A 72089-nucleotide genomic window follows, 5' to 3' on the forward strand; every position below is an offset into this window, starting at 1 on the left:
CTCCACAACGGAGACACGCACCGCTTGTACCAACGACGGAGTCGCAGGGGCAGACACTCGATTACGTTGGAATCGATCTGCAGACGGCCAGCAGCTCCGTGTCGCCTTATCTCGATCCCGCAATCCCAATCAGGTGAAAGTCCGCATCGAACCGAACCCCCGGCAAGGCCATCGTCTACTTAACGACGAGAGAAAATTCAAACGAAATATCGTTTTCAATGAAGTCTTCCAGATGTAAATTGAGACAAGCTTTTAATGAAAAAATAAAATAATCTAATTCAAAACACAACACAATTCAAAGATGCTTCATTTTAAAACTTCAAAACGGAGCATGGGGTACTTGCGTGAATGCGTCCTTCGTGTGCAAATGTTGTGACTTTCCTGGCCTGAAGGCCGTCAATATGTTGGATTATTATTGGTGCACAGCGTCTCAACAACAGCAGTGGGGTTTGCTTCAACCGATAGGTATGAACATCCAGACGTCAATCAGCAAGGCACATTTCTAGTCCTAGTTAGACAAAATCTACGTCAACACGTAAGACAAAACTACAATTCGTGTTGTAGAGAATGTACCTCCTCCTATACGTGTAACTTTTAAGTGGTATGCCTTGTAACTGATGAATGATCCGAGCATGACCTATTTCAAAGACAATGAGTTGCTCCAGATGCTTCGTGGAACACAAAAACACCATTTGACCTGTATCACAAGAACAACGGGTCTCACCTGAGTTCTCTGTACAGGTTACTTTCAAACACACACACACACCTTGTCCTAACATCACTTATTCAATGTTTGACCCTTACAGATCAAATGTTGCAAGCATGCACAAAATCAGACAAGTATTCATTCTAAATTATTGACAGGCATATTAACAAAATTGGATTACTTCAGTGAAATATCCTGCATCACGTTACATCGTATTAACAAGAAGCTTTAAAAAAAATGCAGTCTGCTTCACAGTGTATGTAAAACATACTATTGTGTCATTCAAAACGAGTAGGCCATTGCATGCTGGCGTCTGAGTGAAAATGTAGCAAATTCTAAACATTACCTACAAACTACACAAATGAGATTACACATCAATCATCGCCCCCTACGGATAGGCTCTTGTCCACATGCAGGCCGGTGCAGGGTCACCACCTTGTGCCACACAGGGGCAGCTGCTACTTGGGGATGCTCATTGAGTGTTTCAGGCGAGGTATGACACAAAACTCCGAGTTGCTGAGGAGATTAAGCAAGCAACATGTAAAAGCAATTATTATAACATAGTGAATGCTTGGGAGCTTATTGGCTCTTGCTCCTGGTTAGAGATCTACCCAACCCGCGGGCTCACAAAGTGTTCAACTTCACATTCTTGTCATTAAAGGCCTGTGACAAAGGTGCATCTATTGGATAGACATTATATCAAGCTTACACATCTACCGGGTCTCCACTTGACTTTGTATTGTCTAGGAGCAAGTCCACCCACACCACTTCCACAAACTGCTGGGAGTTGCCTCACTCTGACTCACAGTCAGAATTCTCCTCCTGCTTTACGATGTGAAGGTCCCATTTTGGAGTTGAATCTTCATCTTCACATTTTACCTTCACTTCTTCGCTCATCACTTCTTCACATTTCACCTTCACCTCTTCATATTTCACCTTGATACCTTTAAAAGTGTCCAAGCTGAGATTTTCGTCCGGTTCTTGTTTCATGAGGGATGGGCTCATTGCGGCACTTTGACTTTCACAAGCTGATATCAGACTCCGACTCGACTCCTTGTGATGCTTTTGTGTTCTCTGGTGTCTTAGAAGATTTGATGAATCTGCAAACGGCTTCCCGCACAGAGTACACTTGAAGGGTTTCTCTCCTGTGTGTGTTCTCTGGTGTTTCACAAGATCAGATGACTGTGCAAATGCCTTCACGCACACACTGCACTTGAAGGGTTTCTCTCCCGTGTGTGTTCTCTGGTGTTTTACAAGAGCAGATGACTGTGCAAATGCCTTCATGCAGACACTGCACTTGAAGGGTTTCTCTCCCGTGTGTGTTCTCTGGTGTACTTGAAGATGTGGTGACTGTGCAAACGCCATCCCGCACACAGTGCACTTGAAGGGTTTCTCTCCCGTGTGTGTTCTCTGGTGTGTTACAAGATGACATGAATCTGACAACGCCTTTCCGCACAGAGTACACTTGAAGGGTTTCTCTCCCGTGTGTGTTCTCTGGTGTTTTTTAAGAGCAGATGACCATGAAAATGCCTTCCCACAAACACTGCACTTGAAGGGTTTCTCTCCCGTGTGTGTTCTCTGGTGTGTTTTAAGAGCAAATGAACCTGAAAATGCCTTCCCACAAACACTGCACTTGAAGGGTTTCTCTCCTGTGTGTGTTCTCTGGTGTACTTTAAGATTTGATGAATGTGCAAACGCCTTCCCGCACAGAGTGCACCTGAAGGGTTTCTCTCCCGTGTGTGTTCTCTGGTGTGTTACAAGATTATATGAATCTGAAAACGCCTTCCCGCACAGCGTACACTTGAACGGTTTCTCTCCTGTGTGTGTTCTCTGGTGCCGTGTCAAATTTCCAGTCCGGTCCGTGCTGTATGCACGCTGGTCGCATTGTTGACTTGTCGTACCGAGCTGCGCTGAGTGCCTTTGCTCCATCAGACCAATTCTGCAGAGGAAGCATCAGCTGCAGACAGAAAAAAAGAATATCCACACCATCTACACGTCAGGCACAGAGGAATGTACACGTGACTTACACGTCTATACTTATTCATATATTCATGATGTAGTGAAAAAGTTTCCCAAATTCATCAGATTTGATGAACGTGCAAACGCCTTCCCGCACAGAGTGCACCTGAAGGGTTTCTCTCCACGGGCTGTTATGGCACACAATGAGAGGGCAAATGTCATTAATATGCCTGGAAGCCTTCATATCTTCAAGATGAATGTTAACCCAAAACTCTAAGCACACAATTTCGGCTGTCTGACTACAAAAGGAAAATTTATGAAAGCTCAATTCGGCTGACATAGCAAAGGGTGTTGAAACCAATACTATTTGTGTTATGCAGAAATGCATAAATCAATGTTCAATCGAAACTTAGAGGTGTGAATCCAGGCTCAGATGTCCTTGAATGCTGCGATGAACAGATCCGACTTCAGCTGAATGTGTGTGCTGTGTAAACTTCCTGTTTCCATTCTTATGAAGAGTTCCAGAGGAAAACAAAAATAAACTATTGTTTTGATATAACCTCCGTGTTCAACAGAGTTAATAGAAATTTTGATTTAAAGCTTTCGTGACTGCAGTAATTCATATTCTTAGTTTTTTCGGTAAAGTCACGTTGAAGAGAAACAACAAAATAATAAATATATAAAACAATAAAAATTCTCACGACGTTTCGACCATAACTCAAACGGTCATCTTCAGGTGTGTTGGTTTGCATAAATTTATTTTTAAACGGCGCATTTATTTATTTATAAAAAAACGTTAGCGCCACGCGCAGCGATTTGGCAGTTTACCCAGGACTAGTCCATCTATATTCTGAAAAGAGGAGGGGGGAGACGAATTTTTTTTATAATGTATGCTGTCTGAAAGCCACTGTAAGCGTGAACAATCAATTAAGAACTGAAATGGTTTATCAAATCTTTCCAATGATTGCTAAGATAGCATCCATCTTCTCGGTTGAAATTGTCTCTGTGCTTGTATATGTGGATAGCCTCATGAACGAATCTCTCATGGAAGCCAGATGGCTTACAAAGAACCTCTGTCTTGGAAAAGTCAATTGCATGTGAGCCTACTGAATTAGAACAATGATCTGCTACGGCCGAGGTGTTGGTCCTACCGTGTTTAAGGTCTGCTTTGTGTTCACGAATGCGGTCCGAGACATGGCGTTTGGTTTCTCCAATGTAACTACTACCACAGAGGCGACTTAGTTTGTAGACACCAGGGTATTGTATGTCCGGAATCACATCTTTTACAGACGGAACCAGATCACGGATTTTATGTAATGTGTTGAAACGGACCTGGATCTTGTGTTTATTCAAGATTTTGGAGATCTTTTTGTGATCCCAGCAATGTAGGGTAAAGTGATGGTTTTGAAAGGCTCCTCAAGAGGGTTCTTCTTCAAGGTTTGAGTGATAGCTTTGCAGATTGTATAGTCGGAGTAACCATTAGCCCTAAGAGCTTGGTGTACGTGCTTGAGTTCACTGCCTATGTGTTCCTGGTCGGATATGCATTGGGCTCTATGATATAGAGTCTTGATGAGAGAATTCTTCTGTGATGGATGGTGGTGGGAATCTGGTTTCAGATAAGCATCCGTATGACTAGCTTTCCTGTAGACAGAGTGGCTCATTGAACCATCAGGTCTCTTTTTAATTAGGACATCCAAAAAAAAGGTATCTTGCCATCTATTTCGACTTCCATGGTAAATCTGATGGCTGGGTGTATGGAATTGATGTGGTCGAAGAATTGGTCTAGAGCAGGCCGGCCATGTGGCCAGATGACAAAAGTGTCATCCACGTACCTCTTCCATAAGGTTGGGCGCAGAGTGGCAGTCTGGATGGCGTCAGTCTCAAATTTCTCCATGAAAATGTTAGCTATAACTGGAGAAAGGGGGGAGCCCATTGGGGTGCCCTCAGTTTGTTTGTAGAAAGTTCCATTCCAAGTGAAGTATGTATTGGTTAAACAGTGTCTCACCAGGGGGGGTACCTCAGTGTTTAGTCCTTGATGAACCAAGTCTTCAATGATTGCAATGGTGTCAAGTACAGGAACCTTGGTGAATAAGGAAACTACATCAAAACTGACAAGCGGGTCGTCTGGGGACAGGGAAATACCCTTGATTGTCGATACCAGGTGAGTAGAATTTTGTACCGCAGAGGTGGTCTTTCCAGTGAAAGGATGCAGGATTTCAGACAAAAAACGAGCTAGTTTGTAGGTGGGGGAGCTGATAGTAGAGACTATGGGATGAAGAGGTGTATCTACTTTATGTATTTTTGGTAAGCCGTATAATCTTGGTGGCCTGGCAGCAGAAGGTTTCAACGAAAACTGTTTAGATTGATCAATTAATGCGGTTGAATCAGAAATTATTTTGTTGGTTTGTGTGACGAGGCTGTTGGTGGGATCTCTTTTTATTTTTGTATAACTACCATCGTCGAGTAATTCTTTAATTTTGTTGTTGTATTCTATTTTATCCATGATGACAGTAGCATTGCCTTTGTCAGCTGAGAGGATTACAATATCATTCCTCTTTTTTAATTTATATAATTCAAAACGCTCATCTTTGTTGAGGTTGCTAGCTGGCATCTTCGCGTTTTTGAGGGTTGCAGCGATTTCAGATCTTGCTACGTCTGCAGCGATGTGACCCAGGCCCCTGAGAGCAACGTCTACTTGGGCAATTATATCATTAACTGGTATGTGTTTAGGTGTGACTGCAAAGTTTAGACCTTTAGCTAAAACGGATTTCAGACCATCGGAAATAGAACTGTTACTGCAATTAATTACGACTTTATTAACGTCTAACTTTTTGGTGTGTGGGTCCGGTCTTTTGTTGAAGAGGAGGTTAAATTTGGAAATCAGGTTTTCCTTACATTTTCATGGAGAAATTTGAGACTGACGCCATCCAGACTGCCACGCTGCGCCCAACCTTATGGAAGAGGTACGTGGATGACACTTTTGTCATCTGGCCACATGGCCGGCCTGCTCTAGACCAATTCTTCGACCACATCAATTCCATACACCCAGCCATCAGATTTACCATGGAAGTCGAAATAGAGGGCAAGATACCTTTTTTGGATGTCCTAATTAAAAAGAGACCTGATGATTCAATGAGCCACTCTGTCTACAGGAAAGCTAGCCATACGGATGCTTATCTGAAACCGGATTCCCACCACCATCCATCACAGAAGAATTCTCTCATCAAGACTCTGTATCATAGAGCCCAATACATATCCGACCAGGAACACATAAGCAGTGAACTCAAGCACGTACACCAAGCTCTTAGGGCTAATGGTTACTCCGACTATACAATCCGCAAAGCTATCACTCAAACCATGAAGAAGAACCCTCTTGAGGAGCCTTTCAAAACATCACTTTACCCTACATTGCTGGGATCACAAAAAAGATCTCCAAAATCTTGAATAAACACAAGATCCAGGTCCGTTTCAACACATTACATAAAATCCGTGATCTGGTTCCGTCTGTAAAAGATGTGATTCCGGACATACAATACCCTGGTGTCTACAAACTAAGTTGCCTCTGTGGTAGTAGTTACATTGGAGAAACCAAACGCCATGTCTCGGACCGCATTCGTGAACACAAAGCAGACCTTAAACACGGTAGGACCAACACCTCGGCCGTAGCAGATCATTGTTCTAATTCAGTAGGCTCACATGCCATTGACTTTTCCAAGACAGAGGTTCTTTGTAAACCATCTGGCGTTCATGAGGCTATCCACATATACAAGCACAGAGACAATTTCAACCGAGAAGATGGATTCTATCTTAGCAATCATTGGAAAGATTTGATAAACCATTTCAGTTCTTAATTGATTGTTCACGCTTACAGTGGCTTTCAGACAGCATACATTATAAAAAAATTTTGTCCCCCCCCCTCCTCTTTTCAGAATATAGATGGACTAGTCCTGGGTAAACTGCCAAATCGCTGCGCGTGGCGCTAACGTTTTTTAAATAAATAAATGCGCCGTTTAAAAATAAATTTATGCAAACCAACACACCTGAAGATGACCGTTTGAGTTATGGTCGAAACGTCGTGAGAATTTTTATTGTTTTATATATATTTTATTATATTTGTTGTTTCTCTTCAACGTGACTTTACCGAAAAAACTAAGAATAAGAGTTAATAGACTTTACTGCAAACACAAACTTGACACTGTCACACACTGCCATGAGTAAACAGGTGGTGGTGTGACCAGAACTATGCCTGGCCACCTTCATCTGCTCAGCATTCATTCTTCCTCACTCCACCAAGTAATGAATCGAGGATCATCAACATAGCCGAGGCTATCCGTGTCTCTGTCTCTCTCTCCCCGTGGTGAAGGTGTTCCCCTCCACACATTCAGAGTCAACAGCGGCACGCGCTTAGCGTCTTTGACCGATAGATACATTGACGCACGTATTGTTGGTTCTTTCAGTAAAGTCACGTAGATAGAAAATAAAAATAACAGATTAAATTTAATAAGATAAAGACCGTTTGTGTTGCGATCGAAACGTCGTTGGTTTTTTTTATTTTTATTTAATTTTCTATCTACGTGACTTTACCGAAAGAACCAAGAATATTAATTCCTGCAGTCACCAAAGTTTTAAGTCAAAACATTCACACACGTTGACAAAGCCTCACCTTGTGTTGTTGTGGGCAGGTCGCTTCTGATAACAAGAGTGGTATAGCAGCTCAAGCGGGCTTGGCCTGGTGAAAATAATAAAAACTGCGTGAATATTTACAATAAAACAAAGTTACAAAGTGGCGAGCCGGGTGAAGACAAATTAAACTTAAGCGAGATAATTAAAGTGAACGCAATCAGGTGAGGGCAGGAGGCAAGGCCCCGCGTGGCTAGGCCCCGCGTTGTAAAGTTCCAACCTGGACATCGATTCCCATGCTCGCTGCTACTCAACTGACATCCCTACGAGAGAGAGAGCGCGAGGCTCTACCTTGGTAAACAACAACAACCACCACCACAACAACCACAATCGCAATGAGAATTTCTCACCTCGGATTTCAGTGCAGGAAGAGATAGCTTCCTGTTACCTCGTGACGTTACGCAGCAGCAGGTAACGTGACGTCACATCCGGGGTACGAGACACGCTCATCCCACAATGAGCAGCTCCGTAACTGAATAAATTGGATAATTAATAAATTATGTTAATGTTACTCGTCGCATATGTCGTGAGTGCTGAGCCCGTCGCAATAAACTCGCGACGGCTTTAACGAACCCATTATGTTAATGAGCCGCCAGTCACTGGGTGTAGCTTTGCCCAAATAAGGATTGGCACTGGAACGCAATCGGCAGTGACCCAAGCGGAGGTGACGTCACGCTAAAAAGCTCGGTGGAATACGTTGGTGACATGACGTCACTAGCGAGGTAGACCTCCCCCTGGCGTTTCACGCCGATGAAGTAATGCTGAGTGTTGACGTCACAGAGCGGGATTGGAGTTTAAGTTGATTTAGATTCATTTTCATTGCTCCCTCCCTTGGGTGTGTGAGCTCAGCTACAACAACGTGGACATTATTGAGTATACACTGTGTGAGTACACTGTGTGTGTACACTGTGTGTGTGTACACTGTGTGTGTGTACACTGTGTGTGTACACTGTGTGTGTGTACACTGTGTGTGTATACACTGTGTGTGTGTACACCGTGTGTGTGTGTATACACTGTGTGTATACACTGTGTGTGTGTGTGTACACTGTGTGTGTACACTGTGTGTGGACAGTGTGTGTGTGTACACTGTGTGTGTGTACACTGTGTGTGTGTACACTGTGTGTATACTGTGTGGGTACACTGTGTACACTGTGTGTACACTATGTGTGTGTGTGTACACTGTGTGTACACTGTGTGTGTGTACACTGTGTGTACAGTGTGTGCAAGCCAACTGTGGACCGGTTTTGGTGGACAATGTCTCAACAGCAATGGGGCTTGCTTCAACCCATGGTTGTGAACATCCAGACGTTAATCAGCAAGGAGCATTTCTAGTCCAAGTTCGACAAAATCCAAGTCAACACGTAAGACAGAATTATAATTCGTGTTGCAGAGAATGTATCTCCTCTACGTGTAACTTTAAGGTGGTATGTCTTGTAACTGATGAATGATCCGAGTGTGCTTCCTATGTCAAAGACAATGAGTTGCTTCAGATGCTTCCCGAAACACAAAAATACCCTTTGACCTGTATCACAAGAACAACGGGTCTCACCTGAGTTATTTGTACAGGTTATTTCCAAAACACACTTTGTCCTAACATCACTTATTCAATGTTTGACCCTTATAAATGAAGTGATGCATGTACACACAAAATCAGACAAGTGTTCATTCTGAATTATTGACAGGCATTTTAACATTTAATTACTGCAGTGAAATATACTGCATCAGATAACATCTGATTAAGCTATTTAAAAAAAATGCGCCGTCTGCTTAACAGTGGATGTAACACATACTATTGTCATTCAAAACGAGTAGGCCATTGCATGCTGGCGTCTGAGTGAAAATGTAGCAAATTCTAAACATTACCTACAAACTACACAACTGAGATGACACATCAATCATCGCCCCGTAAGGACAGGCTCTTGTCCACATGCAGGCCGGTGCAGGGCTACCAGCTTGTGCCACACAGGGGCAGCTGCTACTTGGGGATGCTCTTCGAGTGTTTCAGACGAGGTATGACAAAAAACTCCGAGTTGCTGAGGCGATTAAGCAAGCACCATGTAAAAGCAATTATTATGATAACATATTGAATGCTTGGGAGCTTATTGGCTCTTGCTCCTGGTTAGTGATCCACCCAACCCATAGGTCCACAAAGACTGGCCGCTCGCTCTTACTCTGCAGGTTGAACCTAGGAATTGAGTGTTCAACTTTGCATTCTAGTCATTAAAGGCCTGTGACAAAGGTGCATCTATTGGAGCGACATCGTCTCTGGCTTACACATCTACCGGGTCTCCACTTGACTTTGTATTGTCTCGGAGGAAGTGCACCCACACCTCCACTTCCACAAACTGCTGGGAGTTGCCTCGCTCTGCCTCAGTCAGGATTCTCCTCCTGCTTCACGTTGCCTTCATCAATGTAAAGGTCCCATTCTGGAGATGAATCTTCATCTTCACATTTCACCTTCACTTCTTCACATTTCACCTTCACCTCTTCATATTTCACCTCGATACCTTTAAAAGTGTCCAAGCTGGGATTTTCTTCCGGTTCGTGTTGCATGAGGGATGGGCTCATTGCGGCACTTTGACTTTCACAAGCTGATTTCAGACTCCACTCCTTGTGGATCTTCTGATGCTTCTGTGGTCTCTGGTGTACGTAAAGATTTGATGAATTTGCAAACATCTGCCTGCACAGAGTGCACTTGAAGGGTTTCTCTCCCGTGTGAGTTCTCTGGTGTGTTACAAGAGCAGATGACTGCGCAAATGCCTTCCCACACACACTGCACTTGAAGGGTTTCTCTCCCGTGTGTGTTCTCTGGTGTTCTACAAGAGCAGATGACCCTGCAATGCCTTCCCACACACACTGCACTTGAAGGGTTTCTCTCCCGTGTGAGTTCTCTGGTGTATTTTAAGAGCAGATGGCCGTGCAAATGCCTTGTTACACACACTGCACTTGAAGTGTTTCTCTCCCGTGCGAGTTCTCTGGTACTGTGTCAAATTTCCAGTCCGATCCGTGCTGTATGCACGCTGGTCGCAATGTTGACTTGTCATACCGAGCTGTGCCGACTGCCTTTGCTCCATCAGACCAGCGTCAGCTGCAGACTGAAAATAATATCCACACCATCGACACGTCAGCATCGATGCACAGAGGAATGCATATATAGTCACATGTGACTTACATGTTTATACTTATTCATATATTCATGATGTAGTAAAAACGTTTCCCAAATTCATCACACGGCTGTTATGGCACACAATGAGAGGGCAAATGATCACAAACATGCCTGGAAGCCCTCGTATCTTCAAAATGAATGTTAACTCAAAACTCCAAGCACACAATTTCGGCTGTCTGGCTACAAAAGGATTATTTATGAGAGCTAAATTCAGCTGACATAGTAAAGGGTGTTGAAAACAATACTATTTGTGTTATGCAGAAATGCATGAATTAATGTTCAATCGCAACTTAGAGGTGTGAACCCAGGCTCAGATGTCCTTGAATGCTGGGATGAACAGTTCCGACTTCACCTCCTGTTTCCATTCTTATTAAGAGTTCCAGAGGAAAACAAAAATAAACTATTGTTTTGACATAACCTCCGTGTGCAATAGAGTTAATAGACTTTACTGCAAATACAGATAGAAAATAACAATAACAAATACAATTAAATTAAGACCACTTGTGTTGCGATCGAAACGACGTGGGTTTTTTTGCTTTATTTACAATTATTATTTTATGTTATTTTTTATTTTCTATCTACGTGACTTTACCGAAAGAACCAAGAATATTAATTCCTGCAGTCACCAAAGTTTTAAGTCAAAACATTCACACACGTTGACAAAGCCTCACCTTGTGTTGTTGTGGGCAGGTCGCTTCTGATAACAAGAGCGGTATAGCAGCTCAAGCGGGCTTGGCCTGGTAACAAAAGAAAAGAAAAACTGCGTGACTATTTACAATAAAACAAAGTTACAAAGTGGCGAGCCGGGTGAAGACAAATTAAACTTAAGCGAGATAATTAAAGTGAATGCAATCAGGCGAGGGCAGGAGGCAAGGCCCCGCGTGGCTAGGCCCCGCGTTGTAAAGTTCCAACCTGGACATCGATTCCCATGCTCGCTGCTACTCAACTGACATCCCTACGAGAGAGAGGCTCTACCTTGGTAAACAACAACAACCACCACCACAACCACCACCACCACAACGATGAGAATTTCTCACCTCGGATTTCAGTGCAAGCGCGCACACGGCAGCTTCCTGTTACCTCGCGACAGCAGGAAGTAGTATGACGTCACTTCCCTCCCACGAGCGGCTCTGTAACTGAATAAATTATATTCTTAGTTTTTTCGGTAAAGTCACGTTGAAGAGAAACAACAAAATAACAAAATATATATAAAACAATAAAAAATTCTCACGACGTTTCGACCATAACTCAAACGGTCATCATCAGGTGTGTCGGTTTGCATAAATTTATTTTGAAAACGGCATATTTATTTATATATATAAAAATAACGTTTGCGTCACGCGCAACGATGGCAGTTTGCCAGGACTAGTCCATCTATTTTTTGAAAAGAGGAGGGGGGAGACGAAATTTGTTTTTATGTAAGCTGTCTGAAAGGCACTGTAAGCGTGAACAATCAATCAAGAACTGAAATGATTTATCAAATCTTTCCAATGATTGCTAAGATAGAATCCATCTTCTCGGTTGAAATTGTCTCTGTGTTTGTATATGTGGATAGCCTCATGAACGAATCTCTCATGGAAGCCAGATGGCTTACAAAGAACCTCCGTCTTGGAAAAGTCAATGGCATGTGAGCCTACTGAATTAGAACAATGATCTGCTACGGCCGAGGTGTTGGTCCTACCGTGTTTAAGGTCTGCTTTATGTTCACGAATGCGGTCCGAGATATGGCGTTTGGTTTCTCCAATGTAACTACTACCACAGAGGCAACTTAGTTTGTAGACACCAGGGTATTGTATGTCCGGAATCACATCTTTTACAGACGGAACCAGATCACGGATTTTATGTAATGTGTTGAAACGGACCTGGATCTTGTGTTTATTCAAGATTTTGGAGATCTTTTTTGTGATCCCAGCAATGTAGGGTAAAGTGATGGTTTTGAAAGGCTCCTCAAGAGGGTTCTTCTTCATGGTTTGAGTGATAGCTTTGCGGATTGTATAGTCGGAGTAACCATTAGCCCTAAGAGCTTGGTGTACGTGCTTGAGTTCACTGCTTATGTGTTCCTGGTCGGATATGCATTGGGCTCTATGATACAGAGTCTTGATGAGAGAATTCTTCTGTGATGGATGGTGGTGGGAATCCGGTTTCAGATAAGCATCCGTATGGGTAGCTTTCCTGTAGACAGAGTGGCTCATTGAACCATCAGGTCTCTTTTTAATTAGGACATCCAAAAAAGGTATCTTGCCATCTATTTCGACTTCCATGATTTACCATGGAAGTCGAAATAGATGGCAAGATACCTTTTTTGGATGTCCTAATTAAAAAGAGACCTGATGGTTCAATGAGCCACTCTGTCTACAGGAAAGCTACCCATACGGATGCTTATCTGAAACCGGATTCCCACCACCATCCATCACAGAAGAATTCTCTCATCAAGACTCTGTATCATAGAGCCCAATGCATATCCGACCAGGAACACATAAGCAGTGAACTCAAGCACGTACACCAAGCTCTTAGGGCTAATGGTTACTCCGACTATACAATCCGCAAAGCTATCACTCAAACCATGAAGAAGAACCCTCTTGAGGAGCCTTTCAAAACCATCACTTTACCCTACATTGCTGGGATCACAAAAAAGATCTCCAAAATCTTGAATAAACACAAGATCCAGGTCCGTTTCAACACATTACATAAAATCCGTGATCTGGTTCCGTCTGTAAAAGATGTGATTCCGGACATACAATACCCTGGTGTCTACAAACTAAGTTGCCTCTGTGGTAGTAGTTACATTGGAGAAACCAAACGCCATATCTCGGACCGCATTCGTGAACATAAAGCAGACCTTAAACACGGTAGGACCAACACCTCGGCCGTAGCAGATCATTGTTCTAATTCAGTAGGCTCACATGCCATTGACTTTTCCAAGACGGAGGTTCTTTGTAAGCCATCTGGCTTCCATGAGAGATTCGTTCATGAGGCTATCCACATATACAAACACAGAGACAATTTCAACCGAGAAGATGGATTCTATCTTAGCAATCATTGGAAAGATTTGATAAATCATTTCAGTTCTTGATTGATTGTTCACGCTTACAGTGCCTTTCAGACAGCTTACATAAAAACAAATTTCGTCTCCCCCCTCCTCTTTTCAAAAAATAGATGGACTAGTCCTGGCAAACTGCCATCGTTGCGCGTGACGCAAACGTTATTTTTATATATATAAATAAATATGCCGTTTTCAAAATAAATTTATGCAAACCGACACACCTGATGATGACCGTTTGAGTTATGGTCGAAACGTCGTGAGAATTTTTTATTGTTTTATATATATTTTGTTATTTTGTTGTTTCTCTTCAACGTGACTTTACCGAAAAAACTAAGAATATGAATTACTGCAGTCACGAAAGCTTTAAATGAATAAATTATGTTAATGTTGCCGGCCCATATGTGGAGGGATTGGGGCGTGGGCGCTGAACCCGTTGCAATAAACTCGCGACGGCTTTAACGAACACATTATATTAATGAGCCGCCAGTCATTGGGCGCAGCTTTGCCCAAATTAGGATTGCCACTGGAACGATATAGGCAGTGACCCGAGCGGAGGTGACGTCACGCTCAAGAGCGCGGTGGACGGGGGAGGGATGAATACTTTGGTGACATGACGTCACTAGCGAGGTACACCTCACCCTAGCGTTTCACGCCAATGAGGTAATGCATAGTGGTGACGTCACAGAGTTGAAGTTTAAGTTGATTTAGATTCATTTTCCATTGCTCCCTCCCTTGGGTGTGTGAGCTCAGCAACAACGTAGACATTGTGTATACACTGTGTGTGTGTGTACAATGTGTGTGTACACTGTGTGTATACACTGTGTGTGTGTCACTGTGTGTGTGTACACTGTGTGTGTGTACACTGTGTGTGTACAGTGTGTGTGTACACTGTGTGTGTGTACACTATGTGTATACACTGTGTGTCACTGTGTGTGTGTACACTGTGTGTGTGTACACTATGTGTATAAACTGTGTGTGTACACTGTGTATGTACACTATGTGTATACACTGTGTGTGTCACTGTGTGTCACTGTGTGTGTGTCACTGTGCCTGGCACAAGCTTGGTGGTGGGTGTACACCCAGGACCCCATTCCAACATAAAGTGGCCTGGTCTCAGTTATCTGATGAAAGTTGCAAGCGAGAATTTCATCATCGCTTGCGGCTGGGATTGGCATCGTCCCCGACTCCTCCTGATGTCGAGGGTAAATGGGCGAGGTTTAGGACTGTGACTCATGCAGCTGCAATGGCTGCTTTGGGTACGCGGTCCAGACCTCCCCAGAGACCCTGGCTGACAGAGGAGGTGTTCAGGATGGTTGAGAAAAAGCGACAGGCCCACTGTCATCGGCTACAGAATCCCACGTCAGAGAATGAGGAGGCTTACCGCAGCCTTCGCTCGGAGGTTCGGAGAGCCGTGAGGCGCTGCAAGGATGGGTGGTGGTCGCGGGTTGCTGAGGAGATGGAGTCTGCCTCAGTGGCCCGTGATCACAAATCTCTATTTAACTCCATCAAAAAAGTAACCTGCAGCGCCACACCTATTACCATCATTAGGGGAAAAAACGGTGATCCAATTTCCGACCCCCAGGAACAGGTTCGCAGATTTGCTGAGCATTTCTGTGAGGTCCTGGGGGAGGGAAAATCCCTCAGCCAGGAACACATCGTGGCACAAAATCAGGATGACCCTGCTGAGGCTGCGGTGCCTCAAATATTGCAAGAAATCACCCCCTGTGAGTGGCTGGCTGAGGTGCCATCTGCTGAGGAAGTATTGAAGGCGATCCGGAGTCTTAGACCAGGAAAGGCAGCGGGCAGAGATGATCTCCCAAGCGAAATGCTGAGGGAGGGTGGCGTTTGTGCACAGACTGCCCTATATGACATCATAACAACAGTCTGGACCACTGGACGGGTTCCGCAGGATTGGAAGGATGCCCTGGTGGTCCCCCTTTTTAAGAAGGGGGACCGCACAGACTGTAACAACTACAGGGGCATCTCACTCCACAGTGTGCCGGGAAAGGTCCTGGCAAGGATTATTCAGCATCGCCTTGCCAGGCACGCTGAGGAGAGGCTTGTGGAGCCCCAATGCGATTTCAGGAAAGGGCGGTCCTGCACAAATGCCATATTTTCTGTCCGTCTGCTACAGCAGAGGTGTAGGGAATTCCAACAAGACCTACATCTCTGCTTTATTGACCTGGTCAAGGCCTATGATACCATCAGTAGGCCTGGCCTCTGGGTCGTTCTTCGTGCTTTTGGAGAACCTGACCCTCTGCTCACGATCATTAAGGACCTTCATGATGGTGAGCGGGCCTGGGTAAAACTACGTGGCCGGGAGTCAGAGCCATTCCCTGTACACCTTGGGGTGCGACAGGGATGTCCTCTGGCTCCCACATTATTTAACATCTATTTTGACCACGCAGTTCGTGAAGCCTTCAATAGCTGTACCGGGGGAATCTCCATATGGTACAGATATAATGGGAGGCTAATCGATGCCCGGGTGCGGTCAAGGGATGGCTCCCTATTGCTCAACCACGTTATGTATGCTGATGATTTGGTAATAGCTGCTCAGTCAGAGGAGGAGTTGGAGACGCTGCTGCTGAGACTGGAGCGTGCCACTAAAGAGGTGGGGCCTTACTATCAGCCCCACCAAAACTAAGCACCTGCCTGGATATTTTGTACCATCGGACACTCCACCCCCAAAACTCCCAATCGGTGGGGCAGTTGTGGAGAGAGTGGAGAGTTTCCCATAACTGGGCAGTGTGCTTATGACTGGCTCCAGTTTAACAGCAGAGGTCTCACTCCGAATCAGTCGAGCGGCAATATCTTTTCATCGGTTGCGTAACGCTGTGTGGAAGCTACCTGGTCTGTCGCTCCGCACTAAGCTTCAGGTCTTCTCGGCCACGGTCATTCCCTCCCTTCTCTACGCTTGCGAAACGTGGACCCCCCTAATGGAACATCTTCGCCGGTTAGAAACATTTAGGCTGGCCTGCCTACGATCCATCCTGGGTTTAACCAGACTGGATTGTGTGAGGAGCTCACAAATCCTTGAAAGATCTGGGCAGGGTCCCATCGGTGAGCTCCTCCGGCAGGCAAGGCTGCGATGGCTGGGTCATGTAGCCCGCATGCCCAGCCACCGCATGCCGAAACAGCTTTTGTTTGGCCGGATTGAGGGGGCTAAGCGGGCGCGGCACGGGCTAGAGAAGAGATGGAGTGATGTGGTACAGGAGGACGTGGAGCTGAGTGGACTTGCCGATGACTGGTACCAGCGGTGTCAAGATCGGCATCTGTGGAGGAGGCTCGTGAAGGATGCTACTGGGCAGTTGGAGGCAGTCGCCCTCCAACAACAACGGAGGGCGGAGGAGCGACGCTCACAACAACGAGCGGAGCGCCGGGTGGCTAAAGCACAGCAGGTTGGCACAGTAGGGGGCACAGGTGGTGCATCAGCCAGTCATCTCAGTCAGTCGACCCGTGGCACCTGGGTCTGCCCAGTGACCTCCTGCCAGCGGGCGTTCGACACTTCACGTGGCCTCACGGTGCACATAGCCTGGCACAAGCGTCGTGGTGACGTCACCGCCACTTAGTGGCGAATGGCGGTTGTTGTTGTTGTTGTTGGCACATGCTTCGTGGTGACGTCACCACCACTTAGTGGCGAATGGCGATTGTTGTTGTGTCACTGTGTCACTGTGTGTACACTGTGTGTGCACTGTATGTACACTGTGTGTACACTGTGTGTGTGTACACTGTGTGTGTGTACACTGTGTGTATACACTGTGTGTGTACACTGTGTGTGTGTACACTATGTGTACACTGTGTACACTCTGTGTGTACAGTGTGTATACACTGTGTGTGTGTACATTGTGTGTGTACACTGTGTATACACTGTGTGTACACTGTGTGTACACTGTGTGTACACTGTGTGTGTACACTGTCTGTGTGTACACTGTGTGTACACTGTTTGTGTACACACAGTGTACACACTGTGTGTACACTGTGTGTACACTGTATAAACTGTGTGTGTACAGTGTGTACGTGTACACTGTGTGTACACTGTGTGTATAGACTCTGTGTGTACACTGTGTGTGTGTACACTGTGTGTGTGTGTACACTGTTTGTGTCCGCATTGAACCGAACCCCCGGCAAGGCCATCTACTTAATGACGAGAGAAAATTAACACGAAATGTCCTTTTCAATGAAGTCTTCCAGATGTAAATTGATACAAGCTTTTAATGAGGAAATAAAATCATCTAATTCAAAACACAACACAATTCCAAGATGTTTCATTTTAAAACTTCAAAACGGAGCATGGGGTACTTGCGTGAATGCATCTTTCGTGTTCAAATGTTGTGACTTTCCTGGCCTGAAGGCCGTCAATGTGTTGGACCATTATTGGTGCACAGCGTCTCAACAACAGTAGTGGGGTTTGCTTCAACCGATGGTCACGAACATCCAGACGTGAATCAGCAAGGTGCATTTCTAGTCCCAGTTAGACAAAATCTACGTCAACACGTAAGACAAAACTACAATTCGTGTTGTAGAGAATGTACCTCCTCCTATACGTGTAACTTTTAAGTGGTATGCCTTGTAACTGATGAATGATCCGAGCGTGCTCCCTATTTCAAAGACGATGAGTTGCTCCAGAGGCAGACGCTTCGTGAAACACAAAAGTACCCTTTGACCTGTATCACAAGAACAACGGGTCTCACCCGAGTTCTCTGTACAGGTTACTTCCAAACACACACACACACACTTTGTCCTAACATCACTTATTCAATGTTTGACCCTCAGACAAAATATTACATGTACGCGCACAATCAGACAAGTATTAATTCTAAATTATTGACGGGCATATTAACAACATTGAATTACTGCAGCGAAATTGACTGCATCACGTTACATCGTATTAACAAGAAGTTATTTTACAAATACGCACCGTCTGCTTAACAGTGTATGTACAACGTACTATTGTTGCATCATTCAAAACGAGGCCGTTGCATGCTGGCGTCTGGGTTAAAATGTAGCAAATTCTAAACATTACGCTACAAATAATAGATCACGGCACTTCGATGGCAACACAAGCAATCGTCATCAGGTGGGACAAGCACAGCAGCAAGAAGAAGAAACTGCTGGAGTAGGCGCCTACTACTTCAGCAGTTTCTCTTGCTGTGGTTGTCCCACCTGATGACGATTGCTTGTGTTGTGATCTAAACGCCGTGATCTGTTATGTTTCTACCCACGTGGTGACTTTACCGAAATAACTCAACAGTGTGGATTCCTGCAGTCACGAAAGCTTCGAATCAGGATTGCCTACAAACTACACAACTGAGATGACGCATCAATCATCGCCCCCTACTGATAGGCTCTTGTCCACATGCAGGCCGGTGCAGGGCCACCACCTTGTGCCACACAGGGGCAGCTGCTACTTGGGGATGCTCTTCGAGTGTTACAGACGAGGTACGACATAAAACTCCGAGTTGCCGAGGCGATAAGGCAAGCACCGTGTAAATGCAATTATGATAACATAGTGAATACTTGGGGGCTTATTGTCTCTCGCTCCTGGTAAAAGATCTACCCAACCCACAGGTCTACAAAGATTGGCCGCTCTTACTCTGCAGGTTGAACCTAGCCATTGAGTGTCCAACTTCACGTTCTTGTCATTAAAGGCCTGTGACAAAGGTGCATCTATTGGAGCGACATCATCTCAAGCTTACACATCTATCGGGTCTCCACTTGACTTTGTATTGTCTCGGAGGAAGTCCACCCACACCTCCACTTCCACAAACTGCTGGGAGTTGCCTCACTCTGCCTCACAGTCAGAATTCTCCTCCTGCTTTACGTTGCCTCCATCGATGTGAAGGTCCCATTTTGGAGTTGAATCTTCATCTGCACATTTTACCTTCACTTCTTCCCTCTTCACCATCACCTCTTCCCTCTTCACCATCACCTTTTCATATTTCACCATCACTTCTTCACATTTCACCTCGATACCTTTAAAAGTGTCCAAGCTGGGATGTTTTTCCGGTTCGTGTTTCATGAGGGATGGGCTCATTGCGGCACTTTGACTTTCACAAGCTGATTTCAGACTGCACTCCTTGTGGATCTTCTGATGCTTCTGTGTACTCTGGTGTGTTTTAAGAGCAGATGACTGTGAAAATGCCTTCCCACACACACTGCACTTGAAGGGTTTCTCTCCCGTGTGTGTACTCTGGTGTGTATTAAGAGCAGATGACTGAAAATGTCTTCCCACACACACTGCACCTGAAGGGTTTCTCTCCCGTGTGTGTTATCTGGTGTGTTTTAAGAGCAAATGACTGTACAAATGCCTTCCCACATACAGTGCACTTGAAGGGTTTCTCTCCCGTGTGTTCTGTTGTGTTTTAAGAGCAGATGAATCTGAAAATGTCTTCCCACACACAGTCCACTTGAAGGGTTTCTCTCCCGTGTGTGTTCTCTGGTGTTTTTTAAGAGCAGATGACTGTGCAAATGCCTTCCCACACACAGTGCACTTGAAGGGTTTCTCTCCCGTGTGTGTTCTCTGGTGTGTTTTAAGAGCAAATGAACCTGAAAATGTCTTCCGACACACACTGCACCTGAAGGGCTTCTCTCCCGTGTGTGTTCTCTGGTGCTTTTTAAGAGTAGATGAATGTGAAAATGTCTTCCCACACACTGCACCTGAAGGGTTTCTCTCCCGTGTGTGTTCTCTGGTGCTTTTTAAGAGTAGATGAATGTGAAAATGTCTTCCCACACACACTGCACAAGAAGGGTTTCTCTCCCGTGTGTGTTCTCTGGTGTGTTTTAAGAGTAGATGAATCTGAAAATGTCTTCCCACACACAGTGCAATTGAAGGGTTTCTCTCCTCTGTGTGTTCTCTGGTGTGTTACAAGAGTAGATGACTGTGCAAACGCCATCCCACACATCGTGCACATGAAGGGTTTCTCTCCTGTGTGTGTTCTCTGGTGTGTTACAAGATCAGATGACTGTGCAAATGCCTTCACGCACACACTGCACTTGAAGGGTTTCTCTCCTGTGTGTGTTCTCTGGTGTTTTTTAAGAGTAGATAAATCTGAAAATGTCTTCCCACACACACTGCACTTGAAGGGTTTCTCTCCTGTGTGTGTTCTCTGGTGTTTTTTTAAGAGTAGATAAATGTGAAAATGCCTTCCCACACACTGCACTTGAAGGGGTTCTCTCCCGTGTGTGTTCTCTGGTGTGTTTTAAGAGCAAATTAATCTGCAAATGTCTTCCCACACACACTGCACTTGAAGGGTTTCTCTCCCGTGTGTGTTCTCTGGTGTCTTTGAAGAGTAGATAAATGTGAAAATGCCTTCCCACACACAGTGCAATTGAAGGGTTTCTCTCCTGTGTGTGTTCTCTGGTGTGTTACAAGATTACATGACTGTGCAAACGCCATCCCGCACATCGTGCACCTGAAGGGTTTCTCTCCTGTGTGTGTTCTCTGGTGTTTTACAAGATCAGATGACTGTGCAAATGCCTTCACACACACACTGCACTTGAAGGGTTTCTCTCCTGTGTGTGTTCTCTGGTGTTTTTTAAGAGTAGATAAATCTGAAAATGTCTTCCAACACACACTGCACTTGAAGGGTTTCTCTCCTGTGTGTGTTCTCTGGTGATTTTTAAGAGTAGATAAATGTGAAAATGCCTTCCCACACACACTGCACTTGAAGGGTTTCTCTCTCGTGTGTGTTCTCTGGTGTGTTTTAAGAGCAAATGAATCTGCAAATGTCTTCCCACACACACTGCACTTGAAGGGTTTCTCTCCCGTGTGTGTTCTTTGGTGTCTTTGAAGATGAGATGAATATGAAAATGTCTTCCCACACACAGTGCAATTGAAGGGTTTCTCTCCTGTGTGTTCTCTGGTGTGTTACAAGATTACATGACTGTGCAAATGCCATCCCGCACATCGTGCACCTGAAGGGTTTCTCTCCCGTGTGTGTTCTCTGGTGTTTTACAAGATCAGATGACTGTGCAAATGCCTTCACGCACACACTGCACTTGAAGGGTTTCTCTCCTGTGTGTGTTCTCTGGTGTTTTTTAAGAGTAGATAAATCTGAAAATGTCTTCCCACACACACTGCACTTGAAGGGTTTCTCTCCCGTGTGTGTTCTCTGGTGTTTTTTAAGAGTAGATAAATGTGAAAATGCCTTCCCACACACACTGCACTTGAAGGGTTTCTCTCCCGTGTGTGTTCTCTGGTGTATTACAAGATTACATGACTGTGCAAACGCCATCCCGCACATCGTGCACCTGAAGGGTTTCTCTCCCGTGTGTGTTCTCTGGTGGTTCTGAAAAACTGATGGCCATGCAAATGCCTTGTTACACACAGTACATTTGAAGGGTTTCTCTCCTGTGTGACTTTTCTGGTGCCGTGTCAAATTTTCAGTCCGGTCCGTGCTGTATGCACGCTGGTCGCATTGTTGACTTGTCGTACCGAGCTGCGCTGAGTGCCTTTGCTCCATTAGACCAATTCTGCAGAGGAAGCGTCAGCTGCTGACAGAAAAAAAGAATATCCACACCATCTACACGTCAGGCACAGAGGAATGCACACGTGACTTACACGTCTATACTTATTAATATATTCATGATGTAGTGAAAAAGTTTCCCAAATTCATCAGATTTGATGAACGTGCAAACGCCTTCCCGCACAGAGTGCACCTGAAGGGTTTCTCTCCACAGGCTGTTATGGCACACAATGAGAGGGGAAATGTCATTAATATGCCTGGAAGCCCTCGTATCTTCAAAATGAATGTTAACTCAAAACTCTAAGCACACAATTTCGGCTGTCTGAGTAGAAAAGGAATATTTATGAAAGCTAAATTCAGCTGACGTAGCAAAGGGTGTTTAAAATAATACTATTTGTGTGATGTACTAATGCATAAATTAATGTTCAATCGCAACTTAGAGGTGTGAATCCAGGCTCAGATGTCCTTGAATGCTGGGATGAACAGATCCGACATCAGCTGAATGTGTGTGCTGTGTTCACCTCCTGTTTCCATTCTTATAAAGAGTTCCAGAGGAAAACAAAAATAAACTATTGTTTTGATATAACCTCCGTGTTCAATAGAGTTAATAGATTTTACTGCAAACACAAACTTGACACTGTCACACACTGCCATGAGTAAACAGGTGGTGGTGTGACCAGCACCATGCCTGGCCACCTTCATCTGCTCAGCATTAATTCTTCCTCACTCCACCAAGTAATGAATCGAGGATCAATCAACATAGCCGAGGCTATCCGTGTCTCTGTCTCTCTCTCCCCGTGGTGAAGGTGTTCCCCTCCACACATTCAGAGTCAACAGCGGCACGTGCTTAGCGTCTTTGACCGATAGATACATTGACGCACGTATTGTTGGTTCTTTCAGTAAAGTCACGTAGATAGAAAATAAAGATAACAGATTAAATTTAATAAGATAAAGACCACTTGTGTTGCGATCAAAATGTCGTGGGTTTCTTCATTTAATTTTATTTTCTGTTATTTTAATTTATTTTTTTATCTACGTGACTTTACCGAAAGAACCAAGAATATTAATTCCTGCAGTCACCAAAGTTTTAAGTCAAAACATTCACACACGTTGACAAAGCCTCACCTTGTGTTGTTGTGGGCAGGTTGCTTCTGATAACAAGAGCGGTATAGCAGCTCAAGCGGGCTTGGCCTGGTGAAAAAAAAAATAAAACTGCGTGAATATTTACAATAAAACAAAGTTACAAAGTGGCGAGCCGGGTGAAGACAAATTAAACTTAAGCGAGATAATTAAAGTGAATGCAATCAGGCGAGGGCAGGAGGCAAGGCCCCGCGTGGCTAGGCCCCGCGTTGTAAAGTTCCAACCTGGACATCGATTCCCATGCTCGCTGCTACTCAACTGACATCCCTACGAGAGAGAGCGAGGCTCTACCTTGGTAAACAACAACCACAACCACCACCACAACAACCACAATCGCAATGAGAATTTTTCACCTCAGATTTCAGTGCCTGTTACCTCGTGACGTCACGCAGCAGCAGGGGACGTGACGTCACTTCCGGGATACGAGCACGCTCCTCCCACAATGAGCGGCTCCGTAAATAAATAAATTAGAGAATGAATAAATTATGTTAATGTTGCGCCCAAATGTCGTGAGTGCTGAACCTGTTGCAATAAACTCGCGACGGCTTTAACGATACACATTATGTTAATGAGCCGCTAGTCACTGGGCGTAGCTTTGCCCAAATAAGGATTGGCACTGGAACGATATCGGCAGTGACCCAAGCGGAGGTGACATCATGTGCAAGAGCGCGGTGGACGGGGGAGGGGTGAATACGTTGGTGACATGATGTCACTAGCGAGGTACACCTCCCCCTGGCGTTTCACGCCGATGAGGTAATGCAGAGTGGTGACGTCACAGAGTTGGAGTTTAAGTTAATTTAGATTCATTTTCCATTGCTCCCTCCCTTGGGTGTGTGAGCTCAGCTACAACAACGTGGACATTATTGTGTATACACTGTGTGTGTACACTGTATGTACACTGTGTGTATACACTGTGTGTCACTGTGTGTCGCTGTGTCACTGTATCACTGTGTGTGAGTACACTGTGTGTATATATATACAGTGTGTGTACCATGTTTGTGTACACTGTGTATATACTGTATGTACACTGTGTGTGTACACTGTGTGTGTACACTGTGTGTGTGTACACAATGTGTGTATGTACACTGTGTGTACACTGTGTGTGTACGCAATGTGTATGTACACTGTGTGTGTGTACACAATGTGTGTGTACACTGTGTGTGTACACTCTGTGTGTACACTGTTTGTGTCCGCATTGAACCGAACCCCCGGCAAGGCCATCTACTTAATGAGAGAAAATTCACACGAAATGTCCTTCTCAACGAAGCCTTCCGGATGTAATATGAAATGATCTTTTAATGAGGAAATAAAATCATCGAAGTCAAAACACAACACAATTCAAAGATGTTTCATTTTAAAACTTCAAAATGGAGCATGGGGTGCTTGCGTGAATGCATCCATCGTGTGCAAATGTTGTGACTTTCCTGGCCTGAAGGCCGTCAATGTGTTGGACCATTATTGGTGCACAGCGTCTCAACAACAGCAGTGGGGTTTGCTTCAACCGATGGTTACGAACATTAAGACGTGAATCAGCAAGGAGCATTTCTAGTCCCAGTTAGACAAAATCTACGTCAACACGTAAGACAAAACTACAATTCGTGTTGTAGAGAATGTACCTCCTCCTATACGTGTAACTTTTAAGTGGTATGCCTTGTAACTGATGAATGATCCGAGCGTGCTCCCTATTTCAAAGATAATGAGTTGCTTCAGAGGCAGATGCTTCGTGAAACACAAAAGTACCCTTTGACCTGTATCACAAGAACAACGGGTCTCACCCGAGTTCTCTTTACAGGTTACTTCCAAACACACACACATTTTGTCCTAACATCACTTATTCAATGTTTGTTCCTCATACAAAATGTTACATGCACGCGCACAATCAGACAAGTATTCATTCTAAATCATTGACGGGCATATTAACATTGAATTACTGCAGCGAAATTGACTGCATCACGTTACATCGTATTAACAAGAAGTTATTTTACAAATACGCACCGTCTGCTTAACAGTGTATGTACAACGTACTATTGTTGCGTCATTCAAAACGAGTAGGCCGTTGCATGCTGGCGTCTGGGTCAAAATGTAGCAAATTCTAAACATTACGCTACAAATGGATCACGGCGTTTCGATGGCAACACAAGCACTCGTCATCAGGTGGGACAAGCACAGCAGCAAGAAGAAGAAACTGCTGGAGTAGGCGCCTACTACTTCAGCAGTTTCTCTTGCTGTGGTTGTCCCACCTGATGACGATTGTTCGTGTTGCGATCTAAACGCCGTGATCTGTTATGTTTCTACCCACGTGGTGACTTTACCGAAAGAACTCAACAGTGTGGATTCCTGCAGTCACGAAAGCTTCGAATCAAGATTACCTACAAACTACACAACTGAGATGACGCATCAATCATCACCCCCTACTGACAGGCTCTTGTCCACATGCAGGCTGGTGCAGGGCCACCACCTTGTGCCACACAGGGGCAGCTGCTACTTGAGGATGCTCTTCGAGTGTTTCAGACGAGGTACGACACAAATCTCCGTGTTGCTGAGGCGGTTAAGCAAGCACCGTGTAAATGCAAATATTATAACAGTGAATGCTTGGGAGCTTATTGTCTCTCGCTCCTGGTGAGAAATTGACCCAACCCACAGGTCCACAAAGACTGGCCGCTCTTACTCTGCAGGATGAACCTGCAGGTGCATCTATTGTAGCGACATTGTCTCTGGCTTACACATCTACCGGGTCTCCACTTGACTTTGTATTGTCTAGGAAGTCCACCCACACCTCCACTTCCACAAACTGCTGGGAGTTGCCTCGCTCTGCCTCACAGTCAGAATTCTCCTCCTGCTTCACGTTGCCTCCATCGATGTGAAGGTCCCATTTTGGAGTTTCATCTTCACATTTCACCTTCACTTCTTCACTCTTCACCATCACCTCTTCCCTCTTCACCATCACTTCTTCCCTCTTCACCATCACTTCTTCCCTCTTCACCATCACCTCTTCATATTTCACCTCGATACCTTTAAAAGTGTCCAAGCTGGGATTTTCTTCTGGTTCTTGTTTCAAGAGGGATGGGCTTATTGTGGCACTTTGACTTTCACAAGCTGATTTCAGACTCCACTCCTTGTGGATCTTCTGATGCTTCTGTGTTTTCCGGTGATCTATAAGATGTGGTTGCTGTGCAAACGCCTTCCCGCACGGAGTGCACCTGAAGGGTTTCTCTCCCGTGTGTGTTCTCTGGTGTATTACAAGAGTAGATGAAAGTGTAAACGCCTCCCACACAGAGTACACTTGAAGGGTTTCTCTCCCGTGTGTGTTCTCTGGTGTAATACGAGATTATATGACTGTGTAAACGCCTTCCCGCACGGAGTGCACCTGAAGGGTTTCTCTCCCGTGTGTGTTCTCTGGTGTATTACAAGAGTAGATGAAAGTGTAAACGCCTTCCCACACAGAGTACACTTGAAGGGTTTCTCTCCCGTGTGTGTTCTCTGGTGTGCTACAAGAGCAGATGACTGCGCAAATGCCTTCCCACACACACTGCACTTGAAGGGTTTCTCTCCCGTGTGTATTCTCTGGTGTTCTACAAGAGTAGATGACCGTGCAAATGCCTTCCCACACACACTGCACTTGAAGGGTTTCCCTCCCGTGTGTGTTCTCAGGTGTTCTACAAGAGCAGATGACTGTGAAAATGCCTTCACACACACACACTGCACTTGAAAGGTTTCTCTCCCGTGTGTGTTCTCTGGTGTACTTTAAGAGCAGATGGCCATGCAAAAGCCTTCCCACACACACTGCACTTGAAGGGTTTCTCTCCTGTGCGAGTTCTCTGGTGCTGTGTCAAATTTTCAGTCCGATCCGTGCTGTATGCACGCTGGTCGCAATGTTGACTTGTCGTACCGAGCTGCTGTGCTGACTGCCTTTGCTCCATCAGACCAGCGTCAGCTGCAGACAGAAAAAAATAATATCCACACCATCTACACGTCAGTATCGAGGCACAGAGGAATGCATATGTAGTGTTGTAAGGACGAGCAGACTTCTTATGGAGGCACACTCTGTTTATTGTATTATTTCCTTATACAACGCTTAACACACACAGAGGGATATTCGGTCCCCTCACCCGATACCCTAGGGAGGTACAGCCTCCGGACCTGGCGGGACTCACACGTCTACCGCTAACCTCCTTGATACCTAAGGAGGTACAACCTCCGGACTCGGCGGGACTCACACGTCTACCGCTATCCTAGTCCTCCGGCTAGGACCTAGGGGAGGCTATCTGACCCACCGCTGGCCCGGTGGGTCCTGACCACTGGGTATGCCGAGCCTTAGCCCTTAGAAGGGCTGAAAGGCTGGTCCAGGGTCCTAGCTAGGCTTCAGCCCAGTCTTCTATCTTCTTGCAGGGAGAGAACTCCTCGAGGTCCGTTGGGTCACCCGTCTTATACCCCTTCGTGGCCAGGCAGAACCAATCATACATTCCCACGTGGAACCGTCTGATTGGTTCGCACCAAACCCTGGCCACGATCCGTTTCACCTCGACTGACCCCAACCGTTGTACCCAGGGGTAATGCTGCACTGCCCTGGTGGCAACGCAGGTTACGCAACAGCGCGTAGTTAACACCTCTACATCACCCCCTCCTTCGGAAGCTCCAGCCGTCCCGGCTGCAACAATGGGAAACTCCGAAATTACCAATGGTAGAAGAATTGTGAGTGTGCCTCACGAACAACAAGAACAATTAAACCCCTATAAATACCCCCCTTAACAACATAACGTATGTACAAGGCACTAGACATGCCAAAAAAACATTATAACAACCGGCGAGATTTCGCGCGCGTGCGTTTCGCGGGGCCATCGTAGGGGATGGCAGGCTTTGTCGGTGGCACAAGGGAAGGAGGAGGATGAGCCAGAGCATCCGGTGGGCTTTTAGGCATCTCCACGGGGACACCTGCTGCTCCACGGTCCATTGAGGCCGAACGTGGCCTGCATAGAGTGTCACTCCCGCGTCATCTGCAGGAGGAATGACACGCCTGCGCTGCGGGTTAGGCACCAACGGGGCAACATCCGGCTCGTCGGACGCGTCGCACACTCGGCCCCCGTGTCGTGTGTGTTGTGGAGGGACGCGTGGCGTGACGAAGGGTTTTAACCGAGAGGGGTGAACGCACCAGCGACGCCGTCCCCAGCTAATTTTAACACATTGGGGACGCAGGACTTCCACTACCTCAACCGGGCCTCGCCATGGTCTGAGGAGTTTGGCCGACGTGGACACCGGCACCTGGGGGCAGTGGAGCCATGCCCTGTCTCCCGGTGCCCACCGATGCGTGTACGTCCGAGGGTCCCGCAGTCGCAAATTCGCCCGTTGGCGGGAAGCCGAATTTTCAATGGCGGCCTCCCGTGCCTCGGCCAACTTACGGAGGTTGAATCGCAAGTGGTCAACGAGCTTTGACTTTTGCGGTGGCTGTTCGATTTCCAGCCGAACGTTGGCGGGAGGAAAGGCATCCCTGCCATACATTAGAAAGAACGGGGAAAATCCCGTCGCCGCGTGAGGTGCCATACGGTATGCGGCGAGGACCCCCGGAACCTGCAAGTCCCAATCGAGGTGGGATTCATCGACCTGATGGCATAACATAGCGGTGAGAGTTCTATGAAGGCGCTCCACCATGCCGTCGGTCTGGGGATGGTAGGGCGAAGTGCGCACTTTCTTAGTGCCCAACAGACGGCACACATCAGTCAGCAAGGCTCCTGAAAAATTTCTTCCCTGATCGGTCAGCAACCGTTCTGGTGCGCCCTTGTCCAGGACGTAGCCTTGAACAAAGGCGTCCACAACGGCCGCCGCCGACTGGTTGGGGAGGGCCCAGGCCATAGGCCACCGTGTAAAATACTCTACCCCAACCAGAAGGTACTTATTACCCCGTGGCGTAGTAGGAAAAGGGCCCAAAATATCGAGAGCCACCAACTCATTTATACGAGAGACCGAAATGGGTTGCAGGAGTGGGCATGCCGGTTTAGCCGGCGGTTTACGTTGCGCACAATGGGTGCATCCCAGCAAAATGTCAGTGACGTCGCGCAGCATGCCCGGCCAGAAAAATTGCAACCGCAACAACCCAATGGTCTTATGAACACCCAGGTGCAATAAACGCTCATGCGCCGCCCATACGGCCTTGCATCGCAAGGCGGATGGCACGACGATTTTATGTTGACACGAGTCAGCATCCCAATGCATCAACAAGCCGCGCTTCATGACAAATGAATTAAATTTGCCCTGTCTTGGAACCGCATTATTCGCGTGGCGACGCAACCTCAATAACGACATGTCCTTGCCCTGGTGCCGACCCCATTCGGCCAAAGTTAGCCCCAGCAAATCATCACTGGCCATTGGATCTGCATGATCCAACATCGGCGCTGAGGCGGCGGGAAGTGCGGCTGACACCGTTGTGAGAGGCGCGACCTGCGCAGGCAGTGGCGGCTTACAACAGCCCGAGCCCAAAAAACACGCACATTTTTGAGCCGGCGGAAGGCGAGACAATGCATCGGCATTCGTGTGTTGTGCACCCCTACGGTAAGTGACATTGAAATCGTAGTCCTGAAGGACTTCGAGCCACCGAGAAAGCTGCCCGGACGGTTGGTCAACCCGCAGAGCGTACTGTAAAGCCGAATGATCAGATCGCACAGTAAAATGCTGACCATACAGGTACGGCCTGTATTGCTGAATAAAAAAAACAATGGCCAGCAGCTCACGTCTGGTCACACAGTATCTTTGTTCAGCAAGAGACAAGACTCTGCTACCATAGGCAACAACCCTTTCAATGCCATCAACTTTTTGGGACAGAACACCCCCAATCCCCGTATTGCTAGCGTCGGTGTCCAACACGAATGGCACGGAAAAATCGGGGTACGCAAAGGACGGTGCCGTCACGAGCGCGTTCCGCAAGGAGTCGAACGCAGCCTGTTCTGCGTCCCCCCAATGAAACGCCACCCCTTTTGACGTAAGGGCGTGGAGCGGCTTGGCAATCGTCGCGAAGCCAGCAACAAACCGGCGGTAGTACGACGCAAAACCAATAAAACTACGAACATCGCCCGCAGATGTAGGGGTCGGCCAATGTTGAACACATTTGTTTTTTTCAGGGTCGGTAGAGATGCCCGAGCGGCTAACTATGTGGCCCAGATAGCGCACAGACTCACGCAGGTGACACTTCTGCGGCTTGAATTTCAAGTTAGCGGCCCGCATTTTCAAGAAGACAGCACGCAATCGTTCGATGTGTTCGCCGAACGTGCGGCTAAAGACGATGACGTCGTCAAGATAAATGAGACATGAGTCCCACTGGAGCCCAGCGAGGACCAGCTCCATGAGCCTCTGGAACGTCGCTGGGGCCGAGTGGAAACCGATGGGCAATCTATTAAACTCGAAAAGGCCCTGTGGTGTCCGAAAAGCAGTCTTAGGTTTTGACGATTCGTCGAGGGGGAGTTGCCAAAACCCCGACAGAAGGTCCAAGGTGGAGAAATAGTGCGCCCCTGCCAGGGCATCCAATGACTCGTCCATACGAGGGAGAGGGTAGGCGTCCGCTACCGAGATTTTATTTAGGCGCCGAAAATCAACGCAAAAACGGAGACTGCCATCGTGCTTTTTGACCAGCACTATTGGAGCTCCCCAGGGACTAGTGGAGGGAGAAATTATATCGGCCTTCAGCATGTCATCCACAGCCGATTTAACATGCTGTTTCTCCGCCGGGCTAAGCCGAAACGGGTTTTGTCGAATCGGGGCAGCGTCACCAGTATCAATGTGGTGACGCAGCAGCTTGGTGCAGCCAATATCAAATTTAGATTTACTAAAGACATCGGAAAATTCTCGCAGAAGAGCGCGCAATTTAATTCGCTGCGAATGAGACAGATCACCCGTGTCTGTGCAGAGCGCGTCCAACCATCTCTCATCCGATTCGGAAGGAGGTGGGACCTGCGGCGTGTCATGCACGTGTCCCGCGACTCCGGTCCCCAACGGCACCGGGGTCGCGTGAGCGAGCACAGTTCCTTGCGGAATGACGGTTGTGGACAATCCGACATTCAAAACCTGCAAGAACGGCTCCCTGTCGGCTGCTACGAGGGTCTGTGCAGCCACCAAATCTAACCCCTTAGCAGCTGCGTTTGAAGGCCCCAGCAAAATGCCATGTGCCGAGGCCTCCGGGGCTAGCGGTTTCTTAAGTTGCAAGGGCACGAGCATTTGTGTCCCTGGCGGAATGCGGACTGTGCTCGCAACAAACGCCTGCACCGAGGCACTAGCCATGCGCGGATGTGAGGGTGTGGGCAAGAACGCCATCCGTCGACCCGACGGGAGTTCGATGCAGCCTTGATCTACAAGGATCTTAATAGGCATTTTCGCGAGAAAATCAGTGCCTAACAAACACGGCACGGCGAGGGAGGAAGAGACCAAAATAGGCCCTGCCAATTTAATGTCTCCAATCGAAATTTGCGCCCGAATTTGCCCAATAATGCCAAGTGAACTGCCATTAGCGGCGAAACACGGGATAGAAACCCGTTCCAAGGGGCGGCATCGTACGGGCAGTATATTGTAAATCAGATCCGAAATTATCGTAGCCGACGCACCAGTATCGACCAACACGCGAAATTCCACACCCTCGATTGATCCGACAACCACGGACGAACCTGCCGTCGCCGCGACTACCCTATGGGCCAACTCAGACCACTGCCCAGGTCCGAGTGGCTGCGAACAAACGCCAGAATACCCCCGATCACACGCCGAATCGCGAGCCCTTCTTATGGTGCGTTGCAGTGTGTATGGTGTGAATGAGGGCTGAGCGTGAGAGGCGTCGCGACTTGCCTGGTTTTGCCGCGATGCCGTGGACGTCCTGTAGTCCTGGCCCCGGGATGCGGAGGGGCGTCGTCGAGGCGCACGGCAGTCAGAGGAGATGTGGCCTCGTCGGCCACAGTTGAAGCACGTCACGTCGCCGCGTGGAGCAGGCCGTCCCCGCTGCTGGTCGTTGCGGCGACCAGCGTGGTCGGACGATCGCCGGCCCGTTGACCTGGTCGCCATGAAGGCCCGGTCGGGGGAGAACTCGGCGTCCCTGCTGGCAGGCTCCGACGTCGAAGCCGAGGCGGCGATGGTCGATTCCGTGTGGAGCAGCAGATGTGCGTGGATGCACTGAGCGGCTCGTAGCGAGCACATACCGTCGTCGTCCACCGCTTGGATGACGATGCGCAGCTCGCGCGCCAGCTCCAGCATCTTCTGGAGAACGATGGCATCGATGGCCTCGTCGTCCATGCGAGGGTAACCCGCTCTTGCCATCGCCAGTAGAGCGGTCCGGAATGCCAACGGAGACTCTTTAGGGCGGCGTCGCCTGTCGTAAAATCGGCTGCGGATGTCGGATGGAGGCCCGTACACGTCGGACATCCATCGGAGGGCCGATTGAAGAGTCGCCCTTTGTTGCCTGGGGATGGTGAGGAGCGAGGCGAGAGCGTCGTCATCCAAAGTGGCCGGTAGTGCTCGGAGCGCCTGTGCGTCCGACCAGCCCACCATCTCTTGGTGGCTCAGGAAGCGACGCTGGAACGCCGCCCAGTCGCCCCCTTCAGATGTGAATTCTCGGAAGATGGGCAGGCGTTGTTGGAGGGCGGACGTCGTCTCCCCCTCAGCTTGTACCGTCTCGAGCCGGAGATCAGCGATTTCCCGGCCGATAGAGTCTACTGTACCGTGTCGGTACAGTGATGACGCGGCGTCCGCTGAGGAACTTGAATCCGCAGCGTCGCGTGCTGATGACGTTGCGGGTTGTGATTGGCCCCCCACGTTCCCAGGATGCCTCTGGCTTCCACTTCCGGCGGAATCACGTGGTTTCCCGGCGGGAAAATCAAAATGTCTGCCCCGGCCGGTGGCGGGAACGTCTGCCGGCGGTTGACTCGGCCTGCCCGCAACCTCCAAGTTGATCTCTTCAAGAATGGAGGCCGCGGCGTGTAGGAGTTGAGCGAGACGGCCGTGTGCTGCCCTGAGTCCGTCCCCCATGGCAGGGGGAGCAACCGGCTGCTCAACCGGTGGCTGGGCGGCCGTCAACGCGGCAGCGTTTTCAGCGGAGCTGGCGGTGCTTGCAGGTGAGACAGCGTTATCTTCGTTCTGGCTCCGCGCGTGGGCTGAACTTCTGGTTTCCATTTCGAACCACTTCTGACTCCAGTTGTAGAGTTGTAAGGACGAGCAGACTTCTTTAGGAGGCACACTGTTTATTGTATTATTTCCTTATGCAACGCTTAACACACACAGAGGGATATTTGGTCCCCTCACCCGATACCCTAGGGAGGTACAGCCTCCGTACCTGGCGGGACTCACACGTCTACCGCTAACCTCCTTGATACTTAAGGAGGTACAACCTCCGGACTTGGCGGGACTCACACGTCTACCGCTATCCTAGTCCTCCGGCTAGGACCTAGGGGAGGCTATCTGACCCACCGCTGGCCCGGTGGGTCCTGACCACTGGGTATGCCGAGCCTTAGCCCTTAGAAGGGCTGAAAGGCTGGTCCAGGGTCCTAGTTAGGCTTCAGCCCAGTCTTCTGTCTTCGTGCAGGGAGAGAACTCCCCGAGGTCCGTTGGGTCACCCGTCTTATACCCCTTCGTGGCCAGGTAGAACCAATCATACATTCCCACGTGGAACCGTCTGATTGGTTAGCACCAAACCCTGGCCACGATCCGTTTCACCTCAACTGACCCCAACCGTTGTACCCAGGGGTAATGCTGCACCGCCCTGGTGGCAATGCAGGTTACGCAACAGCGCGTAGTTAACACCTCTACACATATGCTGATGGTCTGGTAAGTGCTGCTCACTCAGAGGAGGAGTTGGAGGTGCTGCTGCTGAACCTGGAGCTTGCCACCAAGAGGTGGGGCCTTACCATCAGACCCACCAAAACTAAGCACCTGCCTGGGTATTTTGTACCATCAGACACTCCACCCCCACAACTCCCAATTGGTGATGGGGCATTTGTGGAGAGAGTGGAGAGTTTCCCATACCTGAGCAGTGTGCTCATGACCGGCTAAGGTTTGACAGTAGACGTCTCACTCCGAATCAGTCGCGTGGCAATATCTTTTCATCGGTAACATTGTGTGGAAGCTACCTGGTCTGTCGCTCTGCACGAAGCTTCAAGTCTTCTTGGCCACAATCATTCCCTTCCTTCTCTACGCTTGAAAAACGTGGAGCCCCCTAATGGAACATCTTTGCCAGTTCGAAACATTTAGGCGGGCCTGCCTACAATCTATCCTGGTTCTTTCGGTAAAGTCACGTAGAATGAGAATAAAATAATAAATTGATAAAATAAAATAACACAGCGCTGTCCTCCAGACAGTCTCGTCCCTTCACCTGATGAAGGCTGCTTGTGTTGTGGCCGAAACGTCGTGAGATTATTGTGTTATTTTATTTGATCAATGTATTATTTTATTCTCATTCTACGTGACTTTACCGAAAGAACCAAAGAAGATTAATCCTTGCAGTCACGAAAGCTTTAAATCGAAATTTAATCCATCCTGGGTTTAACCAGGCAGGATTGTGTGAGGAGCTCACAAATTCCTGAAAGATCTGGACAAAGTCCCATCAGTGGGCTACTCCAGCATGCTCCTGCCAGCGGGCGTTCGACACTTGATGTGGCCTCAACGTGCATATAGTCTGGCACAAGTGCCATGATGATGTCACAGCCAATTAGTGGCAAATCGCGGTTGTTGTTGAGTGAGTGGGTTGGTGAGTGAATTAATGGGTGAGTGGGTTGGTGAGTGATTAGGTGAGTGGGTTTAAGGGTGAGTGAGTTGAGTGAGTGACGGATGGGTGGGTGAGTGAATGAGTGGGTGAGTGAATTCAGCCGTGAATGGATGGGAGGTTGAGTGGGTTTGTGGGTGGGTGAGTAGGTGGGTGAGTGGGTGGGTGAGTGACTGAGTGGGTGAGTGAGTGGGTGAATAGGTGAGTGGGTGAATAGGTGAGTGGGTGAGTGAGTTAGTGAGTGGATAAGTGAGTGGGTAGTTGAGTGAGTGGGTGGTTGAGTGAGTGGGTTGGTGAGTGGGTGAGTGAGTTGGTAAGTGATCAAGCGGGTGGGTGAGTGACGGAGCATCTCACAGTTTGCTTTGAACTGTGTAGGTAACGTCCAGAAAAGTTGAGTTGGCCGTGGTGGTGGTGGAGTCGATGGTTGAAGGCTCAACAATTGGGGGTCTATCCCCTTTGGGGTCAACTTCACCGGGGTCCCAGCAGAGGTCTGCAAGGAGGTCTCGAGATTCCAAACGTACATTCAATGGGGAAGGCGGAGCTGGGGAGATGAGTGAACAACACATTGAGCAAACCACTGCACCACCACTCCCCACTCACACAGTGCGCTAACCACTGCACCACCACTCCCCACACACACACACAGTGCGCTAACCACTGCACCACCACTCCCCCCACACACAGTGCGCTAACCACTGGCACCACCACTCCCCCCACACACACAGTGCGCTAACCACTGCACCACCACTCCCCCCACACACACACAGTGCGCTAACCACTGCACCACCACTCCCCACACACACACACAGTGCGCTAACCACTGCACCACCACTGCCCACAAACACACAGTGCGCTAACCACTGGCACCACCACTCCCCCCACACACACAGTGCGCTAACCACTGCACCACCACTCCCCACACACACACACAGTGCGCTAACCACTGCACCACCGCTCCCCACGTACACCACAGCTTGGTACCAGATGTATCGACCTCTGTCCCGCTCGGCTCACCGTGGTTGCAAGTGACGAGGTGGAGGAGGAGGAGAGGCAGGAGGAGGTGGAGGAGTCGATCTGGTCCGTAGAACTGCCCCATCTCCATGAACCTCACGTGGAGGGAAAATCGATTCTCGGTTAGATTAAAATACTCGCGTCGATTCCTTTGCGGATAACATGGGAATCGATTGTTGGAGAATTTTGATGGTATGTAGTCGATTCCCGTTGTGATAACATGGGAATCGATTATTGGTGAATGGTGCTCATGGAATCGATTTTCAATGGGGATAAAGTGGGAGTCGAGTTGGTGGTAGTGATTATAGCTGTTGGAATCGATTACCTTTGGGATAACATTGGAATCCATTGTAGAAGATATTGGTGGAGTTATATTGTTATTGCTCCTCTGTTTCAATATAATTTACGTGCAAACTTTTCCGACTACACACTTATTAAAACAATGCCCTCCATAACTTTTACCCCGGGGTTTAAATATTGTTTTTGTGATTAACAAAAAAAAACCCGAAAGAGCGGGAAACATTGAACACCCTGCTCACTGATTGGTCCAAGCGGCACCCGGCCACCTCCCACCATCGCCTTCTCCTATTGGACGCTGCCTTTAGCAGCGTTGCGCTCCCATTGGCTGAGCAAACTCGGACCACGAATCGCGTTTCGTAATCATAGCTCGACACGATTCAGCACGAGAAGGAATCGAAACAACGGAATCGCGTATGAGTAAAAACATTTTATTTAAATATGGTACGTCAACAATAAAACTTTTCTTTTTTTTACATTTATTTACACCGGCGCGAATGCCAACGCGAGTTTTATTGTCGATGTTGAGTTTTGTAATTTCTGTAAAAAAAATTTGCCTCAAAGTCGCTCCCGCCTCGGAGCCAATCGGATTTGGCGTCTCCCTTCCCACGTGACGTGAAGTTTTTTTTGTTTTCCCGCCAATTTGTTTTGGCTCCTCCCCCTCACCCACCGCCATATTTTTTTAATTCGTGAGGGGGGTGCAGACGCCTGCAAATTTATTTTTGTTGCTCAATTAACGACGAGGACGACGAGGAGGACGACGACCCGCTAGGAGTGTGAGGAAGCCACTTTTGAGAGAAAGCGTGAGGTAAAGAATGCCCTCTACCGTCCACTCCGTGATTTGCAGGCGATTTGCAGGTGCAGTGTTGTTGAGTCTGTGGACGCTAAAGGGGGCTGCAACTAACCCATCTATCGTGCAGTAAATCGATGTGAAAAAACAAAGTATAAATTACATCAATATAATAAATGTACTCAGTATATTCTTAAATAAGCTGAGCTATTAACACAGAGCAACTGGGTATACACTACGCTATATAATGAATGCCATATAGTAAACCAATGAAAAACTAAAATATAAACTACCTCAATGTTTTATGAGACCTCCTTTGTCAGTGACAAGATATAGTGATAGGTTTTACCCTTTTAACTGGCACAAAACTGACACCTTTATTCAAGGCATCATGTGTTGTGGTTATTGCAAACATGATGCCTTGAATAAAGGTGTCAGTTTTTGTGCCAGTTAAAAGGGTAAAACCTATTACTATACCTCAATGTTATCAATAAACTCTCCAACCAGCTGAGCCACCAACAATAAGTCGTTATATATCACAATGCCATATGGCGAAAAAATGGGTGGATTCTTCTACTAGATTTGAAGCTTTCGTGACTGCAAGGATCTATACTCTTTGGTTCTATTCGGTAAAGTCACGTAGGTAAAAAAATAAAATAACAAAAATCACGACGTCTCGGCCACAACGCAAGCGGCCTTCATCATGACGGCACGGTCCCTTCACCTGATGAAGGCCGCCTGTGCTGTGGCCGAAACGTCGTGATTTTTTGTTATTTTATATTTTAATTAACCTACGTGGTGACTTTACCGAATAGAACCACAGAGTGTGTGGGATCCTTCCCCTCACCTCCAGCACCACGGACAGCGACGGGCCCCGTTCACACGGACGAGTCCATCCACGCTCCTCGGCACGGAGGAGGGGGGGGAGAGAAACAGCCACGAGGCGCTGTTATACTCCACGTTACAAACCACAACGTTAACCGTGCTGTGAGAGGTGTTAAGAGGCAGTGCCAGCGAAAGAGCTGCGGTCTGAGGTCACCGTAAAAATACAATTAGTTAAGAACCGACGTGACTTTACCTAAAGAACCAAGAAGATTAATCCCTGCAGTCACGACAGCTTTAAATCGAAATCTATCGTGTAGTGTTGAGTCTATGGTGTAGTGTTGAGTCTATGGTGCAGTGTTGAGTCTATGGTGCAGTGTTGGGTCTATGGTGCAGTGTTGAGTCTATGGTGTAGTGTTGAGTCTATGGTGCAGTGTTGAGTCTATGGTGCAGTGTTGAGTCTATGGTGCAGTGTTGAGTCTATGGTGCAGTGTTGAGTCTATGATGTAGTGTTGAGTCTATGGTGCAGTGTTGAGTCTATGGTGCAGTGTTGAGTCTATTGTGCAGTGTTGAGTCTATGGTGCAGTGTTGAGTCTATGGTGCAGTGTTGAGTCTATGATGTAGTGTTGAGTCTATGGTGCAGTGTTGAGTCTATGGTGCAGTGTTGAGTCTATTGTGCAGTGTTGAGTCTATGGTGTAGTGTTGAGTCTATGGTGCAGTGTTGAGTCTATGGTGTAGTGTTGAGTATATGGTGTAGTGTTGAGTCTATGGTGTAGTGTTGAGTCTATGGTGTAGTGTTGAGTCTATGGTGCAGTGTTGAGTCTATGGCGCAGTGTTGAGTCTATGGTGCAGTGTTGAGTCTATGGTGTAGTGTTGAGTCTATGGTGCAGTGTTGAGTCTATGGTGCAGTGTTGAGTCTATGGTGCAGTGTTGAGTCTATGGTGCAGTGTTGAGTCTATGGTGCAGTGTTGAGTTTATGGTGCAGTGTTGAGTCTATGGTGCAGTGTTGGGTCTATGGTGCAGTGTTGAGTCTATGGTGTAGTGTTGAGTCTATGGTGCAGTGTTGAGTCTATGGTGCAGTGTTGAGTCTATGGTGCAGTGTTGAGTCTATGGTGCAGTGTTGAGTCTATGATGCAGTGTTGAGTCTATGGTGCAGTGTTGAGTCTATGGTGCAGTGTTGAGTCTATTGTGCAGTGTTGAGTCTATGGTGCAGTGTTGAGTCTATTGTGCAGTGTTGAGTCTATGGTGCAGTGTTGAGTCTATGGTGCAGTGTTGAGTCTATGATGTAGTGTTGAGTCTATGGTGCAGTGTTGAGTCTATGGTGCAGTGTTGAGTCTATTGTGCAGTGTTGAGTCTATGGTGTAGTGTTGAGTCTATGGTGCAGTGTTGAGTCTATGGTGTAGTGTTGAGTATATGGTGTAGTGTTGAGTCTATGGTGTAGTGTTGAGTCTATGGTGTAGTGTTGAGTCTATGGTGCAGTGTTGAGTCTATGGCGCAGTGTTGAGTCTATGGTGCAGTGTTGAGTCTATGGTGTAGTGTTGAGTCTATGGTGCAGTGTTGAGTCTATGGTGCAGTGTTGAGTCTATGGTGCAGTGTTGAGTCTATGGTGCAGTGTTGAGTCTATGGTGCAGTGTTGAGTTTATGGTGCAGTGTTGAGTCTATGGTGCAGTGTTGGGTCTATGGTGCAGTGTTGAGTCTATGGTGTAGTGTTGAGTCTATGGTGCAGTGTTGAGTCTATGGTGCAGTGTTGAGTCTATGGTGCAGTGTTGAGTCTATGGTGCAGTGTTGAGTCTATGATGCAGTGTTGAGTCTATGGTGCAGTGTTGAGTCTATGGTGCAGTGTTGAGTCTATTGTGCAGTGTTGAGTCTATGGTGCAGTGTTGAGTCTATGGTGCAGTGTTGAGTCTATGATGTAGTGTTGAGTCTATGGTGCAGTGTTGAGTCTATGGTGCAGTGTTGAGTCTATTGTGCAGTGTTGAGTCTATGGTGTAGTGTTGAGTCTATGGTGCAGTGTTGAGTCTATGGTGTAGTGTTGAGTATATGGTGTAGTGTTGAGTCTATGGTGTAGTGTTGAGTCTATGGTGTAGTGTTGAGTCTATGGTGCAGTGTTGAGTCTATGGCGCAGTGTTGAGTCTATGGTGCAGTGTTGAGTCTATGGTGTAGTGTTGAGTCTATGGTGCAGTGTTGAGTCTATGGTGCAGTGTTGAGTCTATGGTGCAGTGTTGAGTCTATGGTGCAGTGTTGAGTCTATGGGCAGTGTTGAGTCTATGGTGTAGTGTTGAGTCTATGGGCAGTGTTGAGTCTATGGTGCAGTGTTGAGTCTATGGTGCAGTGCTGAGTCTATGGTGCAGTGTTGAGTCTATGGTGTAGTGTTGAGTCTATGGTGCAGTGTTGAGTCTATGGTGCAGTGTTGAGTCTATAGTGTAGTGTTGAGTCTATGGTGCAGTGTTGAGTCTATGGTGCAGTGTTGAGTCTATGGGCAGTGTTGAGTCTATAGTGCAGTGTTGGGTCTATGGGCAGTGTTGAGTCGATGGTGTAGTGTTGAGTCTATGGTGCAGTGTTGAGTATATCGTGCAGTGTTGAGTCTATGATGCAGTGTTGAGTCTATGATGCGGTGATGAGTCTATGGGTAGTGTTGAGTCTATGGTGCAGTGCTGAGTCTATGGGTAGTGTTGAGTCTATGGTGCAGTGTTGAGTCTATGGTGCAGTGCTGAGTCTATGGTGCAGTGTTGAGTCTATGGTGCAGTGCTGAGTCTATGGTGCAGTGTTGAGTCTATGGTGCAGTGTTGAGTCTATGGGCAGTGTTGAGTCTATGGTGCAGTGTTGAGTATATGGTGCAGTGTTGAGTCTATGATGCAGTGTTGAGTCTATGATGCGGTGATGAGTCTATGGGTAGTCTTGAGTCTATGGTGCAGTGCTGAGTCTATGGGTAGTGTTGAACCTATGGTGCAGTGTTGAGTCTATGGTACAGTGTTGAGTCTATGGGCAGTGTTGAGTCTATGGTGCAGTGCTGAGTCTATGGGTAGTGTTGAGTCTATGGTGCAGTGCTGAGTCTATGGTGTAGTGTTGAGTCTATGGGTAGTGTTGAGTATGGTGCAGTGCTGAGTCTATGGGCAGTGTTGAGTCTATGGTGTAGTGTTGAGTCTATGGGTAGTGTTGAGTATATGGCGCAGTGCTGAGTCTATGGGTAGTGTTGGTTTTTCTCACACCAGATAACCCTCGAAACTCCGTTTGGTACAGGACCATCCAGACTGTGTGTGCCCCCTTTTATTGCAGTGCAGACGTTTGTCAGAAGTGACAGACTGAACTGTTTAATTTTTAACACGTAGGCTTTGGCGACCAATATCATCCATAATAGAGGTTGTTCTGTTTACGTGACAACCCTTACCAGTTGGCCGTGTCGGGTGGTGGCGGGTTTAACATTTATATATTTTGATTTAAAGCTTTCGTGACTGCAAGGATTCATCTTCTTTGGTTCTTTCGGTAAAGTCACGTAGAATGAGAATAAAATAATAAAATAACACAATAAAATTCTCGCGACGTTTCGGCCACAACGCAAGCGGCCATCTTCACGTGAAAGGAACAGACCTGTCGGGACGACAGAGCTTCAGTGAACGATGTTAAGATTCGTAGCGACTTTTAAGCTGGTTGGGAGAAGTGAGGCACCTTGACAACATAGCCATTTCTGTGACCAGTCACAAAGCTAGTCCCTCAGCTATTTGATATGTAAACCCCTTTGTCAAGGTGCGTCACTTCTCCCAACCAGCTTAAAAGTTGCTACGAATCTTAACATCGTTCATTGAAGCTCTGTCATCTCGACAGGTCTGTACCTTTCACCTGAAGACGGCCGCTTGCATTGTGGCCGAAATTTCGTGATAATTTTTTTGTGTTATTTTCTTATTTTATTCTCATTCTACGTGACTTTACCGAAAGAACCAAAGAAGATTAATATATGTACGCGATCTAACCCCCAAAAAGCCTCTGTTATGGATGAATTGTTTAAACCAAACATTTCAAGTCACTAAAAGATGTCCGTTTTTAATGACGCTTGCCGCCCCAACATTTTTTTGTTCCCGCATTCAGGAGCCGTCGAAGGTGACAACAGGGGTCGTGCCATTTCCCATCGCCGGTTTTTAAACTACCCGTCGAGTCACGAGCTACGAGCCCCGGGATCTCTTCGACGCCTTGAAAGGAGGAGAAGGCCCCGACGTTTCTCGAGCGATCTTTAACAAGAGACCCCCGGGCGGACTTGTCCCTCGCAAAAGCATTCTTTTCACCCCAAATCCCCCCGTATTTTTCCCGCCGGGTCGATGCCGCACGTCGTAGACACTCGGGCCTCCCGCAGGGCGGCGTCGGCGGCGGCGAGACGCTCCGCCCCCCCGACGCCCCGCTTCAACCGGATCCCGCGACCGTCGGCCTCGAAGATGCAGAGCGAATCGGCCAGGCTGCTGTCCTTCTCCGAGGGGTGGCCCCGGTCGTCCCCCGTGCGGCCCGCGGACTTGGCGCGGGCCGGACTCTACCGCATGGGCTTCAGCGACCTGGTGGCCTGCTTCCGCTGCGGCGGGACGATGCATCACTGGGAGGAGGGGGACGACCCCGCTCGGGAGCACGCCAGGCACTTCCCCGCCTGCGCTCGCGCGGTGGGTGACGCCAGCGACGGCGCCGGTGACGTCCTGATGCTCGTTTTGGGGGGGCAAGGCCGGGTCCTTCCTAAAACTAGTGCGGGGTGCCGCTGAGAATTTGCAACGATTGGCACGAAGAGATGTGCCTTCGGGCTGTGGGTACCGATTGGAGATGATTCTAGGCGTGTTTAGACAACGATGGCGAACGAGCGGAGGCCTTTTGACTCGTTGAATCTATTGACGTGCATTCGCGGTCAGATTCGTGTTAGATTAAAAAACGATAGTCCAAAAATAAGTGTGAACATTTCTTTTTAAGCACCCTGTGCTGACACAGTTATTCTTGACCTGGCGAGGGCCCTACTCAGCGCTGCAATGACGTAGCTATTTGTCTCAGATGCCGACCCTCTCCGTCACGCAAAGCAGCGACGTTGCTCAACAAAGCGGGCTCAGCATCGTCGCGTGGACATTTATATTTGCCGAATACCCTCGCACGTGGCCTGTATTCTAAATGCGGAGGGGAGAAACCGGAGGTCCCGGGTAAAAATCCACGCGACCATGGGGGAACAGAGAGAGAGAGAGAAACACGGAAACTCCAAATAGGCAGAAGCAGGTGTCAGGGTCGGGATCGAGCCCATGACCTCCTGCATACCAGGCGAGGTCGTTAACATCTGGCTACCGCTGCGCCCTTGTAGATGAGTCTCAATCCTTCAATGCTTTGTGCCTGTAACCATGTTCAGTGATGAGACTTTCACGCTCCCTACGCTGAAGAGTCGGCTCGCTCATTTGACAGCAGAGCCACGGCAACAAAATCAATTAAACTCTGCCCACCGTTGTAAAGACGTTGCAGCTGCCGTGCCGTAGAGGCGATCACGTGGATTTCGGATTAACCGGGGCAACGTATTCGTTCGGTTTAAGCGCCGCGTGACTTGTAATAAAATTTTTGCAAGAATTGCCAATGTTGTATAAACTGTTTTTAGATTATTTGGACCTCAGGGGAATATCCACGAGTTCTTAATATCCGTCAAAATCTCAGGTGTGCGGTTCATACAATCGAACAAACCGCGCGCGGATCATCCAGAGTGTACTGTAATTCAAATCTAGATTCTACTGTGATGTTATCTTCTCTATAAATTCCTCCACCTTTTGTATATGCCGGGTCTTGAAAATTTTAATAAAAATAATCAAAATTAAATTAAATTTGGAAAAATGCGTAATTATCTGAAATAACGTTAATTGATGTAATTATGCGCATAAGTTGTGCTAGTTATGGAGATGTAATCGTATTAAGTCATGTAAATGACTGAACCTTTTTAGGCCAGTCTAAAAAGGTTTTGTTTCGAAGATGTCGTTTAATAAAAACGATTCTAATGCCCTCACGGCTTCCTGGGGAGCCTTTCCAAAGGGCGGGGACAATTCGATGAGCTCACTGCGTCACCGTCGTCGCCGTCGACGCTGCCGTCGCAGTCGTCATCGTCGTCACCGTTGTCGTCGTTGCGTTTGTCCCTGGGTGGCGCCCTTTCCCCGCAGGCCCCGTTGCCGCCGGCCACTCAGGATGGCGCCGACTCCGCTCTGTGTCCAGAGATGCGTTCGTTCGGGGCGCGAATCAGATCTTTCGCGAGCTGGCCGTACACCGCCAATGTGTCCCCGCATGAGCTGGCCTACGCAGGCTTCTACTATTCCGGTATGGTTTGTGCTGCTGCTGCTGCGTAGAAGTGGGTGGAGGCCTTCCCCGACGCTGTAGTCATCCCCGTTTTGTGGGGGGAGGGGCGGCTCTTTGGGGGCAAGCGCCACGGTGGCTCGGAGATGTTGGCTACCTCGCCTGGAAGGCAGGAGGTGGTGGGTTCCATCCTGACGCCTGGTGTGTATTTGGAATTTTCGTGCCTCCCTCCCCGTGGTCGCGTGGATTTTTTCTGCCGGTCCTCCGGTTTTGTGCTTACACATTTAGAAACACGCGTTTAGAGCATTTGGCTGCGTTTAAATTCTTACGCGATAAGCCACTTCGTTGAGCTATCGTTTGTGATAGCCAGGTGGTCGCCTCTGAAAAAGAGCTGAATAGCAACTCAATGGTCCTAACACCTGGTATCATAAAACAGTTTCAATGTTGGTTAATAGTTTTGGTCAAACACCTGAGGGAGGTCAGAATCAGAATATTTATCTATACTGGAGGAATCCATTGAGCTGTGAAGATCTTTTTCGCATGATGTCCAGTCGGGGCACGGGGGGTAAGAACATCACGGCAACGAACAGTTTACAAAAACACGATAGTGCGAAGTCCTGTCGGTTCCAAACGTGTTGTAGAGTGTGTACACGAAACACGGGGAATGCCTTTACAAGTTGTATAATCTCCTGCAGATGTAGATGACGCTGGTTCTTCACGTTCTGTAGATGTAGATGCCACTGGTTCTTCACGTTCTGTAGATGTAGAAGCCACTGGTTCTTCACGTTCTGTAGATGTAGATGCCACTGGTTCTTCACGTTCTGTAAATGTAGATGCCACTGGTTCTTCACGTTCTGTAGATGTAGATGCCACTGGTTCTTCGCGTTCTGTAGATGTAGATGATGCTGGTTCTTCACGTTCTGTAGATGTAGATGTCACTGGTTGTTCACGTTCTGTAGATATAGATGACGCTGGTTCTTCACGTTCTGTAGATGTAGATGCCACTGGTTTTTCGTATTCTGTAGATGTAGATGCCACTAGTTCTTCACGTTCTGTAGATGTTGATGCCACTGGTTCTTCACGTTCTGTAGATGTAGATGCCACTGGTTCGTCACGTTCTGTAGATGTAGATGACGCCGCTTCTTCACGTTCTGTAGATGTAGATGCCACTGGGTTTTCACATTCTGTAGATGTAGATGACGCTGGTTCTTCACGTTCTGTAGATGTAGATGCCACTGGTTTTTCGTATTCTGTAGATGTAGATGCAACTGGTTCTTCACGTTCTGTAGATGTAGATGACGCTGGTTCTTCACGTTCTGCAGATGTTGATGCCACCACCTTCATCTATTGTGAGGCGGTTGAACTTACGACTCTTGGTCCGAACGGGCAACTGGATGGGTTTGTTTATCTCTGAAAAGTCGACAGTGTCGATAAGTAGGGGAGAGGTCCCTGTAATGTGTTTTCTATTTTGAGTAGGTCACGGAGATCTTGTGAGGTGCTTCAGCTGCGACGGTCGTCTACAAGAGTGGGCGCTGGGAGACAGCGCTTGGCATGAGCACGCAAAGTGGTTTCCCAGGTGAGGCGTTTGGCACCTGCTGCGCCCGTGAAATTTATATATATACAGTGAGGGAAAAAAGTATTTGATCCTCTGCTGATTTTGTACGTTTGCCCACTGACAAAGAAATGATCAGTCTATAATTTTAATGGTAGGTTTATTTGAACAGTGAGAGACAGAATAACAACAATAAAATCCAGAAAAACGCATGTCAAAAATTTTATAAATTGATTTGCATTTTAATGAGGGAAATAAGTATTTGACCCCTCTGCAAAACATGACTTAGTACTTGGTGGAAAAACCCTTGTTGGCAATCACAGAGGTGAGACGTTTCTTGTAGTTGTCTCTCACTGTTCAAATAAACCTACCATTAAAATTATAGACTGATCATTTCTTTGTCAGTGGGCAAACGTACAAAATCAGCAGGGGATCAAATGCTTTTTTCCCTCACTGTAAATATTAAGTAATTATGTGTTCCCCAACACATCCATCGCTTTATATAATAATGATGTGTTCCCCAATACAAACAACGCATTATAAGATAATAATAAAATAATAATAAACACAATAAAATAATAAATATAATAAATGTGTTTGTTGTATATATAGGTGTTATGAAAATTGATGAAAATAATGAAAATTAAATGAAATTTTTGATTTGCATAATTTATCCGAAATTATGTTAATCAGTGTAATTATGCGCATAAATTATGCTGATTCGAGATATAATCGTGTTAATTTATGCGAGTGGGCGTGGTTATGATAATGCAGGTCGTTATGGATTATGTGGTCGAGCCTCGGTGACGTGGTTTGGTTATTAATTGGAACAACGCAATTGATCGTATGCAGTTCTGTAGGTGTTGTGAGCACGAATGAGAGAGAGAGTCGATTCGACTCTGCTATTTAATTCCGTATTATCGATAAGGATACGATTACTCTGGATTGAACATGATGAATTATGTGTGTTATGGATTATGTGTGGTGATAGTGTGATTATGATAGGTCCCCAGGATTCAGATCTCATACACAGAACAATATTACGCGGAATTTCAGGAAGAATCACACACAAACCTTCTGCTTTAATCAATTTTATTTTCTAGTTAACTTTAATTTTTGGATAATATGAAAACTCAATCTCGGGATTTTGGAATTTCAACACAGCGTTAACATGATACCATCACGATTACGTTGTTTCACTTTGATAACGGCACCTATGGTTAATTCCCGACGCGTAACGCAATCAATCGGTTGTTGAGAGAGAGATTAAACATGCATACTATTCTATCAAAACCTTATAATATAAATTCGTATTTAAACATTGCCCACACAGTACCACATCCATTCATAGACATTCAAGTCAATTCTTATCACGTTTTTAACAGTAGGACGATTGGTTATTATGCAACTCAATGACAGCAGTATTTTTCGTTATGAATTGATTTTTAATGCACCACCTTGGAGTGGCAACCCTTCTTGATTATCCCGATATGCGTATCGTGTGTCTTCGTTATCACTGGTTCAATTCTTTGCGTAAAGCAGACGCCGAGGTTAGCATCTCGTGTGTCCAAAATGTGTTTCCTGTGTGTTGCGGCGCGGTGGGGGAGTGAGGGGAAGAGTGTGGGGGAGGGGTTTGGGCATACGAACGGCTGCCAGTTTCTGTCCACTGCTGGCTGGAAGAGTCAGCACGACGCTCGCCGTCGTCGCGCCGATGGGTGTTGAGTGCGGGGCCGCTTCCCTCTCGGCCCTGGTGACGCGAAGTTGCGCGTTGTAGCACGCTGGTGGCACGCTGTTGGCACGCGCTGGTGCTGGTGCTGATGGCACGCTGGTGGCGCGCGCTCCCTCTCCTTGAAGATGCGCGAATGCTCCCGTGCTGGTTTGCTGACAGCAGTTTCTCTCCACTGCTGGCTGAGTTGCTGCACGCTCTTGCTTGGCGTTGCTGGCCGCGCTCTTTCTCCTTGAAGATGCGCGAACGCGCCCGTGCTGATTCGCTGACAGCAGTTTCCTGCACTGCTGGATGAGCTGCGCCGGTGCGCGCTCTTTCCGCTGCTGTAGTATCTGACGCTGTGCTCGCGGGCGACAGGTCAAGTTTTTCTTCTGCTGAGTGAGCACGTTTCCTCCACTGCTGTATGACTCAAGTCGCACGCGCTTGGTCACTGGTTTGCTGAAGTTGTTGGCGGCTGCTCGTGCTTTTCCGCTGCTGGTTGAGCCACGTTGCACGTGCTTTCTTTGTGGAGATGCTCGAGCGCTCTCAGCGCTTATTCGCTGATACTTTGTTGGCGGCTGGCCAAGCTTTTTCTTCAGTTTAGTGAGTTGAGTCGCACGTGCTCTCTCTGTTGAAGTGCGCGAACGCGCCCGTGCTGGTTCGCTGATAGCAGTTTCTCTCCACTGCTGTATGACTCACTTTTGTTGATACATCGCGACTCAGCGATCCTCGCTACTCAGCTAGGCTCGGAGCCAGCCGCTCCATGCGACTGCTCGTCCTGTGGACGTCTTGACTCGCTGATCTGTCTCGACTCTTGACTTAACTTCACTGACTTTTGAAAATGCGGCTGACCGTTATATTCAAAGACAATTCTCTCTGCGCAGTGGAAAAGGGGGGGGGGCGGGGTCTGTGTGTGTGAGTTCGTGTGTGTGTGTGTACAGATGGCTCCTGCGATAACGATCTGTTTGCCCTGGCGTGAAATTCCTCTCTCGCGCTCTTCGGGAGAGACAAAGGTGGTCGGGAGTACCTATCTCTTTATACTTTCGACTTTATACTTCTCAAATACAATTTGGTCCCATGTTCGCCAAGACTCGTGTTTGTAACTACGTCCTCCGACACCCCTCTCGGGTTACCGAGGTTTGCATTGATATGATGGAGTTATTAGAAAGAAAAATAATTTTCATCCTGAGTTTAAGAGGTCCGTTTCCAGATTGTTGGAATCCATATCCCTTGGTTCTGTAAGGTTCTATAATGGAATATCGTTTAAGGTTAACACGTTATTATTAATGTTATATTGCAATTTTCTTTAAAACTTGTTTGCCTGGTTGCCGTGTGTGGGGTGGGGTGTGTCTCCTCATCAAACCCGGCTGGCTTTTCCAGATGGCCCCTTGTGATAAGGTGTAATTCCTGCTTCTCCGCGCTGTGAGAGAGACAAAGGTGGTCGGGGTTGCTTGGGATATTGTTTAAACTCTTTCGTAAGTTTGCCCGTTCGCCTCATTCCTTCTCGATAACCTTTGATGTGACTCGGTATTTTGTCTCCAAGCTTTGTTTTAACAGTAAAAGTATTAAAGGTGAAAATCATTTGATAGCGAATTAATTATTGGATAATAATTCACTGATGTATCTGGTGGCCTGGTCTTGATTGGAGTGAGCGCTAGGACCGCTAACTTTAGCTTATTCTTGTTATTGCATTTAAAATTTGAACCGTTGTTTTAATGACAAAGGAAAAAAATATATATGGTTTAACCCGTGGGCGTCCTCGTTTCTGGCTTGCGGAGGGCTTCCCTCTGCGTGACCTCCCTTAGGGCACATCAAACTCTTGTTCATCTGGAGATCTTCGCAGATAGCTGCTAACATCCTCGCCTCGAGAGTTTTATTATTTCTTTATTTTTTAATGGTCTGTTTATGATCGACATCTGGTTTTTCGTGTGCCTGGCTTACAGGTTTTATTGATTATTTTTTTTGTTTGTTAAAAAATATATATATAACGCAAATATTATTGTTAATATCAATTTTGGAAAAGGCTCATATACAACATGTTCCCCAACACAACCATCTCACTATAAGATCATAATAAAAATAATAATGGTGACGTGCTCCCCAATACATCCACCACAATTGCACCTAACCGGCGTAACGTAATGACCCCCCCCCCCCCTCTTTCCGCGTCGTTTGCTGAACAGCTGCGTGTTTGTTGGACGACAGAAGGGGGAAGCTTTCGTCCGCGGGTCGACGCGGCCGCCGGTAACAAAACATTTTCTCGCCAACTTTTGGTTTCGCAGGAGAATCGAGTTTAACGCCGGCGTGCGAACACGCCGCACGTACGATTTTTTTGTTTAGTTTTTTAACGTTGACCTTGGTCAACTCCGGTCGTTGAACAGACGAGACCATCCTCGTCTCTTGATGGAGTTTATCAGCGGTCTTGAACACAAATAGACTCAAACTTAAACTTTGCAGGCAGCTTGAAATGTTGTTCATCATTCAGGGGTAAAAATACAAAAATAATGTGGTTTTATTACCAATATGCTTATTCTAAATAATAGTAGTGTGTATGGTATAGTAGTGTATAGTGTAGTGTGTAGTGTATAGTATAGTGTAGTGTATAGTAGTGTAGTGTATAGTATAGTGTATAGTGTAGTGTATAGTGTAGTGTATAGTATCGTGTAGTGTATAGTAGTGTAGTGTATAGTAGTGTAGTGTATAGTGTAGTGTATAGTATAGTGTATAGTATAGTGCATAGTGTAGTGTATTGTATAGTAGTGTATAGTATAGTAGTGTATAGTATAGTAGTGTATCGTATAGTAATGTATAGTATAGTAGTGTATGGTGTAGTAGTGTATAGTAGTGCAGTGTATAGTATAGTAGTGTATAGTATAGTAGTGTATAGTGTATAGTGGTGTATAGTGTAGTAGTGTATAGTGTAGTAGTGTATAGTAGTGTATAGTGTATAATAGTGTAGTAGTGTATTAGTGTATAGTAGTGTAGTAGTGTATAGTGTATAATAGTATAGTAGTGTATAATAGTGTATAGTAGTGTATAGTAGTGTAGTAGTGTATAGTGTATAATACTAGTACAGCTCACACCGGTGTGTTGGAGAGCCAAGCTACAACATTTAGAATCTGAGTACGACGTTTCACCAGTAATTACAACAACAACGAGCTTCATCAGGCGACGGCCAGATTAAATGTACTCTATAACTATATATATAACTACGGGGATAATCGGTGTTTTTGGCATAGAGATCCACGGAATTTTTTTTTTATTTGATCTTTTTGGATGCTCCGCGATTTTGAGCCGTCCGCAGCCGCCCTGCCCCCCGTCGTTAGCGGCGACAATCGAGAGCCGGCTCTTGTCGTTCCGTTTGGTTTGCCGACACGCCGATTGCAAATCGAGCGCAGAGTAACGGTGCAAAAAGTCGCGATCGTTTTCAACGCGAGCGGTCGTCGCTTGCGTAACTTATCCATTTTGTCGGTTCTTCTGCGTGACACCGGCGATGATTCTTGCACGCGACGATGTTCATCTTCATTTGTCGGTTTAAAGGCTCGGTTACCGGGACAGACGCCGCAGAGTACAACCGCGGAGATTGAGCACGGTAAGATGACGGATCCCTGCGCACTGTATCAGACCCTCACCTGATACAGGTGAGAGACTGATACAGGTGAGAGTCTGATACAGGTGAGAGACTGATACAGGTGAGGGACTGATACAGGTGAGAGACTGATACAGGTGAGGGACTGATACAGGTGAGGGTCTGATAAGGTGAGGGTCTGATACAGGTGAGGGTCTAATACAGGTGAGAGTCTGATACAGGTGAGAGTCACGACCTCATGTATACCAGACGAGGTGGTCAACATCTCGCCAACTTTGCGCCCCATATGTAAGCAGTCTGGTGATGATCGACCATCACTTTTTGAAACCGCTGAAAGTGTGTGCGGGTGTGCCCGTGTGTGCGTCTGTCTGCGCGTGCGCTTGCGTCTGTGCATGCGCGCGTGTGTTTCTGTGCGTCTCTGTATGTCTCTGTGTGTCTCTGTGTGTCTGCACGTGTGTCTGTGTGTCTCTGTGTGTCTCTGTGTGTCTCTGTGCGTCTCTGTGTGTCTCTGTGTGTCTCTGTGCATCTCTGTGTGTCTCTGTGTGTCTCTGTGTGTCTGTGTGTCTCCGCGTGTGTCTCCGCGTGCGTCTGCGCGCGCTTCGTCCACAGCAGCGCCATCGACTGAGGAGCTACTGGACAAGCTGGAAGAGCGGCTGTCCTGCAAGGTGTGCATGGAGCGCGAGGTGTCCACGATGTTCGTGCCGTGCGGACACGTGGCCACGTGCGGCCACTGCGCCCTCTCCCTGAGCCGGTGTCCCATGTGCCGCGTCGCCGTGAAGACGTCGCTCCGGGCCTTCATGGTTTAGGCGGACGGCCGGGCGAAGGAGGAGGAGAGAGAAACGACCGCCGGGGATCCCGACCGCCCGTGGCTTCGACCGTCGGGGCGAGTTCGTTGATTCACCCCTCCCCTCTCCCGTACCGAGGCATAAGCCGGTCGCTGGCGAGCGTTCGGCATTCGTTTTTTCGCGCAGGGAGGCACGGGGAGGGCAATTTCACTTGGTCACCGGCCTCCACCCATAGAGCAGCCTTTTTTTGGGGGGGTTTCCGGAATGTGAAAGGGTTCATTAATAATTATCAGTGTGGTGGTTTTGAAGGCGTACGATGTCAGACTTGGAAAGTGAAGGATGTGAAGTTTTAAGACTGTTCTGTAATCTTTACTTTAACCGGATGGTACGCATAGGTTACACGCGTTAACAGTTTCTACATTTGGGAGCTATTACATTTAGAACTCTGTGGAGCGCTTATTGCAACGGGTGGAAGGGTCAAAGATTGCGGTGATTTTAAGGCGTACTTACATGTGTGAGTTATTACATTTATAACGCTGTGGGACAATGCAATGGGTGGCATGGGAAAGCGTTAATAAGAGTGCGTTGATTTTAACGTGTTCAATGTCAGACTTGGGAAGTGACGAAGTGAATGTACATGCACATATACACGTGTAAGCTGTTACACGTGCAACAGCTTACACGTGTATATGTGTAAGCTGTTACACATGTAAAGCTGTTACACGTGTAACTCTGTGGATCGCTTATTGCAATGGGCGGAAGGGTTAAAGAGTTGCGGTGATTTCAAGGCGTTTGGTGCTAGACTTGAAGTGAAGAAGTTACGTTTTGTAAATCTTTACTGGAACTGGAATGTTACGCAGAGTTCACGTGCGTAAACATGTTTTACGTTTGTGAGTTATTACATTAATAAGTAATATTTGAAAATACTTTTTTTTTAAAACACTCTTTAATTAAATGTACCCTACTGGTAACGGAATAACTCCACGACTCCAGGAAGTGGCCCCGAGGCTTGGCCACGACGTAAGGGGACCGTGGAGATTTACAACCAACAACGTCAGTTGAGCGTGGACAATTACACCCAAGAAGAAACATAAAGTGTTAAAAAAAAGATTGTTGCAAAATATGTTTTTTACGCTAGAATACAGCGTTGTCATCATTATGACATAAGTATACCACATTGGTAAGTGGGTTAAGATTGAGTTAATATATTTGATGATACAACAACAGAGTGAGTTCATACACAGCGTGTGCAATAATAGCCCCATGGAGCACTTATTGCAATGGTGATGTCATCAAAAATGTAATTGTCGCGTTCCACGGTGGCCGCTCTTTGTCGGTGGTGGGGAGCGGTGGGGGGTTGGTGGAGCGGTCAGCGCTACCAACGCCGGCGATCAGCCGAGTTCCATTCCCGCTCACGGCCAACGCCACAGTGATTGCGATTATCTGAACAACCGGTCCTGGGCCTCCCCTAGGTCGACTTGGCCTCGAATGAGTACCCGCTGCGATATGTAAAGACATCGCCACTGGGGAGACAAAGGCGGCTGTGCGTGGTGCAGACCACCCACCCTCGTGTGCCATAGTGCCGGTAGCCTTCATAGCTGCTGCTTCTCGCTAACAGCACTTGCCCCAACAGTTTGTTACAGGCTACACAGGGGGGATCTTCATAGCTGCTGATACTCGCTAACAGCACTTGCCCCAACAGTCTGTTAAGGCTACACAGGGGGGGATCTTCATAGCTGCTGCTACTCGCTAACAGCACTTGCCCCAACAGTCTGTTAAGGCTACACAGGGGGGATCTTCATAGCTGCTGATACTCGCTAACAGCACTTGCCCCAACAGTCTGTTAAGGCTACACGGGGGGGGGATCTTCATAGCTGCTGCTACTCGCTAACAGCACTTGCCCCAACAGTCTGTTAAGGCTACACAGGGGGGGATCTTCATAGCTGCTGCTACTCGCTAACAGCACTTGCCCCAACAGTCTGTTAAGGCTACACAGGGGGGATCTTCATAGCTGCTGCTACTCGCTAACAGCACTTGCCCCAACAGTCTGTTAAGGCTACACGGCGGTGGCTGGGGGATCTTTGGGGCTGTGTGTGGACGGCTTTGTGTGTTCCTCGCCGCTTTTGTTTCTAAAAAGTTGGCAGGTTTTTTTTTTCCATCCATCGGTCGCGTGAGAGATAATTTTCAGGGACTCGTTAACCCGCTGCTGGATTAGGGCCCCTCGGCGCGCCTCGTCCCGCGGGGGTTTGTGTTGGACTCGGCACTTGGCGGAGAGAACGCCGGAGCGGCTCCCCCTCGGGAGATTGGCCGCGGGCAAATTTAGAATCGCCGCTCGGAAATGTTGAAAAGGTGGAATCCGTCCTGGGCTGCGATGCTCGCTCGTTCGTACAGCTTCAGCAGCAGCGTCCGCCTGCACTGAGTTTCCGGCTTTGCCGCTCTTAACCCAGAGTTTTTAAACGGCTGCTGCGTTGAACATCGTCGCGCGTGGTGTAAACTAAATATATATACACACAGCATCCTGAGAATGTGTAAAGTTGGGGAAACGTGATTATTTTGTGCGTTTAAAACACGGACGTTGTAAAAACATCCTTCAAGGTTTTGATTTAAAGCTTTCGTGACTGCAGGGATTCATATTCTTGGTTCTTTCGGTAAAGTCACCACCACGTAGAAGGGAAACAATAAAATAATAAAAATATAAAACAATAAAATTCTCACGACGTTTCGACTGCAACACGAGCAATCATCATCGGGTGTGGAAACCACAGCAAGAAAATTTGAAAAAAGTGGCGGGTTATTTTTAACTTTAGCACCACGGAGAGCGATTTGATGGACTTGTCCATCTGAATAACTGCCAAATCGCTCTCCGTGGTGCTAATGTAAAAAAAACGCCACTTTTTTCAAATTTTCTTGCTGTGGTATTCACACCCGATGATGATTGCTTCTTGTGTCGCAGTCGAAACGTCGTGAGAATTTTTATTTTTTATATTTTTATTATTTTATTGTTTCCCTTCTACGTGGTGACTTTACCGAAAGAACCAAGAACATTTTTCAAGGTTCTTTCGGTCGAGCGACGTAGGGACAAAATAAAATAAATCATGACGTTTCTGTCGCAACACAAGCGACCCCCCCATCAGTTGAACTGTACCTGTTCCGCCTGATGACGGTCGCTTGTGTCGCGATGGAAACGTGGTGATGTATTTTATACACCTACCACGTGATGACTTTGAGAGCGTGGATCCCTGCAGTTGCCACGAAAGCTTCAAGTGAAGATTCTCAAGGCTGCTTTCAATGTTGCGTTCAGTCAATGAAACGTCCGCACATTCGAGTCGAGTGCCCATTAATGGGCCACGCAAGGCCCAACGCGTAGGGCCGAGGCTTCGCTCTGTGGCTCGTTTGATCGTCTCGTTATTAAATAATTTTTGATGTCACCAGAGGACTTGGGAGTCTTGTTGTGTTTAGACTGCAGGAGCGGTGGGAGGGGTTTTAAGAGCTATTAAAGCTCTTGGTTGTCTCTCTCTGTCTCTGTGTGAGTCTCTCTCTGTGTGTGTGTGTATGTCTGTCTATGTTGTGTGTCACTCTCTGTTTGTCTCTGTGTGAGTCTCTCTGCTTGTGTGTCTGTCTCTGTGTCTATGTTGTGTGTCACTCTCTGTGTCTCTGTGTGAGTCTCTCTCTGCTTGTGTGTCTGTCTGTCTGTCTATGTTGTGTGTGTCTCTCTGTGTGTCTCTGTGTGTCTCTGTCTCTGTGTTGTCTCTCTCTGCCTGTGTGTCTGTCTGTGTGTCTATGTTGTGTGTCTCTGTGTGAGTCTCTCTCTGCTTGTGTGTCTGTCTCTGTGTCTATGTTGTGTGTCTCTCTCTGTCTCTGTGTGAGTCGCTCTCTGTGTGTCTGTCTGTCTATGTTGTGTCACTCTCTGTGTGTCTCTTTCTGAGTCTCTCTCTGCTTGTGTGTCTGTCTGTGTGTCTATGTTGTGTGTGTCTCTCTCTGTTCGGCTCTGTGTGAGTTGTTTTATACGGCCCTTTTTCCACAATTAATATCCATAAGAATATTTACGGATGCATACACATAGATTTATTTTTCCTTTCTTTCGTGACAAACAATATATATTTTTTCTAATGAATAAAACCCGTAAGCCAGAAACACGAAAAACCAGATGTCGGTCATAAACAGGCCATATATATAAAGAAATAATAAAACTCTCAAGGCGAGGATGTGACAGCTATCGGCGAAAATCTCCAGATGAACAAGAGTTTGATGTGCCCTAAGGGAGGTCACGCAGAGGGAAGCCCTCCGCAAGCCAGAAATGAGGACGCCCACGGGTTAAACTATTTTTTTTTAAACAACGGTTCAAATTTAAAATGCAATAACAAGAATAAGCTAAAGTTAGCGGTCCTCGCGCTCACTCCAATCAAGACCAGGTCACTAGATACATCAGTGAATTATCCAATAATTAATTCGCTATCAAATGATTTTCACCTTTAATACTTTTACTGTTAAAACAAAGCTTGGAGACAAAATACCGAGTCACATCAAAGGTTATCGAGAAGGAATGAGGCGAACGGGCAAACTTACGAAAGAGTTTAAACAATATCCCAAGCAACCCCGACCACCTTTGTCTCTCTCACAGTGCGGAGAAGCAGGAATTACACCTTATCACAAGGGGCCATCTGGAAAAGCCAGCCGGGTTTGATGAGGAGACACACCCCACCCCACACACGGCAACCAGACAAACAAGTTTTAAAGAAATTGCAATATAACATTAATAATAACGTGTTAACCTTAAACGATATTCCATTATAGAACCTTACAGAACCAAGGGATATGGATTCCAACAATCTGGAAACGGACCTCTTAAACTCAGGATGATAATTATTTTTCTTTTTAATAATTCCATCATAACAATTCGAACCTCGGTAAAACCGAGAGGTGTCGGGAGGACGTAGTTACAAACACGAGTCTTGGCGAACATGGGACCAAATGGTATTTGAGAAATATAAGTCGAAAGTATAAAGAGGTGCTCCCGACCACCAAAAGAGCGAGCGAGCTTTAAGTTAAACTGTCACACATTTATAAACACAAAGTGACGAAAATTAATAAACTAAGTAAGAGCCAAGGTAACGGGGTGGATTAGGCTGGTAGAATGTGGAGTCGAAATGATATTTGCAAAGTATGGAGAGATGGTAAGATCCCGGCCACCTTTGTCTTTCCCTTCAGCACGTGATAAAATGCATACGCTCGGAAGAGCATCTTCACTTGGAAATAAATCAAATACTATGAATCACAAGCAGGATCATAACTGTGTATGATAAGATACCAACTGTGATGTGAAATGTTAAACTTAAAAAAAATCTTAACCATTTCTTTTGTGCGTCGAAAACGTGTACGAAAAAGGGGGGGGGGGGAACCCGCCCCTCTCTCTGGGTGGATGGAGTAGACAACCAGACGCCACCAAGATGAATCGAGGTGTCTGTTGTCTTGATGTTTATGGCTTGAGGAAAGACCCCAACAGAACCGTGTCATAAATGACACACACACAAACATACACACTGACACACGAACCCCCCCCCACCACCGACACACGAACCCCCCCCACCGACATATGATCAGATCAAAGATAGCTCCGCCTCGTGAGGGGGAGCCGAGAAGGAGAGAGATTTTTGGCATAAAAAGGAGCCGTTTCAGCATTGAAATCGACTCATCAGCCCTCGGGGCCAGCTCAACAGAAGAAGACTCATCTCAACTCAGCTCAACAGAAGAAGACTCATCTCAACTCATCTCAGCAGAAGACCCGCTCAACTCATCTCAGCAGAAGACCAGCCATCACCGATGCCGGAGACGCCTCTACAACTCGCTGAATTGGCGAGTGTCGCCGATTGGCGACCCGCTGCCGCTGTTAGCGGCCAGCGCCACCACGAGCGAATCGTGAGCCTGCAATCTACAACCGCCGACGACGGAGCACCAGCGTGTCAGCTGCTCGCAGACGCACTGCGCATTACCTACCGTCCGCGTACAACCGCGCCGCTGTGGGCATGCTTCTAACGCCATCAACCAGACGGTCATCGCAGCTACAACAACGTATCTACTCAGTCACCAACGTCCGTCGAGTCCGAACCAACTACTGAAAGAAGAATCAACTGATACGTATGATACACTGCCCCCCACTACACGACAAACCAGACGTCTGCTTGAAGCAAAGAATCGATTCTGAACATTGGCCTACTCTTTCATCACTCATACCATTCAACACACACACACGGGTCATTAACAAAGCCTAAAACCTCAAGCCATTGAATCATCCGTGATTGTGGAAACATCGCAACGACCGAGTGAATAATCCATCGTTTTTAAGAGTGTTCATAATTTTCCTCTGTAATATTGTGCGGGGGCTGTACTTCTAACCGCATAAATTACCAACTGAGCCATTAACAAGGATTAATTCTTGGCACCTCACCACGGAGCGCCGCTCGCGGGGGTGAGGAGCGTGTTCAACCGGTTCCCTGTCAGGGGTCTGGCCACAATCAATTAAAAGATTGGCCCGAGATAAGGATCTCAAAAGGAAACATCGCCACCCATTGAGTCACGTTGAGAAGTCGATTAGAAATACTTGAGTCGTTCGTTAATATTTTTCTTTCTACATAATCTTGCTGGTATCCACGAATGAAATAACGAATTCAAACGCATATTTGTGCCTCCAAGAATAATACTGGTTGGAGTGCCCCTTTCAACGAGTAGCGTTGCATAATAATCAGTCATCCTATTGTTAACAACGTGACAATAATTGCATTAAGGGCCGCGCATGATCAATGACCGAATGCTGTGTTGTGTGACAATTCAAGTAACGAAGCATTGCGGCCATCGAGTGGTGTTGATAAGGCAATTAGAAGTATTTCAGTCGAACGCTTAAATTCATAATCGTTATGAATCAATGAACGAACATCAACGTGGTACTGTGCTGACGATTTCAAGCATAATAACTTCGCATATCAGAATGTATTAAGGATTGGATACAAATCAAAGACCAAGTGCCGTGTTGTGTAACAATTCAAGCATACGAGTTTGCATATTATAAAGTTAAGGTTTGATAGAATAGTTAGCATGTTTTTAATCTCTCTCTCAACAACCGATCGATTGCGTTACGCGTCGGGAATTAACCACAAGTGCCGCTATCGAGGTGAAACAACGCAATCGTGATGGTATCATGTTAACGCTGTGTTGAAATTCTAAATCCCGAGATTGAGTTTTTATATTATCCAAAAATTAAAGTTAGCTAGAAATAAAATTGATTGAAGCAGAAGGTTTGTGTGTGATTGTTCCTGAAATTCTGCATAATATTGTTCTGCGTATGAGATCTGAATCCTGGGGACCTATCATAAGCACGCTATCACCACACATAATCCATAACACACATAATTCATAATGTTCAATCGAGAGTAATCGTATCCTTATCGATAATACGGAATTAAAGAGCAGAGTCGAATCGACTCTCTCTCATTCACGCTCACAACGCCTGCGTCACTGCATACGATTAATTGCGTTATTCCAATTCATAACACAATCCTCGTTACCGAGGCTCGACCTGATAATCCATAACGACCGGCATTATCATAACCACGCCCACTCGCATTAATTAATACGATGATCTCTCGAATCAGCATAATTTATGCGCATAAGTACACTGATTAACATAATTTCGGATAAATTATGCAAATTTCTAATTTCATTTAATTTTCATTATTTTCATCAATTTTCATAACACCTATATATACAACAGAGTCTCTCTCTCTCTGCTTGTGTGTCTGTGTGCCTATGCTGTGTGTTACTCTGTGTGTCTCTGTGTTGTCTCTCTCTGTGTGTCTGTCTGTGTGTCTATGTTGTGTCTCTCTCTGTTTGTCTCTGTGTGAGTCTCTCTCTCTGCTTGTGTGTCTGTCTGTGTGTCTATGTTGTGTGTCTCTCTCTGTGTGTCTGTGTGAGTCTCTCTCTCTGCTTGTGTGTCTGTCTGTGTGTCTATGTTGTGTGTCTCTCTCTCTGTTTCTGTGTTGTCTCTCTCTCTCTGCTTGTGTGTCCCCGTGTCTATGTTTTGTCTCTCTCAAATTTATCAATCTTTGGAAGAACGTAATCAACTAGGTGGGGCGTTGATTGTATTGTTGGCCGACTCTGTGTTATATTGCATTATATTTCCAAGTTTACTATGTTTGTTCTCATTCATTTGTACCTGATGATGGTCGCTTGTGTTGCAATCGAAACGTCGTATTCTATTATTAGTAAATTTCTTTACCATTACGAATTGTCTGGGAATCAAAGCCAAGCAAGTTTCTTACCACAGTGACCGCACGAGACGTGAAACAAACGCTGCGCGTGTAGTGGGTGCAAGGGGATTGGAGACGGCGTGTAGAAGCAACACGTCTATTTAACGACAACGGTAACAGCAATAGTAACGGTCCCTAACACAAAGGGGTAACGGCCGCTTAACCCGCTACCTGGGGGTGGTACGGCCCCCGTACAAGCGTGGCCTATCACTGGGACCACGGGCTCTCTCGCCTCCGGCTAACCGTGACCTAGGGGAGGCTACACTGACCCGACCCAGCCAAGGTACGGGTCTCGACCACTGTCCCGCTTGGTCCCGGCCCTTACAAGGACGTCGGGACCCGGGGGCTCCCGGGGTCTCACCACTGGCCCGCTCGGTCCCGTCCCTTAGAAGGGCAGCGGGTCTGGGGGAATTGATAGGACGAGTGGAAATGAAGTAACCTCTGAGCTATTTTAATTAGTCTTATTAAATAATACAACAAAATAAATGACATTCAAAAAGTAATTTAGATTAAACACATATTAGAACATTGTAACTTCAACAATCTCTTAAAGCAACGTGTATTACTAATTACTCATTCGTTAGCCCCCATTAGTCAATCGCGACTTCACGCTCATCAACCAGCCATCTCAGTCGTCTCAGTCGACCCGTGGCACTTGGGTCTGCCCCGTGACCTCCTGCCAGCGGGCGTTCGACACTTCACGTGGCCTCAAGGTGGACATGGCCTGGCACAGGTGTCGTGGTCACGTCACCGCCACTTAGTGGCGAATGGCGGTTGTTGTTGGTGTGTATGTGTGTGTATCTATATGTATGTGTGTGTATCTGTATGTGGGGAGCGATAGTGTAGCGGTTAGCGCGCTGCGCTATGAACCTGGCGACCCGGGTTCGATTCCCGCTCACGGCCAACACCAGTGACGATTATCTGAACCGGTCCCGGGCCTCCCCTAGGTCGACTCAGCCTCAAATGAGTACCTGGTGCGGTGTGTAAACATCGTCACTAGGGAGACAAAGGCGGTCGGGCGTGGTGCTGGCCACCCACCCCCTCGTGTACCGTTCCGGCCTTCATAGGTGCTGCTCGCTAACAGCACTTGCCCCTACAGTTTGTTAAGGCTATACGGGGGATCTTTTTTGTGTGTATGTGTGTACATGTGTGTACGAGTTGTGGAGAGAGTGGAGAGTTTCCCATACCTGGGCAGTGTGCTTATGACTGGCTCCAGTTTAACAGCAGAGGTCTCACTCCGAATCAGTCGAGTGGCAATATATTTTCATGGGTTGCGTAACGCTGTGTGGAAGCTACCTGGTCTGTTGTTCCGCACTAAGCTTCAGGTCTTCTCGGCCACGGTCATTTCCTCCCTTCTCTACGCTTGCGAAACGTGGACCCCCCTAATGGAACATCTTCGCCGGTTAGAAACATTTAGGCTGGCCTGCCTACGATCCATCCTGGGTTTAACCAGACTGGATTGTGTGAGGAGCTCACAAATCCTTGAAAGATCTGGGCAAGGTCCCATCGGTGAGCTCCTCCGGCGGGCAAGGCTGCGATGGCTGGGTCATGTAGCCCGCATGCCCAGCCACCGCATGCCGAAACAGCTTTTGTTCGGCCGGATTGAGGGGGCTAAGCGGGCGCGGCACGGGCTAGAGAAGAGATGGAGTGATGTGGTACAGGAGGACGTGGAGCTGAGTGGACTTGCCGATGACTGGTACCAGCGGTGTCAAGATCGGCCTCTGTGGAGGAGGCTCGTGAAGGATGCTACTGGGCAGTTGGAGGCAGTCGCCCTCCAACAACAACGGAGGGCAGAGGAGCGACGCTCAGAACAACGAGCGGAGCGCCGGGTGGCTAAAGCACAGCAGGTTGGCACAGTAGGGGGCACAGGTGGTGCATCAGCCAGTCATCTCAGTCAGTCGACCCATGGCACCTGGGTCTGCCCAGTGACCTCCTGCCAGCGGGCGTTCAACACTTCACGTGGCCTCACGGTGCACATAGCCTGGCACAAGCGTCGTGGTGACGTCACCGCCACTTAGTGGCGAATGGCGGTTGTTGTTGTATGTGTGTATGTGTGTGTGTGTACGTGTGTATGTATGTGTGTGTATGTGTGTGTGTACGTGTGTATGTGTGTGTGTATGTGTGTGTACGTGTGTGTAGGTCGACTCAGCCTCAAATGAGTACCTGGTGCGGTGTGTAAACATCGTCACTAGGGAGACAAAGGCGGTCGGGCGTGGTGCTGGCCACCCACCCCCTCGTGTACCGTTCCGGCCTTCATAGGTGCTCGCTAACAGCACTTGCCCCTACAGTCTGTTAAGGCTATATGGGGATCTTTGTCTTTGTTTTGTGTGTGTATGTGTGTATGTGTGTGTATGTGTGTATGTGTGTGTATGTTTGTATGTGTGTGTGTATGTGTGTGTATGTGTGTGTGTATGTATGTGTGTATGTGTGTATGTGTGTATGTATGTGTGTGTGTATGTACGTGTGTATGTATGTTTGTGTGTATGTGTATGTATGTGTGTGTATGTATGTGTGTATGTGTGTGTATGTGTGTCCGGCAAAACAACCCCCTACCTCCTCGCGGTGCCGGACGGGCAACTCTGTCGTGGACAGTGCTGTGGGGGGATATCCAATTTTGATTGGCTCCACCCCTCATGGCATATGTGTCCACCACAGGGGCTAAACGGGGGCTCTGGACGGGTGCGAGGGGCTGGTAACCCCTCCACCTTCAATTAATTACCATGAAACCACGAGTTAAACTGAAATATGTAACTAATAAGCTTGTGCCGGAGACCCCGGGGGGCCAGGCGTCTATGACGTCTCCTGGCCAAACCCCAATTGGCGGAGCCAGGAGATTGAATATCCACCCTCGGGGCTCCTCCAGAAACAACGAAAAGCCACTACGGGTGGCCACGTGGAATGTTCGAACGCTCACTGCGGAGGAGAGGCTGCCACTCCTCTCTCGGGAGCTGGACCGGTACCGCCTGGATCTATGCGGCATTCAGGAGGTCCGGTGGACCGGCTCTGGCTCCTGCCACCATGAGAGGTGGACAGTCCTCTACTCGGGGCAGCAGACTGCCAAACAACAGGGTGTGGCTCTTCTTTTGAACAAAAGAATGAAGGGGGCGTGGGAGCGTGGCGGTGAGGTGTGGGAAGCTGTAAGCCCCAGGCTACTTTGGGCTCGCCTTCCCATCAACCAGAGGCGAGGAATGGTGGTCGTGGTTACTTATGCCCCCACCGAAGATGAACATCCGTGGAGGGATGCAGGCAAAGCCGATGAGTCAGATGCCTTCTATGACCTCCTGTCACAGGTGCTGGCTAAAGTGGCCCCTCGGGATAGAGTCATCATGTTGGGTGACTTCAATGCCCGAGTTGGTCATGATACTGGCACCTGGTCTGGAGTGATTGGAAGGCATGGGCCAGATCAGCTCAATAACAACGGTAGGAGGCTGCTAGATTTTTTTGTCTGTATGTATTTTTGTGTTTGAGTGTGTATGTGTGAATGTATGTGTGTATGTATGTATGTGTGTATGTGTGTGTATGTATGTGTGTGTATGTATGTGTATGTATGTGTGTATGTGTGTGTATACGTGTGTATGTGTGTATGTATGTGTGTATGTGTGTGTATGTATGAGTGTATGTATGTATGTGTATGTATGTATGTGTATGTGTGTGTCTGCATGTGTGTATGTATGTGTGTGTATGTATGTGTGTATGTATGTGTGTGTATGTGTGTGTATGTGTGTGTATGTGTGTGTGTGTATGTGTGTGTGTATGTATGTGTGTGAGACAGGTGAGGGCTAGACTTTATGTGAGGATTGAGACAGGTGAGAATTGAGACAGGTGAGGATTGAGACAGGTGAGGATTGAGATAGGTGAGGATTGAGACAGGTGAGGGCTAGACTTCAGGTGAGGATTGAGACAGGTGAGGATTGAGACAGGTGAGGGCTGAGACAGATGAGGATTGAGACAGGTGAGGATTGAGACAGGTGAGGGCTAGACTTCAGGTGAGTGCTGAGACAGGTGAAGGTTGAGACAGGTGAGTGCTGAGACAGGTGAGTGCTGAGACAGGTGAGGATTGAGACAGGTGAGGATTTGAGACAGGTGAGGATTGAGACAGGTGAGGGTTGAGACAGGTGAGGGCTAGACTTCAGGTGAGTGCTGAGACAGATGAGGATTGAGACAGGTGAGGGCTGAGACAGGTGAGAGTTGAGACAGGTGAGGACTGAGACAGGTGAGGGTTGAGACAGGTGAGTGTTAGACTTAAGGTGAGTGCTGAGACAGGTGAGGGTTGAGACAGGTGAGGGCTATACTTCAGGTGAGTGCTGAGACAGGTGAGGGTTGAGACCGGTGAGGGTTGACAGGTGAGGTAAACATAACACCTCAAACATGAATACAAATAAAACTAAACTATATTTTTTATCTTACCAGGTATGGCCCATTGAGCCATTAGATTTTATTTCAGAAGCGACCTGGCTATCACAAATAACAGTTCAACGAAGTGGCTTATCGTCACGTGACCAAGGATCAGGTATCAGACCCGGTGCTGTTTGCTGAGTTGTGAATGCAGAGCATTCCACCTGTTGCACTTGATGGTGAGTGCGTGGTGAGTGCCAGGTGAAAAGCAGGTGAATGCGACGTCGTCGTTATTATAATTCCACTCGTCTCTCAAGAGGATCCTGTAAAATATAAATATTGTTTCTACAGTAGGGGGCGATGTTGCTTGCTAACGTCTGATCTCGGCACCGAGCGATGTGTCGGTACATTTTTGAGCAGCTGGAATGCTTTGGCCAATACCGATGGTATGCAAAGGAATTTGTCTACATGCTTGGGAAGTCTGCTGACATGGGACAACGACTGCACGAAAGAAGTGAGAGGAGCGAGGATCGCAAAGGCAAATTGTAGTGGCAGGATTCAATAACATTTGGAGACCATTATAAATGACTCATAGCAGGTTACAAAAGCTCAGATATGCGGTTCATAATAAATGAATCAATCTGATTGAAATCATGAACTGGCCAAACACTTTTCGATTTCAACGTCACCTTATAAAAGAATAACATTTTAAATATAAGCGCACAACTTTATCTATCTGTGATGAGCGCTGCACTTTCCGTTGTTTTCATGCAGGGGGCACTGCAAACCGACACACCCCCTGCATGGACGACGGAGGCGCAGGGACAGACGTTCGATTACGTTGGAATCGATCTGCAGACGGCAGTCTTCTCGCACGGCCAGCTCCGTGTCGCCTTATCTCGATCCCGCAATCCCAAACAGGTGAAAGTCCGCATCGAACGGAACCCCCGGCAAGGCCGTCCACTTAACGTTGAGAGAATATTTACACGAAATGGAATTTTCAATGAAGTCTTCCACATGTAAATTGATACAAGCTTTTCATGTAGAAATACAATTATCTAATTCGAAACACAACACAATTCAAAGATGCTTCATTTTAAAACTTCAAAACGGAGCATGGGGTAATTGCGTGAATGCGTCCTTCGTGTGCAAATGTTGTGACTTTCCTGGCCTGAAGGCCGTCAATGTGTTGGACCATTAAATGGTGCACAGCGTCTCAACAACAGCAGTGGGGTTTGCTTCAACCGATGGCTATGAACATCCAGACATGAATCAGCAAGGTGCATTTCTAGTCCTAGTTAGACAGAATCTACGTCAACACGTAAGACAAAACTACAATTCTTGTTGTAGAGAATGTACCTCCTCCAAAACGTGTAACTTTCAAGTGGTATGCCTTGTAACTGATGAATGATCCGAGCGTGCTACCTATTTCAAAGACAATGAGTTGCTCCAGATGCTTCGTGGAACACAAAAACACCGTTTGACCTGTATCACAAGAACAACGGGTCTCACCTGAGTTCTCTGTACAGGTTAATTTCAAACACACACACACTTTGTCCTAACATCACTTATTCAATGTTTGACCCTTACAGATCAAATGTTACAAGTGTAGTGTTGTAAGGACGAGCAGACTTCTTTAGGAGGCACACTCTGTTTATTGTATTATTTCCTTATACAACGCTTAACACACACAGAGGGATATTCGGTCCCCTCACCTGATACCCTAGGGAGGTACAGCCTCCGGACCTGGCGGGACTCACACGTCTACTGCTTACCTCCTTGATACCTAAGGAGGTACAACCTCCGGACTTGGCGGGACTCACACGTCTACCGCTATCCTAGTCCTCCGGCTAGGACCTAGGGGAGACTATCTGACCCACCGCTGGCCCGGTGGGTCCTGACCACTGGGTATGCCGAGCCTTAGCCCTTAGAAGGGCTGAAAGGCTGGTCCAGGGTCCTAGCTAGGCTTCAGCCCAGTCTTCTATCTTCGTGCAGGGAGAGAACCCCCCGAGGTCCGTTGGGTCACCCGTCTTATACCCCTTCGTGGCCAGGTAGAACCAATCATACATTCCCACGTGGAACCGTCTGATTGGTTCGCACCAAACCCTGGCCACGATCCGTTTCACCTCGACTGACCCCAACCGTTGTACCCAGGGGTAATGCTGCACTGCCCTGGTGGCAATGCAGGTTACGCAACAGCGCGTAGTTAACACCTCTACATCACCCCCTCCTTCAGAAGCTCCAGCCGTCCCGGCTGCAACAATGGGAAACTCCGAAATTACCAACGGTAGAAGAATTGTGAGTGTGCCTCACGAACAACAAGAACAATAAAACCCCTATAAATACCCCCCTTAACAACATAATGTATGTACAAGGCACTAGACATGCCAAAAAAACATTATAGAAGGTCTAAGGTGGAGAAATAGTGCGCCCCTGCCAGGGCATCCAATGACTCGTCCATACGAGGGAGAGGGTAGGCGTCCGCTACCGAGATTTTATTTAGGCGCCGAAAATCAACGCAAAAACGGAGACTGCCATCGTGCTTTTTGTCCAGCACTATTGGAGCACCCCAGGGACTAGTGGAGGGAGAAATTATATCGGCCTTCAGCATGTTATCCACAGCCGATTTAACATGCTGTTTCTCCGCCGGGCTAAGCCGAAACGGGTTTTGTCGAATCGGGGCAGCGTCACCAGTATCAATGTGGTGACGCAGCAGCTTGGTGCAGCCAATATCAAATTTAGATTTACTAAAGACATCGGAAAATTATCGCAGAAGAGCGCGCAATTTAATTCGCTGCAAATGAGACAGCTCACCCGTGTCTGTGCAGAGCGCGTCCAACCATCTCTCATCCGATTCGGAAGGAGGTGGGACCTGCGGCGTGTCATGCACGTGTCCCGCGACTCCGGTCCCCAACGGCACCGGGGTCGCGTGAGCGAGCACAGTTCCTTGCGGAATGACGGTTGTGGACAATCCGACATTCAAAACCTGCAAGAACGGCTCCCTGTCGGCTGCTACGAGGGTCTGTGCAGCCATCAAATCTAACCCCTTAGCAGCTGCGTTTGAAGGCCCCAGCAAAATGCCATGTGCCGAGGCCTCCGGGGCTAGCGTTTTTTTAAGTTGCAAGGGCACGAGCATTTGTGTCCTTGGCGGAATGCGGACTGTGCTCGCGACAAACGCCTGCACCGAGGCACTAGCCATGCGCGGATGTGAGGGTGTGGGCAAGAACGCCATCCGTCGACACGACGGGAGTTCGATGCAGCCTTGATCTACAAGGATCTTAATAGGCATTTTCGCGAGAAAATCAGCGCCTAACAAAGACGGCACGGCGAGGGAAGAAGAGACCAAAATAGGCCCTGCCAATTTTATGTCTCCAATCGAAATTTGCGCCCGAATTTGCCCAATAATACCCAGTGAACTGCCATTAGCGGCGAAACACGGGATAGAAACCCATTCCAAGGGGCGGCATCGTACGGGCAGTATATTGTAAATCAAATCCGAAATGATCGTAGCCGACGCACCAGTATCGACCAACACGCGAAATTCCACACCCTCGATTGATCCAACAACCACGGATGAACCTGCCGTCGCCGCGACTACCCTATGGGCCAACTCAGACCACTGCGCAGGTCCGAGTGGCCGCGAACGAACGCCAGAATACCCCCCATCACACGCCGAATCGCGAGCCCTTCTTATGGTGCGTTGCAGTGTGTATGGTGTGAATGAGGGCCGAGCGTGAGAGGCGTCGCGACTTGCCTGGTTTTGCCGCGATGCCGTGGACGTCCTGTAGTCCTGGCCCCAGGATGCGGAGGGGCGTCGTCGAGGCGCACGGCAGTCAGAGGAGATGTGGCCTCGTCGGCCACAGTTGAAGCACGTCACGTCGCCGCATGGAGAAGGCCGTCCCCGCTGCTGGTCGTTGCGGCGACCAGCGTGGTCGGACGATCGCCGGCCCGTTGACCTGGTCGCCATGAAGGCCCGGTCGGGGGAGAACTCGGCGTCCCTGCTTGCAGGCTCCGACGTCGAAGCCGAGGCGGCGATGGTCGATTCCGTGTGGAGCAGCAGATGTGCGTGGATGCACCGAGCGGCTTGTAGCGAGCACATACTGTCGTCGTCCACTGCTTGGATGACGATGCGCAGCTCGCGCGCCAGCTCCAGCATCTTCTGGAGAACGATGGCATCGATGGCCTCGTCGTCCATGCGAGGGTAACCCGCTCTTGCCATCGCCAGTAGAGCGGTCCGGAATGCCAACGGAGACTCTTTAGGGCGGCGTCGCCTGTCGTAAAATCGGCTGCGGACGTCAGATGGAGGCCCGTACACGTCGGACATCCGTCGGAGGGCCGATTGAAGAGTCGCCCTTTGTTGCCTGGGGATGGTGAGGAGCAAGGCGAGAGCGTCGTCATCCAAAGTGGCCGGTAGCGCTCGGAGCGCCTGTTCCTCCGACCAGCCCACCATCTCTTGGTGGCTCAGGAAGCGACGCTGGAACGCCACCCAGTCGCCCCCTTCAGATGTGAATTCTCGGAAGATGGGCAGGCGTTGTTGGAGGGCGGACGTCGTCTCCCCCTCAGCTTGCACCGTCTCGAGCCGGAGATCGGCGATTTCCCGGCCGATAGAGTCTACTGTACCGTGTCGGTACAGTGATGACGCGGCGTCCGCTGAGGAACTTGAATTCGCAGCGTCGCGTGCTGATGACGTTGCGGGTTGTGATTGGCCCTCCGCGTTCCCAGGATGCCCCTGGCTTCCGCTTCCGGTGGGATCACGTGGTTCCCCGGCGGGAAAATCAAAATGTCTGCCCCGGCCGATGGCGGGAACGTCTGCCGGCGGTTGACTCAGCTGCCCGCGACCTCCAAGTTGATCTCTTCGATAATGGAGGCCGCGGCGTGTAGGAGTTGAGCGAGACGGCCGTGTGCTGCCCTTAGTCCGTCCCCCATGGCAGGGGGAGCGACCGGCTGCTCAACCGGTGGCTGGGCGGCCGTCAACGCGACAGCGTTATCTTCGTTCTGGCTCCACGCGTGGGCTGAACTTCTGGTTTCCATTTCCAACCACTTCTGACTCCAGTTGTAATGTTGTAAGGACGAGCAGACTTTAGGAGGCACACTCTGTTTATTGTATTATTTCCTTATACAACGCTTAACACACACAGAGGGATATTCGGTCCCCTCACCCGATACTCTAGGGAGGTACAGCCTCCGGACCTGGCGGGACGCACACGTCTACCGCTAACCTCCTTGATACCTAAGGAGGTACAACGTCCGGACTTGGCGGGACTCACACGTCTACCGCTATCCTAGTCCTCCGGCTAGGACCTAGGGGAGGCTATCTGACCCACCGCTGGCCCGGTGGGTCCTGACCACTGGGTATGCCGAGCCTTAGCCCTTAGAAGGGCTGAAAGGCTGGTCCAGGGTCCTAACTAGGCTTCAGCCCAGTCTTCTATCTTCGTGCAGGGAGAGAACTCCCCGAGGTCCGTTGGGTCACCTGTCTTATACTCCTTCGTGGCCAGGTAGAACCAATCATACATTCCCACGTGGAACCGTCTGATTGGTTCGTACCAAACCCTGGCCACGATCCGTTTCACCTCGACTGACCCCAACCGTTGTACCCAGGGGTAATGCTGCACTGCCCTGATGGCAATGCAGGTTACGCAACAGCGCGTAGTTAACACCTCTACACGTGTACAAATATTTTTTTGTTAACCAATATCACTTTACAATAAAATTGTAGACACGGCACAATATATATTTCTGAATCTTTATTTTTACCAACATTTTAAAAAATATTCTCCGTTAAGGCAAAATTCTGAAATATTGGATTTTTTACAAAGCCTTGTGAATTCACCTTGTATCTGAACAAGTTAAATTTGTGCAATTATTTTTTTTCAAACGTAAAAATAAAAAAGACTGCTTACAAATATCAGCTCTATGTTTTCAAGTCAATACAGTTTGGGTAGTGAATAAATGATAGTCTAAATAAGCTACACATGACGAATTGTAGGCAATTATAGTTATAATCAAAGACATTTTTAAACAATCACGTGGTCCCTGTAGTCGCCGTTAGAGACAAAATCTACTTGAAAACGGTTCATCTACATATATGAATACATTGATTCGAATAAGCAGAGTTAATTTCCTATTTATGGCATGCCAGTTATGTGTCAGTTTTCGATATCAACATCACCTGACACGTGGAGCAATTTCATTGTTTCGTCTCCCCACTGGGCATCCTCTCGGGTGAACCCCTCGCCGCCCATCGGCATCACTCGCCCCCTTCGCGCCCTCCACCGTCACACTCAACTCCACCCGCGGTGTTTTCAACAGACTGGTTGGGCACTGGAACGGTATCCTGGACAGTGCCGGATTAAGCTCGTGCGGGTCCTGTGGCATATATTATAAAGGTGCCCAAAATAAAATAAAAAAACACAATTATTAAAACGCAAAGTTTACACATCTACCGGGTCACCACTTGACTTTGTATTGTCTAGGAGGAAGTCCACCCACACCTCCACTTCCACAAACTGCTGGGAGTTGCCTCGCTCTGCCTCACAGTCAGAATTCTCCTCCTGCTTCACGTTGCCTCCATCGATGTGAAGGTCCCATTTTGGAGTTGAATCTTCATCTTCACATTTTACCTTCACTTCTTCGCTCTTCACCATCACTTCTTCCCTCTTCACCATCACCTTTTCATATTTCACCTTCACTTCTTCACATTTTACCTTCACTTCTTCGCTCTTCACCATCACTTCTTCCCTCTTCACCATCACCTCTTCAGATTTCACCTCAATACCTTTAAAAGTGTCCAAGCTGGGATTTTCTTCCGGTTCGTGTTTCATGAGGGATGGGTTCATGGTGGCACTTTGACTTTCACAAGCCGATTTCAGACTCCACTCCTTGTGGATCTTCTGATGCTTTTGTGTTCTCTGGTGTACTTGAAGATGTTGTGACTGCGCAAACGCCTTCCTGCACAGAGTGCACTTGAAGGGTTTCTCTCCTGTGTGTGTTCTCTGGTGTATTACAAGAGCAGGTGACCGTGAAAATGCTTTCCCACAAACACTGCACTTGAAGGGTTTCTCTCCTGTGTGTGTTATCTGGTGTACTTGAAGATGTGATGACTGTGCAAACGCCATCCCGCACAGAGTGCACCTTAAGGGTTTCTCTCCCGTGTGTGTTCTCTGGTGTTTTTTAACAACAGATGACTGTGAAAACGCCTTCCCACACACACTGCACTTGAAGGGTTTCTCTCCTGTGTGTGTTCTCTGGTGTTTTTAAGAACTGATGGCCATGCAAATGCCTTCCCACACACAGTGCACTTGAAGGGTTTCTCTCCTGTGTGAGTTCTCTGGTGCCGTGTCAAATTTTCAGTCCGATCCGTGCTGTATGCACGCTGGTCGCATTGTTGACTTGTCATACCGAGCTGCGCTGAGTGCATTTGCTCCATCAGACCAATTCTGCGGAGGAAGCGTCAGAGGAAGCGTCAGCTGCAGACAGAAAAAAATAATATCCACACCATCTACACGTCAGTATCGAGGCACAGAGGAATGCATATATAGTCACATGTGACTTACACGTCTATATTCATATATTCATGATGTAGTAAAAACGTTTCCCAAATTCATCACACGGGCTGTTATGGCACACAATGAGAGGGCAAATGGTTATAAACATGCCTGGAAGCCCTCGTATCTTCAAAATGAATGTTCACCAAAAACTCCGAGCACACAATTTCAGCTGTCTGGCTACAAAATGAATATTTATGAG

The 72089-nt window shown here is 47.6% G+C and overlaps 1 protein-coding gene and 1 long non-coding RNA gene across 3 annotated transcripts; one reads left to right on the plus strand and one right to left on the minus strand.

Annotated features, from left to right (window-relative positions):
* Window positions 1-24437: 24437 nt before the first annotated feature.
* Window positions 24438-35995, minus strand: LOC142918199 (uncharacterized). Of its 2 annotated transcripts, XR_012937435.1 has the most exons (3): window positions 35893-35995; window positions 35233-35419; window positions 24438-27093 (listed from the first exon to the last, which is right to left on the minus strand). It is a non-coding gene; the product is annotated as an uncharacterized LOC142918199 (long non-coding RNA). The 2 variants fall into 2 exon arrangements; XR_012937434.1 differs by lacking the exon at window positions 35893-35995 and having other exon boundaries at window positions 35233-35543.
* Window positions 35996-41894: 5899 nt separating this feature from the next.
* Window positions 41895-51729, plus strand: LOC142918209 (baculoviral IAP repeat-containing protein 7-B-like). Its single transcript, XM_076062339.1, has 5 exons — window positions 41895-42438; window positions 43948-44101; window positions 45554-45653; window positions 49518-49651; window positions 51533-51729. The coding sequence occupies exons 1-5, from the start codon at window positions 42109-42111 to the stop codon at window positions 51727-51729; spliced, it is 915 nt and encodes a 304-aa protein (XP_075918454.1). The 5' UTR covers window positions 41895-42108.
* The last annotated feature ends 20360 nt before the right edge of the window (window positions 51730-72089 follow it).

The sequence above is a fragment of the Petromyzon marinus genome, unplaced genomic scaffold (genome assembly GCF_048934315.1).
Source record: "Petromyzon marinus isolate PM22_M1 ecotype Great Lakes invasive population unplaced genomic scaffold, UKy_Petmar_22M1.pri1.0 PM_G_Scaffold_57, whole genome shotgun sequence".
NCBI classification, from domain to species: domain Eukaryota; kingdom Metazoa; phylum Chordata; class Hyperoartia; order Petromyzontiformes; family Petromyzontidae; genus Petromyzon; species Petromyzon marinus.

Excerpts from the sequence above, each read along its gene's own strand:
- LOC142918209 (XM_076062339.1), top strand. The coding sequence starts at position 42,109 with ATGCCGCACGTCGTAGACACTCGGGCCTCCCGCAGGGCGGCGTCGGCG. Across the intron at positions 44,102-45,553 it reads CGCAGGCTTCTACTATTCCG|GTCACGGAGATCTTGTGAGG; the intron begins GTATGGTTTGTG and ends TATTTTGAGTAG. Across the intron at positions 45,654-49,517 it reads CACGCAAAGTGGTTTCCCAG|CTGCGTGTTTGTTGGACGAC; the intron begins GTGAGGCGTTTG and ends TTTGCTGAACAG.